Below are 72,089 nucleotides of genomic sequence, written 5' to 3' on the forward strand. Positions count from 1 at the left end.
TCTCTCCCTCTTCTTCCTTCCCCCTTCCCCCTTCCTAGCTGGTAGGAGGAGGACTCCCCCCTCTCCTTGGCGCGCCCCAAGGCCGGCCGGCCTCCCCCTTGCTCCTTTATATACGGGGGTAGGGGGCACCCTAGGACACACAAGTTGATTGTTTCCAGCCGTGTGCGGTGCCCCCCTCCACCGTAATCCACCTCGGTCATATCGTTGTAGTGCTTAGGCGAAGCCCTGCGCCGGTAGCTTCATCATCACCGTCATCACGCCGTCGTGCTGACGAAGCTCTCCCTCGACACTCTGCTGGATCGTGAGTTAATGGGACGTCACCGAGCCGAATGTGTGCAGATCGCGGAGGTGCCGTACCTTCGGTGCTTGGATCGGTCGATCGTGAAGACGTACGACTACATCAACCGCGTTGTCACAACGCTTTCGCTTACGGTCTACGAGGCTACGTAGACAACACTCTCCCCTCTTGTTGCTATGCATCACCATGATCTTGCGTGTGCGTAGGATTTTTTTTGAAATTACTACGTTCCCCAACCAAAGAGTACAGAGAAATGGTCCCGGCCTCCACCCGGAACCTTGAAAGTTAACACAGATGGTGCTTTTCAAAATGATTCAAGTGCTGGGGGAGGGGGGTGACTAGAGCACCCGACGGTGGGTGCGTTCATGACGCACTGCCGGTGAAACACGGTGCATGCGATGGTTGCACGGGCGTGCCGGTGCTTACATGGGCGCTGGTGTTCGAGCAGTTCAGCACCGAGAGGCTGGGTCATGGAGATCCTTGGGATCAGAGAGAGGTTATGGCCTCATGCCACCGACATATGAAGCACGAGCTGTAAAGGATACCCTACCCTCTCATCTCGTTGCTCCCGTGAGCTCCCCTTCTCCCTGCCCCCGATCCTCCTCCTCACTATCATCCCCATGCCGTCGTCGAGCGAAGCCTAGCCCGTGTCTGTGGTGACCGGGACTCCTTCCCTCCTCGTATGGCGGTGGCTACCCGGGTAGCACCGGCTAGTAGGAGCGCCGCGTGCAGGACGCAGTGGTGGGACTGTGCGGGCCAGCGCTGGTAGCACGGTCACCCGTCGGGGCAGGGGTGGCTGCTCGGTGGCTGGCGCATGGGGGCGATGGCGGCGTGCCAGTGGAATAGTGACAAGCGGGGTTTGATATGTCTTTGACCTATAATTTTTCATTGTTTCGTGCTATTATCATACCACTTTTACATACTTTTGACAATAATTCATATTATTTTTATTTAGACTAACCTATTAATCCAATGCCAAAGGCCAGTTCCTATTTTATATTGTTTTAGGGTTTTTAGGTGAAATATTCATGGAGCCAGGATGGCCTAAATATTTTTGTGATTTTTTATGGGAATTATCGGATTTTTGGGCGAAGGAATCAACATAAGGCGGTACACGAGGACGTGACACGGCCTAGGGACGCGCCAAGGCCCTTGGCCATGCTAGGGGCCTGTGTGGGGGCTGTGAATGTTGGTTGGAGCTCTTCTTTTGTTGTAAGAAAGCCAATTTTATGGAAAAAAATCTCCTTAAAATTTCAGTCCAATTGGAGGATCTCTGGATATCTAAGAAACGACACTCGTCCGCAGAAACAGTATCGAAACATAGAGAAACAGAGGAGGAGAGATCCAATCTCAGAGGGGCTCCCGCCCTCTGGGAGCCATGGAAGGCAAGGTCCAGAGGGGGGGACCCTAATCACATCTAGGGGGAACGCCAAGCAAGAAGAAGAAGGAGGGATGCCTCCCCCCTCTCTCCTGGTGGCACCGGAGCATTGCCAGGGGAACCATCGTCACAACGATCATCCACATCTTTTTCCCTCTCTATGGAGTGGTGTACTCTCTCCCACCCTACTGTAATCTCTACTTGAACATGATGTTTATCGCTATATATTATTATCCGATGATGTGTTGCATCTCTATTATGTCCGAGTAGTTTCTGTTTGTCCCATGGGTAAATTTTGATATGCTATGGTTGATATGAGTTGTATGTTATTATGGCGTTTTACTATGATGCCTACCGTTTTGCGCACACGTGTGGGACTCCCGCCGTAGGGTGTTGCAATATGTGATTAATTGCTTATGGTGGGTAGCTGGAGTGATTGAAACCAAAACCCCAATGCATGAGTTTTTGCATATGGGATTAAAGGGGACCTTAGATCTTAATACTATGACTGGGTTTTACCTTCCTTAATCTTTGGTATTACTATTTGCGGATGCTTGCTACAGTTCCAGTCATAAGTACTTGTAGTCAATGTATTTTGCTACTTGTTAGTGTAGGCCTCTCCGGCATAAAAGACTGCAATACAGGATTATCACTATCGTTTCATATCCAATTGCTAGGGACAATCATTTTCTTTATTGTTCTTTCAGAACTCTTTTATTTATTGTTCTTTTATTTAGATGATACCCAACTTATATTTCCAACTTCTTTATCATTTTGCAAAGTTATATTTTCGTTCCCGTAAAGTAGTTTTATTTCTGGTTCTAGGTAAAGAAAAAGCAAACATATGGTGTGCGTGGAGTTGTATGAGTGGTTGATAGAATTTGAGAAAATATTAATTCTACCTTTAACTCATCACTGGGTTTGACATTCTTACTTACCGAAAATGCTACAACTGACCCTCTACACTTGTGGGCTATCAGGGTTGAGCGTGGAGCGCCGGATTGGTGGCGGCGGGCACTGGTGGGGAGTGTGCCTCCTACACTGTGGCGGGTGGCCGGCTCGAATGATGCGGTGTGTTGTCCTGGCCGCGGGGGCATCGGGTCGGCATCGGGTGTGGAGCTGGTTCCAGGGGCTCCTCCAATGTCCCTTGGAGCCAATCTGAAGATGGCGATACCCCTCACTTCTTGTCCCGCCCTCTGGTCCTAGAAGCAGGTGACCTTCATGCGCCTGGATCTAGTGGCTGCCGGGGCTCTTGATCGGGGTAAGTCCTTGGTCGGTCGTGGCGACCACGGTGCCAGCGACGCTTCGGGCATCGTTCCCTTTCTTGTTGGCGGCACTGAGATCCTCCTTCTGCCCTCCACCTACATACCCCAGGTGAAAGCCTAAAATCTTCAGATTGCGCTGCAACGATGCTCCGGCGTCGTTTTTCTTCTTGAAGGCACCACATTAGGACGGTGGAGGTGATGGTCAGGGCTACGGCGCGGGTTTTGGGTTGTTCTTCAGTGGTGTTCTCGCTCGGCGACTTGCGGTTGGAGTCATGATTCCTTCCGGCGATGGTGATGTGGTTCGGGTTGCAGCTCTGCGAGGTGTAGTCGACATGCTTCCTCTCCTCGGCAACCGGCTATTCCTGCCCATGAGTGCTCAATGATGAGAGGCTCTGCCAGCCAAGGACGTAGCATCCTCCAATTCGGGACGAGAAGGCAGGGGGCCTTCATAGCCGGTGAAGGGCAGGTCAGCAGTGTTGGCCTCATGGGAGTTGACGGAGCGTGTACTTGTTCCGATGGCAGGTTCCTTCCTTGGCCAAGTCATATGTGTGGCGGGATCTAGAGTTCGCCGAGGGCTTTGATGCTCAAGCTTACTTGGTGCATTCGGATCCTGTTAGCTGTTCAGTACTTTCTTGTATCTTTGCCGTTTCTTTCTCTTTGTTTTTTGTCCTGTATCTTTGCCGTTTCTTTCTCTTTGCTTTTTGTTCTTTTGGCCATATGTTGGTTGTATTGCTTGGTTGGGTCTTTAATTATATATAAAACGGGACGAAAGCCTTTTTATAAAGAACACGAGGTAGTCTCTGCCGGAGCTATGGTGCGAGCATGAGAATCGGATTATTTTGTAGACACACACAAACGAGTTTTCTAAAATCAAGAGCACGTCAGCACCATGAATTTCAGAACGCTGTTGACTACAAATCGATCATGGACTGAAAAAACGCAACACGTTTGACAGACATGCATGTTCATAACATAAAATTGTGTGTTATTCCATAGCAAATGACAGGTATTTGCTATCGTATAAAAACAGGGAGAACGGCGTGACCTAGGTTGCATCCGAATAACAAATCTCACTGCGCCGCCGCCGCCATTTTTGCCAGTTGTGCTCGCCGCCCCCGAACCAGATCTCCCGATGTCTATCTGCATGTCTGCTGCTATCCAGGCGCATCAGACTAGATCGATCCCCATCCCGCGCTGGTAAATCGGTAGATTCAGGTGGTATTGTTCTGCGAAGCCCCCATCCGGTTCGGTCTGTAAAATTCGCTCGATTCACATCTCTTGAGAGCTAGGCCAGGCTAGCTAGACGGAGAGGATTGGAATTGGATTATCAAGTTGGAGTTTGGAGACGATGCGTTCCCCTCGGTTTGTGAATCTGATAGTGGAAGACACCAGCCGCCGGATGTGTACTCGCTGCACCGGCTGGACGCCATGAAGCACCTCTTCTACCCGTCAGCAGAAGCACTCAAAGCAGCACAGGGTGCAAAAACGAAGAAGAAAACATCAACGCTAGAGCGTCTGTCGGTTCTGCCGGAGCCGGAGATCAGTTTTCACCCGATGGCCAGTTCAACACTTAGCAGTATGAACAGGAATTCCTTCTCTCTGCTCGGAAGAGACGACCGCATTGTCTTCACCGACTCCTTCGGTTCAACAGCGCTCTACAGCACCGTCAATGGCACCTTCGCGAGCATCCCTCCCACCGCCGGCTCCCTCAGGGCCCTTACTGCATGAACCTCCCCATGACCCAGGCCAGTGATCCCGCCGACCGGGATGATGAAGACCGAGGATCGACTCTCTATGTCATGGACCTGTCAAGCGACGCCAGGATCCACGACCGCTTCCAGGTCCTCGCCTGCCACCAGGGCGACGGGTGGCGCTGGCATGCTCTGCCGGCGCCGCCATTCGTCTCTAGCTACCCTTACAGCTACGGAAGCACGACTTGCTACACAGTGGTCGACAGCTCCACCATCTGCATATCATCCATGAAAGGGGACTTGGGCACATACGCCTTCGACACGGCGAGGCACGTGTGGAGGCAGGTCGGCAAATGGGCGCTGCCCTGGTGTGGCAAAGCTGAGTACGTCCCTGAGCTCAAGCTCTGGCTGGGCCTCTCGCTCCCGGCCGGCAGCCCCCCTTTGGGCCACTTGCTCCCGGTCTGCAGCCCCCACTTTCCCAGGTTATGCGCCTTGGACCTCTCCGCCATGGACGCCGCCGAGCAGCCACCGACGCCGCAGGGTACTTGGGATTATCTTGACCTGCCCGAGGATGACAAGAGGAGGATGATAGCCGAGCTCCATCTGGTTAACTTGGGCTCTGGCATGTTCTGCGTCGCCACCGTCCTTAGGGACCTGGTGCGCCTACCTAGAGTATGCGACCCATGGACCAATGATGAGGACGGCTCTCCTTGCACTTCAAATGAGGACGATATGATGGATCTCCTTGGCGACGAGATTGTTATCTTAACTGGAGTGAAGGTGGAGAGATGCTGCAACGACGGCGAGGCTCCTCTTCGGATCATCAAGCACAAGTCTAGACGTTACGATTTAAAAGAGTATACCATGAAGTCCGTGCTATAAGGCCCCTATTCCTTTTGTGTCAAATGAATGCTATTAAGTTACAGACAGTGCTAACTTCCACACGTACTGAAGTAACAGATCCGCACTATTCCTTCCTTGCTTGCATGCATGCATTAGCTTCATCTTTTTTTTTCTTTTTCTGTGCGTGTCCACCGTCCATTAGCAGTTAATTAGCAGCTACTAATCATATACATGCAGAAAAAACGAAATTGATGATGTCATCAAAGATTCTTCCCAATGCAAAAATTTAAAATATTTTATAGCTCAAACAGTTGGTCCGATTAAAATACTGTTTTCACATAAAGATTTGCCGCGATGAGACCTTCAAAAATAGATCCCATGTTTGTATTTCGACGATATTTTTTCGGGTCAAAAGTTATCACACGTGTGCTACACAAGTTATCATGCGGTTGTATATAAGTTATCATGTTATTTACATAGAAATTACTGGGACATAAAAGATAGTTCTTGTAATTTTCTCTTCACATGCACATGGATGCATGCATTAGAAGGGAAAAAATGGATGCATCCTTAATTCTATATATTTCAAAATTTTAGAATGTATTATAGGTTAAAGCATCCGTCTGATCAAACAATCGTTTTCACATAAAAAATCAGTTGCGACGAGACTTACGAAAGTAGATCCCATATTGATATGTTCTGACGACTTTTTTTCGTGCAAATAGTTACCATGCCTGGGCTAAGTAAATCAGCTCGGATGTGTGTCTATTATCATGTTATTTACACATGAGTTACCGTGGTACATTTTCAACAACTATTTTTTTGGGACAAATTTACCGCGGTATTTGTGCGCGAGTTACCATGTCTATGGTTCATACATTACCATGTTATTTATGCATAAGTTATCGAGATTATGTTTTCAAACAACTTCCTCCCCAAGGTCAAAGTTATCACGGTGTTTGTACATGAATTATCAAGTCTATGGTACGTACATTATTGTGACATTTGTACGGAAGTTATCGGGAGGGGTATGTTTTCAAACTACTTTCTCCCCTCCCACCACCCCGGATCAAAGTTGCCGTGGTATTTATGCATAAGTTATCACGTATAAGGTGCGTACAGTACCAAGCTATTTACACGAAAGTTCCCGGGGGTGTTTTTAAACACCTTCCCACATCCCACACCCGTCGCCAAAGTTACTAAGACTAGGGTACAAAGGTTGCCAGGTTTGTGCTGTGTGAGTTACCCGCGGGGTATATTCATCAACCCCCTGCCACCCCCCCCCCCACCTGGTCGCCAAAGTTACCAGGACTGGGGTACATAAGTTATCATGTCTGCAACGTGTGAGTTACCGTGGGTATATTTCATCACCCCCTTCCTCCCCTGCCCCCCAAAGCTACCAGGACCGAGGCACATAAGTTATCAGGTCTGCAACGTGTGAGTTATCATGCTATCCACACAAAAGTTACCGGGGGGTATATTTCATCAACCCACTCCCCACCCCCCCTCCCCGGTCGCCAAAGTTACCAGGACTGGGGTCATAAGTTATCATGTATGCGACGTGTGAGTGCACATAAGTTATCACGTCTGCAATGTGTGAGTTATCATGCTAATCACACAAAAGTTACCGGGGGATATTTAATCAACCCCCACCCCCCATGCCAAAGTTATCAGGACGCGATACATAAGTTATTAGGTTTGTGGTGTGTGAGTCACCAACTTAACATGCTATTCACATAAAAGTTACCACGGGGATATTTTATCACCCCCCAGCGCCACAGTTACCAGGACCGGGGTACATAAGTTATCAGGTACGCGATGTGTGAGTTACCGTGCTATTAAGCTTTGCTAACTTCCGATCGTTCCGCTTGTAGTAAACGGATCTGAACGATATGCAGTCAAACAATGCGTATATTGCCATGTTATTTACACGAAAATTATCAGGAGATGTTATCAACATTTTTTCATTGGATCAAAGTTACCGCGGTGTTTGTACAAAACTTATAAGGTCTACGGTTCATAAATTAGCATGCTATATGCACAAAAGTTACTGGAAGGTCTATTTTCGGGTCTGCGATGTGTAAGTTAGCATATTATTTACACATAAGTTCCTCAGATCAAAGTTACCACGATGTATGTAAGTCAATTAACAGGCATGGGGTACATAAATTGCCGTGCTATTTACACACAAATTACCGAGGGTGTGTTGTTTCAACAGAAAAATCCCATGTGAAAAATCATGTACATATGAGTTTTCCGTTTACGTGTATATTATATAGCCAGAAGGGTCAATGAAAACCTAGGTTGATGTGTTTTTTTTTCAAGTTCGTATCTATGTAGTTACTGAGCTCCCATGATTTTCCTGGCCTCTGGTGGCTCGGGGGTTGTGGAGGGCATTTCTTGGCCCGTTTGTCATTGTGTACCTCCCTTTTTCGTTTTTTTTTGTTTGACACTAGCGGCAGGACGTGTAGCAACCTTACAACGCTCCTTCTCACTACACCACATACTGCATAGTCAATAATTAACAACTCAATTTACTGCATGAACCACTTAATGCTGCTATTAATGCTTAATTAAAATAGCAAAAACAATAGATTATCTTATGCTTATAAGTGAATTTATAAACCGGTCAAGAGATGCCTCACCAGACAAAATCTCTTCGTCTGCGTACTATACCAGTAGGATCGTGCCTTGTGTTTTTAGAACATCTTCAATAGAAGATGCAGATGAAAAAACAACTAACTTTTGCATCTTCGAGGCTCAAAAAGCCACCTCCAACAGATGATGTAGATGTCAAAAAATTACATCATCTGGCCCAAGTGATGTAAAATACAGCACCTGAAGATAAATGACTGGTCACGTGCCAACCACTATTCACTTATTTTCCTCCACCGCGCATCTTGTTCCTCCCGCCACCCGTCGCACTGTCGCCGCTGCTCGCCCACCCACCGCCATCGCCCCACGCTAGATCCGGCTGCCAACCACCCCGTTGCCGGTTCCGTGACTTCGCCGCCGCCGCCCGCCTCGAATCGGGTTTGATTCGCCACCGCAAAGCCCCCTTCCTGAGCCCCCACCCCACCGCTACCCGCGACCAGGCCCCCGCCCTGAGCCCCTACCCGACCGCCGCTCGCCACAAAGCCCCTGGCCCGAGCCCACGCCCCACAGCCGCTGCCCAGATTTGACCATCGGCAGCCCCCCTCCCCCCCCCCCTCCCCGGGTTGTCGCCATGCCACCAAAGAAGATCCCGAAGGCAAGACGGGGTTATTCAGCGTGCGGGCGAAGCCGTCCGACAACTTAGGCATGGAGTTCTACGACGAGGGACACCACTTCTGGCTTGGCACGTACCCCACCGCCGACGAGGTCGCGCGTGCTTACATTGGAAGCAAGGAGTCTATGGGAAATATGCAAAGTTAGCAATTTACTCTCTTGCATCCAACGAGAGTGTAACTATGATTAGATTTACCATTCTATTCTTTCATTTTTCTATATTCTGCGTCTAATAAGCATTGAGCAAGAAATTAATCTCGGTCGTATTGAACGAAGCTCACACAACAATTGTTATTAATTCAGCTAGACGGATACTTTTATAAAAATGTTTAAACATGATTGTCACTACTATATAGCACAATTAAATGACAATCACATACAAAATAGTTTGGCCTAGGACTTCCAAACACGTCATAAGCTAAACCCGTACTGACAAATAACCAACCCGCAATGAATAGGGAAGGTATAGTAATGCTGTGAATAACCTAGTATCGAATACTGGTAATAATATCAGCAAAAGAACATTCTCCCGTGCTTCCAGACATGCTGAACTCCTAAAAATTTTGTACATTCAAAAAAGGAATTGATTCCGTAAAAAATGGGATCGACCAGTAAATAGAAAATTACTGATATTTCATCCTTGTGAGATTGTCAATTTTATACCAAAGATGTATTCTGAGTATACCGAATTAGTATAGCTATCCTTCCGGAACTTAACCCACGACGGAAAAATAGGCGCAGCAAAGCGCGCGTCATGCTCTAGTTTGAAATGATGTACAAAAAGTACCTATACCTAGTCATAAGAGAGAATTAGTCAAGCTGGTCGCGATCCTGGAACGTCATCTAGTATGCTCAAATCCCACTAGCTGTTTTTTTCCTTTTCTTTTTCACTCGCATTTAGTATTGATACAAGGTCAAATAAAGTACTCCCTTCGTCCCGTAATATCACTAGTGTCAAAAACATTCTTATATTATTGGACGGAGGGGTACTTGCCTTTAATAAGACACAAATGAATCGTTGGCCGGGTTGTTATTGACCTCGTGTACGGCGAATCGGCCACAGTTCGAATCCTATGGGGCCCATTTATTTTTTGCAGACGAGGAGATGTGTTCTGTTCCTTGACGATGGAAACCACTCGGGACGTGCGCTCGATATCTGACCGCTATGAGATCCTTCGCGCCCGTTACTAAAATACAGTCGACTGGAAAATAGCTTTCCCCTTAAGTTATTTTCATATCCAGACACCTCTGGTTTATCAACGATCTGGATATCTTCGAAGCGGGGGTGACGCAAAACTGTATCGATAGAGTATAGACTATGTTCCTGCTGGGTTTTCGGCGATTCTGGCATCTACTATATACTTCGATTGTAAGTATGTTATTAGCACGTGTTTTGCAAGAGTTGTTCTCCGGTAACCTCTAATGGTCCACATCTATCCGAAAATTCTACATCTACGAAAGAAAGCTATGAAAATTGACCTACATGACTACGTGTCCTGGCCTCGCTCGGGCGACTCGGGTGGGATCGCAACCCTAGTCGCCGGGGGCTTCCCGCCCTTCCATCCCTCCCTCCGCCACCGTCGAAGGACGCCGCCGGCCTATAGCCCGGGGGCTGACGTCGGTGGCGGGGGCCTTCTCTCTCTCCTGCGCCATGGGGGCGGTGCGGAGCCCCGCTGCGTGTGGTGACACGGCCGATCTGGCCTTGGTGGCGTGGCGGGGCTGCCTTGACCGGCGGCGGCGCGGCGGCCGCCTCGGCCTAGGGCGGCGATGGTGGCGGGTGCGGCGGCCGGCCCTGCTTCGGGCAGCGGCCTTGGTTGTGTTCGACGGGGGCAGCCGGGTCTGCGACGACGGACCATCTGACCTGGGATCGGTGGTGGCGGCATTGGAGGGCCTGGTGGTTGGGTCGACGCCATGCATGGTTTGCCCTCCAGACAGATCTGATCTGGCCGGTGCGGCCTGCTCTATGTGCGGTGGCTTAGATCGGCGGTGACCCGTGCACACGATGCTTGATGGAGGTTTTTCGAGCGGATCCGGGTGAAAACCTCATTCTCGGCTTGATGCCAAGACCGGCGTTGGCGGCACTCTTTTGTGTCTTTACCTTCTTGAAGGCATCGCCGTGGAGAAACTCCAGACCTCTATCCTCTACCTCCGGGGGAAACCCTAGATCAGTAGATCGGATGACGGCGACGCGTTGGTGTCGTTCCCTCCTTGGGGGCGTCATTCTTGGAGGCGTACACGGGATCGAGGGACCAGTGGGCGTTTTTTTGGTGGAGCGATGCTTCATCCTATACATTGATGACAGCGGATCACGGCGGCGTGGCGCAGTGAAGACTCGGCGCCCGATGCGCGGTGATGGACTCGCACAGGAGGATGTAGTTGTCAGGCGTCATGGTGGCTTCGATGGCAGAGTGGCCTGACAAGGTAGAAGCCTCAATATCTGCTTGGAAGACGGACTTGTGGATGATGGCGGCGACGACACATGTGAGTGCGTCATACCAGTTTATGCCCCAGATCCGGTATGTGGCTCGGCTGGGGCTTATGGCTTTTGATGATAGGCTTAGGTGAGTGGTCTGGGTATTTGACCCAGCTAGCACCCCTTCATCATATGGATAGGAGTAATGACATATATTGCCAAGATGGTGGATTCAGACATATTGTTGCAATACTTTGTAAGGTCCTCGAGAATAATTAATAAAGTAGCCGCATCCATCTTCGAGATGCAGAGGCCGAGGATTATCTTCCTTTTCTAAAAAAAACATGACTACGTGTCCAACTCTTCTTAACTATTGTTCATAGGTGCAGTAAAGCTCAGATCTATCAATACTGCGGTAAACCCTCTACAGTATTGGTCGCTGGTTTATAGCATTCAAAGGGCTAAGTTGAAAATTGAAAAATAAAACCCCAAAAGCGAAAGGGCAATGTAGTTTTTCAGGTATGACCGAATGGTTTATCTGATTTAAGTAAATATTGTAAAGTTATCTGAGTTTAAAAAGAATATGTTCCGTGTTGCCTCGGAGTTTATCATGGAAATGGGAAATCATCTACTCCTAAAGGCAACTCCAACGCGCTTCACCAAACGGACGACATCAAATGTCCACGAACACATCTGAACGTGTCTATGGACTGTGGTAGGGGAGCTGGCCATCCAATCCGGTGCACCAAATAAAGAAAACGGACACTGAATTTCATTAATATTCGGATTTCTTTTACACAGCAAAAGGATCTGACCTTAGTCCACTCTTCGCGGAACGTGGGCACGTGTCCCACGTCCTACTCTTCGTCAGAGTCCATCACCTGGCCGTCGACGTTGTTGGTGGAGAGCCCAAATCCAAGCTGCACGCTTCCTCTTCGTGGACTCCGGCATGGTGCTAACGTCCCGACCCAAGCACCTTCCTCCCGTGCCGCGTGCTTGACCGGCGACGTCGGGGAGCAAGCTCCCGTGCTTCATGACATGTGCCCATCTCCTCCGTGTCTCACCCCCTTTATCTCCCAAGCCATAGCCGCCACCAGAGCTCCATGGACAGAGTGTGGATTTAGACGACTGAGAGGTAGGCGGTGCAAGAGCGGAGTTTGTCCGTACCACAATGTCAGTGACAGCGGGTTGGGGGTATGCGTCGGCGACTGGATCCGGTTCGATGGTTGTCTACAACACGAAAAAACCAGCAAAACCAGATAAACTGAAAAACCACGAATGTGGCATGTCCAGTCAACATCAAAATTGAGAAAAACACTAAACGAGGTATAATGTAGCGTGCATACGTTTGCTTAAATAGGGTATAAGTCTGCGTTCGGTTTCTCTTGGCTCCTTTAACTCCGCTCTCGAAGCGGACCATACTTTAGCTTAATTAGACGGAGCTGCCAAAACCCAGCTCCCAAACTCCGCGGAGCGGGGAAGTTTCGAACAGGGCCTAAATAAGGGATGCTATCTGCCACAAACCGAAAATTAAGGGGGGGGGATGGAATTAACTCACACATAAAAAATGGAATTGTCATTTACTCTGCGGCAAAGGACAGATATTTTGCTACCCTACAAAAACAGCATCTCCACCCTATAGGTGGAAGAGCGCCGACCATTAGGACGTCTTTATACGCAGACGATGCTGCCATCTTTGTTAGACCCATGAGGGAGGATGTCCATTTTCTTGCTTCCTCCTTGGCCGCTTTCGGAGAAGTGACCGGTCTGGTTACTAACTGTGCTAAAAGTTTGGTGGCTCCCATCCGGTGTGACAACAAAAATCTAGACGACATTCTACAAGCCTTTCCGGCGGTGCAAACCTTTGGGCGGGTACAGGCAAAGTTTCAGGTGGAAAATGCAAGATTAATTGGAATCTCGTCTGCAAACCTAAACAGTTTGGTGGCCTAGGCGTGCTCAATCTGGACAAATTCGCTAAGGCCCTCCGTCTTCGATGGCTTTGGTTTGAGTGGGTGGACAAAAGCAAGCCTTGGATAGGCATGGGATCTCCATGCACCGGAGACGACCGTATCTTTTTTGGTGCTGCTACAACAGTTACGGTTGGAAACGGGCGCACAACAAGATTCTGGAACTCGCCATGGTTAAATGGTTTGTGCCCCCGTGACTTAGCACCAAGCATCTTTGCCATTTCACGCAACAAGAATTCCTCCGTCCAGCAAGCCCTTGCCAACAACAACTGGATTTCTCTCATTGACACCTCCAATGGCTTGTCGCTCATGTTCAGCAGTTTGCTAACCTCTGGGAGAAGATTTCCATGACCTCTTTGACTGATGACATAGAAGATTCCACTATTTGGAAGTTCACCAAGGATGGGGTGTACTCTACTTCCTCAGCCTACAGGGCTCAGTTCGAGGGTCTCACTTCGTCGGATCTTGTTCACCCGGTGTGGAAGGTTTGGGCCCCCCCGCGGTGCAAGTTCTTTGCGTGGCTTGTCCTTCAAAATAGGATTTGGACATCGGATCGACTAATACGTCGCGGCTGGCCAAACTGTGGTCTCTGTCCTCTTTGTAAGCAATGTCAAGAGTCGGCCGCCCATCTCCTTTTTCAATGCCGCTACACCACCCGCATTTGGAATCATATTCTTCCGTGGCTTGGAATGCATCACATCTCTATGGCAGCTTGGCAAACAGTGACTTCGGTGAGAGCATGGTGGAACGGCAACCTTCAGATTTGCCTTGGATCCCCTAAGGCGCTTGCCTCCCTGATGATGCTTATCTCATGGGAGATATGGACGGAGCATAATGCCAGGGTCTTCAGAAACACGGCCATCCCTTCCACGGTTCTTATCAGTAAGATCAAAGCGGAGGTGTCTCTTTGGGCGATGGCTGGCGCGAAACACATGAGTGTTGTAATGCCGCGAGAGTAGACCACTTATTGTTTTTTCTTTTAGCCGCTTTGAGGCATTTGTTTGAAACTTCCTTCTTAATCAATGAAATGGCAAATCTTTTGCCTTGTTTCAAAAAAAGAAAAAACCAGGGAGAATGGCGTGACCTAGGATTGCATCCGAATAATCTTACTGCGGCTCCGCCGCCTGTTTTGCCAGACTCTCCAAATTATCTGCTCGTGCTCGCCGCTGCCGAACGCAGCCGGCTGGATCTTCCGCTGTCTATCTGCGTGCCTGCTGTAAAACATATGGTCGTGGTTGCCGGCCCCCTCGCCCTATCCAGGCGCATCGGAGATCAGACTAGAATTATTCAGGCGTATATGTGAATGACATATTGTTGATCGGAAATAATGTAGAATTATTCTGCAAAGCATAAAGGAGTGTTTGAAAGGAGTTTTTCAAAGAAAGACCTCGATGAAGCTGCTTACATATTGAGCATCAAGATCTATAGAGATAGATCAAGACGCTTGATAAGTTTTTTCAATGAGTACATACCTTAACAAGATTTTGAAGTAGTTCAAAATAGAACAGTCAAAGAAAGAGTTCTTGCCTGTGTTACAAGGTATGAAATTGAGTAAAGACTCAAAGCCCGACCACGGCAGAAGATAGAAAGAGAATGAAAGTCATTCCCTATGCCTTGGCCATAGGTTCTATAAAGTATGCCATGCTGTGTACCAGATCTATTGTATACCCTACACTGATTTTGGCAAGGGAGTACAATAGTGATTTAGGAGTAGATCACTGGACAGCGGTCAAAATTATCCTTAGTGGAATAAGGATATGTTTCTCGATTATGGAAGTGACAAAAGGTTCGTCGTAAAGGATTACGTCGATGCAAGTTTTCACACTAATCTAGATGACTCTAAGTCTCGGTCTAGATACATATTGAAAGTGGGAGCAATTAGCTAAGAGTAGCTCCGTGCAGAGCATTGTAAACATAGAAATTTGCAAAATACTTACGGATCTGCGGAACATGGCATAGGCACGTACGCCTTCGACACGGCGAGCCATGTGTGGAGGCAGGTCGGAAGATGGGCGCTGCCCTTGCGTGGAAAAGTGGAGTACGCCCCCGAGTTCAAGCTCTGGCTGGGCCTCTCGGACTGCAACCCCGAGAGCTCCTCTCCCAGGCTGTGCGCCATGGACCTGTCTGCCATGATTAACACCGCCGAGCAGTCGCCGATGCCGCAGCATGCTTGGGATTATCTTGACCCGCCCGATGATAACAAGACGGTGATACACGGGTTCCATCTTCTTAACTTGGGCTCCGGCATGTTTTGCATCGCCACACAGATTAGGACCATGCTGCGCGTTTCAGAGGAGGACACATCTAGCCGACACTCCTCATGTACTACTTCAGATGGGGACACGTCTAGCCCAGACTATTCAGATGTGGAGATGATCACGGATATTATTGAGGAGGATTTTGTTATCTTAACTGGAGTGAAGGTTGAGAGATGCCGCAACGATGCTGAGGCTCCTCTTCAGATGATCACGCACAAGTCCAAACGTTATGACTTTATACAACATATGATGAAGACCGTGCTTTAGCCCATAATATATTTGAATGCCAAGGGAATGAACTTCATATGAGACTTATCTTTTTTTTTATATTCGTAACCGTGCAAACGTCTTTACTCATATAAAGAAGTTAAATCAAGCATACCGTTTATATAGGAAATATTTAAAACATTTTTAGTTCATACAAATGAAAACAAAAATGTCCCTTCGGGGACATCTGACAATGAAAACTAAACTAATCTAGGTGGCATGGATAATTCAGGGATTAAAACCGTTGCTTCTGGCAACAAAGGGAAAATCGTTCTAAAGAAAAGTGCACAAGAGAAACCATACATCAATCTCTAAGGCCAAACAAAAAGGAACAACACATGCATGATGAGTTAGCACTATAGGCTCCATCACCATGGTGAGTGCATGTGCAACCACCCAACCCCTTCTCCTTCCTCCTGCCTTGGTACTGGAACCAAATAGGAGGGAGATAATGGGAGACAACTAGAAGTTACATGCCTCTTATAATGATCTAAGACCCATGTTGATCTATCAAGAATCAAGCAATCACAACACGAGCATGGCACTGGTATTTGTTAATAAGGTTTAACGACATGGCTACATCACCAGGACACATGTCATTCGATTTTTTATTTTTTAAGGAACTAGCAGGAGCACTGTCTTTTCATTAAGTAGAGGAAAATATGTACAGTGTGGCATGTTTTAAAGGGGACATGCTGGAAACCCCAAGATCCGAAGGATCACACTAAGTACCCCATGCTAACTACTCATGAATTTGGATCACTCTTGGCCAGAAGGCCAGACCACGTTGCATGATTTCCTCAAAGGTAGGTGAGCCACCTCGATGTAAGTCAATCTTGCGCCTTCGAAGATTCGTCGGTTCCTCTCCTTCCAGGCATTCCACATTATATGGATGAGGTAGCCGCTGCGTCGCCTTCTCAAGTTGTTGTCGGTATTCTTGAGGCCATCATCCCACGAGGCGTCGATTTAGGGGCCCAAATCATGATCTTCACCAACTTGGATTTGGTTCTCTCGCGAAAATCGCGAGTTGCAGAGATGAGAACCATGAAAAGCAAGATCCCGAATAAAAAAACAGAAACCAAGGAAGAGGAAACCACAAGAGTGAAGACTAGTAGAGTCTCGTCTTTTGTCATTCTTTGCTCCTTTTTCACTCAATGATTCCTTCGAATTTGCCGACCAAAAATTCTATATGTCTATTCTATCTATGATATTTCTATATATATAGAATATGATATCTAATATGACATCCGATTTGTCAACGGGATTGGATTGGTGACTTACCCATTCAGTGACTTTGGCATTGGACGTTCCAAAAACGGGTACTATCGGATCGGGTGAATTAGAGAATAGACAGAGGTCCGTTGGCATTTCAGCCTTTCTTCTCCTTTCAGGGCCTATCCGAAAGAGAATCCAGTACCTCTTCACTAGTAGAAAAAGGGGCTTTTGTCCCGGTTGGTAAGGCCCTTTAGTCCCGGTTTTCGAACCGGGACTAAAGGGTCGTTACTAATGCCTCTCCCCTTTAGTCCCGGTTCTTACACGAACCGGGACTAAAGGGCGCGGCCACGTGGAGCTCCACCTTTAGTCCCGGTTGGTAACACCAACCGGGACTAAAGGAAATTTTATGATTTTTTTTAAAAAAAAAATTGAATTTTTTTTTGAATTTCAAATTTCTGAATTATTTTAACCTCTAGTTGAAGGAAATATGCCCTAGAGGCAATAATAAAGTATTATTTATTTCCTTGTATCATGATAAATGTTTATTATTCATGCTAGAATTGTATTAACCGGAAACATAATACATGTGTGAATATATAGACAAACAGAGTGTCACTAGTATGCCTCTACTTGACTAGCTCGTTAATCAAAGATGGTTATGTTTCCTAGCCACAGACATAAGTTGTCATTTGATTAACGAGATCACCTCATTAGGAGAATGACGTGATTGACTTGACCCATTCCGTTAGCTTAGCACCCGATCGTTTAGTATGTTGCTATTGCTTTCTTCATGACTTATACATGTTCCTCTCACTATGAGATTATGCAACTCCCGTTTACCGGAGGAACACTTTGTGTGCTACCAAACGTCACAACGTAAATGGGTGATTATAAAGGTGCTCTACAGGTGTCTCCAAAGGTACTTGTTGGGTTGGCGTATTTCGAGATTAGGATTTGTCACTCCGATTGTCGGAGAGGTATCTCTGGGCCCACTCGGTAATGCACATCACTATAAGCCTTGCAAGCATTGTGACTAATGAGTTAGTTGCGGGATGATGTGTTACGGAACGAGTAAAGAGACTTGCCGATAACGAGATTGAACTAGGTATCGAGATACCGACGATCAAATCTCGGGCAAGTAACATACCGGTGACAAAGGGAACAACGTATGTTGTTATGCGGTCTGACCGATAAAGATCTTCGTAGAATATGTGGGAGCCAATATGGGCATCCAGGTCCCGCTATTGGTTATTGACCGGAGACGTGTCTCGGTCATGTCTACATAGTTCTCGAACCCGTAGGGTCCGCATGCTTAACGTTACGATGACAGTTTTATTGAGTTTTGATGTACCGAAGGAGTTCGGAGTCCCGGATGAGATCGGGGACATGACGAGGAGTCTCGAAATGGCCGAGACGTAAAGATCGATATATTGGACGACTATATTCGGACTTCGGAAAGGTTCCGATTGATTCGGGTATTTTTCGCAGTACCGGAGAGTTACGGGAATACGTATTGGGCCTTATTGGGTCATACGGGAAAGAAGAAAAAGGGCCTCAAGGGTGGCCGCACCCCTCCCCTTGGTCTGGTCCGAATTGGACTAGGGAAGGGGGGCGCCCCCTTCCTTCCTTCTCTTTTTCCCTTCCTCTTTTCCTATTCCATATGGGAGGTGGAATCCTACTAGGACTAGGGAGTCCTAGTAGGACTCCACACTTGGTGCGCCCCCTCCTAGGGCCGGCCTCCTCCTCCCTTGCTCCTTTATATACGGGGGCAGGGGGCACCCCAGAGACACAACAATTGATCCTTGAGATCTCTTAGCCGTGTGCGGTGCCCCCTTCCACCATATTACACCTCGATAATACCGTTGCGGAGCTTAGGCAAAGCCCTGCGTCGGTGGAACATCATCATCGTCACCACGCCGTCGTGCTGACGAAACTCTCCCTCAACACTCGGCTGGATCGGAGTTCGAGGGACGTCATCGAGCTGAACGTGTGTAGAACTCGGAGGTGCCGTGCGTTCGGTACTTGATCGGTCGGATCGTGAAGACGTACGACTACATCAACCGCGTTGTGTTAACGCTTCCGCTATCGGTCTACGAGGGTATGTGGACAACACTCTCCCCTCTCGTTGCTATGCATCACCATGATCTTGCGTGTGCGTAGGAAATTTTTTGAAATTACTACGTTCCCCAACACTGTCATCCGAGCCTGGTTTTATGCGTTGATGCTATGCACGAGTAGAACACAAGTGAGTTGTGGGCGATATAAGTCATACTGCTTACCAGCATGTCATACTTTGGTTCAGCGGTATTGTGAGATGAAGCGGCCCGGACCGACATTACGCGTACGCTTACGCGAGACTGGTTTCACCGTTCGGAGCACTCGTTGCTTAAAGGTGACTGGCGGGTGTCTGTCTCTCTCACTTTAGTTGAACCGAGTGTGGCTACGCCCGGTCCTTGCGAAGGTTAAAACAGCACCAACTTGACAAACTATCGTTGTGGTTTTGATGCGTAGGTAAGAACGGTTCTTACTAAGCCCGTAGCAGCCACGTAAAATATGCAACAACAAAGTAGAGGACGTCTAACTTGTTTTTGCAGGGCATGTTGTGATGTGATATGGTCAAGACATGATGTGATATAATGTGTTGTATGAGATGATCATGTTTTGTAACCGAGTTATCGGCAACTGGCAGGAGCCATATGGTTGTCGCTTTATTGTATGAGATGCAATCGCCATGTAATAGTTTTACTTTATCACTAAGCGGTAGCGATAGTCGTAAAAGCAATAAGTTGGCGAGACGACAACGATGCTATGATGGAGATCAAGGTGTCGCGCCGGTGACGATGGTGATCATGACGGTGCTTCGGAGATGGAGATCACAAGCACGGTGCTTCGGAGATGGAGATCACAAGCACAAGATGATGATGGCCATATCATATCACTTATATTGATTGCATGTGATGTTAATCCTTTATGCATCTTATCTTGCTTTGTTTGACGGTAGCATTATAAGATGATCCTTCACTAAAATTTCAAGATAAAAGTGTTCTCCCTGAGTATGCACCGTTCCAAAAGTTCTTCGTGCTGAGACACCACGTGTTAATCGGGTGTGATAGGCTCTACGTTCAAATACAACGGGTGCAAAACAGTTGCACACGCGGAATACTCAGGTTAAACTTGACGAGCCTAGCATATACAGATATGGCCTCGGAACACAAAGACCGAAAGGTCGAGCGTGAATCATATAGTAGATATGATCAACATAGTGATGTTCACCATTGAAACTACTCCATCTCACGTGTTAATCGGACATGGTTTAGTTGATATGGATCACGTGATCACTTAGAGGATTAGAGGGATGTCTATCTAAGTGGGAGTTCTTAAGTAATGTGATTAATTGAACTTGAATTTATCATGGACTTAGTCCTGATAGTATTTTGCAAATTATGTTGTAGATCAATAGCTCGCGTTGTTGCTTCCCTATGATTATTTTGATATGTTCCTAGAGAAAATTATGTTGAAAGATGTTAGTAGCAAAGATGCGGATTGGATCCGTGATCTGAGGATTATCCTCATTGCTGCACAGAAAAATTATGTCCTTGATGCACCGCTAGGTGACAGACCTATTGCAGGAGCAGATGCAGACGTTATAAACGTTTGGCTAGCTCAATATGATGACTACTTGATAGTTTAGTGCATCATGCTTAACGGCTTAGAACCGGGACTTCAAAGACGTTTTGAACGTCATGGACCATATAAGATGTTCCAGGAGTTGAAGTTAATATTTCAAGCAAATACCCGAGTTGAGAGATATGAAGTCTCCAACAAGTTCTATAGCTAAAAGATGGAGGAGAATTGCTCAACTAGTGAGCATGTGCTCAGATTGTCTGGGTACTACAATCGCTTGAATCAAGTGGGAGTTAATCTTCCAGATAAAATAGTGATTGACAGAATTCTCTAGTCACCATCACCAAGTTAGTAGAACTTCGTGATGAACTATAGTATGCAAGGGATGACGAAAGTAATTCCCGAGCTCTTCGTGATGCTAAAATCGACGAAGGTAGAAATCAAGAAAAATATCAAGTGTTGATGGTTGACGAGACCACTTCAAGTGTTGATGGTTGACAAGACCACTAGTTTCAAGAAAAGGGCAAAGGGAAGAAGTGGAACTTCAAAAGAACGGCAAGCAAGTTGCTACTCAAGTGAAGAAGCCCAAGTGTGTACCTAAGCCTGAGACTAAGTGCTTCTACTGCAAAGGGACTGGTCACTGGAAGCGGAACTACCCCAAGTATTTGGTGGATAAGAAAGATGGCAAAGTGAACAAAGGTATATTGGATATACATGTTATTGATGTGTACTTACTAGTGTTTATAGCAACCCCTCAGTATTTGATACTGGTTCAGTTGCTAAAGAGTAGTAACTCGAAAACGGGAGTAGCAGAATAAACAGAGACTAGTAAAAGGTGAGGTGACGATGTGTGTTGGAAGTAGTTCCAAGATTGATATGATCATCATTGCACACTCCCTATTCTTTCGGGATTAGTGTTGAAACTAAATAAGTGTTATTTGGTGTTTGCGTTGAGCATGAATATGATTTGATCATGTTTATTGCAATACGGTTATTCATTTAAGTTAGAGAACAATTGTTGTTCTGTTTACATGAATAAAAACCTTCTATGGTCATACACACCAACGAAAATGGTTTGTTGGATCTCGATCGTAGTGATACACATATTCATAATATTGAAGCTAAAAGATGCAAAGTTAATAATGATAGTGCAACTTATTTGTGGCACTGCCGTTTAGGTCATATTGGTGTAAAGCGCATGAAGAAACTCCATACCGATGGGATTTTGGAATCACTTGATTATGAATCACTTGATGCTTGCGAACCGTGCCTCATGGGCAAGATGACTAAAACGCCGTTCTCCGGAACTATGGAGAGAGCAACAGATTTGTTGGAAATCATACATACAGATGTATGTGGCCCGATGAATATTGAGGCTCGTAACAGGTATCATTATTTTCTGACCTTCACAGATGATTTGAGCAGATATAGGTATATCTACTTGATGAAACACAAGTCTGAAACATTTGAAAAGTTCAAAGAATTTCAGAGTGAAGTGGAGAATCATCGTAACAAGAAAATAAAAGTTTCTACGATATGATCGCAGAGGTAAAATATTTGAGTTACGAGTTTGGCCTTCAGTTAAAACAAAGTGAAATAGTTTCACTACTCACGCCACCTGGAACACCACAGCATAATGGTGTGTCCGAACGTCATAACCGTACTTTATTGGATATAGTGCAATCTATGATGTCTCTTACCAATTTACCACTATCGTTTTGGGGTTATGCATTAGAGACAGCTGCATTCACGTTAAATAGGGCACCATCAAAATCCGTTGAGACGACGCCTTATGAACTGAGGTTTAGCAAGAAACCAAAGTTGTCGTTTCTTAAAAAATTTGGGGTCGCGATGCTTATGTGAAAAAGTTTCATCCTGATAAGCTCAAACCCAAATCGGAGAAATGTGTCTTCATAGGATACCCAAAGGAAACAGTTGGGTATACCTTCTATCACATATCCAAAGGCAAGACATTCGTTGCTTAGTATGGATCCTTTTTAGAGAAGGAATTTCTCTCGAAAGAAGTGAGTGGGAGGAAAGTAGAACTTGATAAGGTAACTGTACCTGCTCCCTTATTGGAAAGTAGTTCATCACAGAAATCTGTTCCTGTGACTCCTACACCAATTAGTGAGGAAGTTAATGATGATGATCATGGAACTTCAGATCAAGTTATTACTGAACCTCGTAGGTCAACCAGAGTAAGATCCGCACCAGAGTGGTACGGTAATCCTGTTCTGGAGGTTATGTTACTAGACCATGACGAACCTACGAACTATGAAGAAGCGATGGTGAGCCCAAATTCCGCAAAATGGCTTGAGGCCATGAAATCTGAGATGGGATCCATGTATGAGAACAAAGTGTGGACTTTGGTTGACTTGCCCGATGATCGGCAAGCCATAGAAAATAAATGGATCTTCAAGAGGAAGACGGACGTTGATAGTAGTGTTACTATCTACAAAGCTAGACTTGTCGGAAAAAGGTTTTTGACAAAGTTTAAGGTGTTGACTACGATGAGAGTTTCTCACTCGTATCTATGCTTAAGTCTGTCTGAATCATGTTAGCAATTGCCGCATTTTATGAAATCTGGCAAATGGATAAACAAAACTACATTCCTTAATGGATTTATTAAAGAAGAGTTGTATATGATGCAACCAGGAGGTTTTGTCAATCCTAAAAGTGCTAACAAAATATGCAAGCTCCAACGATCCATCAATGGACTGGTGCAAGCATCTCGGAGTTGGAATATACGCTTTGATAAGTTGATCAAAGCATATAGTTGTATACAGACTTGCGGTGAAGCCTGTATTTACAAGAAAGTGAGTGGGAGCACTACAGCATTTCTGATAAGTATATGTGAATGACATATTGTTGATCGGAAATAATGTAGAATTATTCTGCAAAGCATAAAGGAGTGTTTGAAAGGAGTTTTTCAAAGAAAGACCTCGATGAAGCTGCTTACATATTGAGCATCAAGATCTATAGAGATAGATCAAGACGCTTGATAAGTTTTTTCAATGAGTACATACCTTAACAAGATTTTGAAGTAGTTCAAAATAGAACAGTCAAAGAAAGAGTTCTTGCCTGTGTTACAAGGTATGAAATTGAGTAAAGACTCAAAGCCCGACCACGGCAGAAGATAGAAAGAGAATGAAAGTCATTCCCTATGCCTTGGCCATAGGTTCTATAAAGTATGCCATGCTGTGTACCAGATCTATTGTATACCCTACACTGATTTTGGCAAGGGAGTACAATAGTGATTTAGGAGTAGATCACTGGACAGCGGTCAAAATTATCCTTAGTGGAATAAGGATATGTTTCTCGATTATGGAAGTGACAAAAGGTTCGTCGTAAAGGATTACGTCGATGCAAGTTTTCACACTAATCTAGATGACTCTAAGTCTCGGTCTAGATACATATTGAAAGTGGGAGCAATTAGCTAAGAGTAGCTCCGTGCAGAGCATTGTAAACATAGAAATTTGCAAAATACTTACGGATCTGCGGAACATGGCATAGGCACGTACGCCTTCGACACGGCGAGCCATGTGTGGAGGCAGGTCGGAAGATGGGCGCTGCCCTTGCGTGGAAAAGTGGAGTACGCCCCCGAGTTCAAGCTCTGGCTGGGCCTCTCGGACTGCAACCCCGAGAGCTCCTCTCCCAGGCTGTGCGCCATGGACCTGTCTGCCATGATTAACACCGCCGAGCAGTCGCCGATGCCGCAGCATGCTTGGGATTATCTTGACCCGCCCGATGATAACAAGACGGTGATACACGGGTTCCATCTTCTTAACTTGGGCTCCGGCATGTTTTGCATCGCCACACAGATTAGGACCATGCTGCGCGTTTCAGAGGAGGACACATCTAGCCGACACTCCTCATGTACTACTTCAGATGGGGACACGTCTAGCCCAGACTATTCAGATGTGGAGATGATCACGGATATTATTGAGGAGGATTTTCTTATCTTAACTGGAGTGAAGGTTGAGAGATGCCGCAACGATGCTGAGGCTCCTCTTCAGATGATCACGCACAAGTCCAAACGTTATGACTTTATACAACATATGATGAAGACCGTGCTTTAGCCCATAATATATTTGAATGCCAAGGGAATGAACTTCATATGAGACTTATCTTTTTTTTATATTCGTAACCGTGCAAACGTCTTTACTCATATAAAGAAGTTAAATCAAGCATACCGTTTATATAGGAAATATTTAAAACATTTTTAGTTCATACAAATGAAAACAAAAATGTCCCTTCGGGGACATCTGACAATGAAAACTAAACTAATCTAGGTGGCATGGATAATTCAGGGATTAAAACCGTTGCTTCTGGCAACAAAGGGAAAATCGTTCTAAAGAAAAGTGCACAAGAGAAACCATACATCAATCTCTAAGGCCAAACAAAAAGGAACAACACATGCATGATGAGTTAGCACTATAGGCTCCATCACCATGGTGAGTGCATGTGCAACCACCCAACCCCTTCTCCTTCCTCCTGCCTTGGTACTGGAACCAAATAGGAGGGAGATAATGGGAGACAACTAGAAGTTACATGCCTCTTATAATGATCTAAGACCCATGTTGATCTATCAAGAATCAAGCAATCACAACACGAGCATGGCACTGGTATTTGTTAATAAGGTTTAACGACATGGCTACATCACCAGGACACATGTCATTCGATTTTTTATTTTTTAAGGAACTAGCAGGAGCACTGTCTTTTCATTAAGTAGAGGAAAATATGTACAGTGTGGCATGTTTTAAAGGGGACATGCTGGAAACCCCAAGATCCGAAGGATCACACTAAGTACCCCATGCTAACTACTCATGAATTTGGATCACTCTTGGCCAGAAGGCCAGACCACGTTGCATGATTTCCTCAAAGGTAGGTGAGCCACCTCGATGTAAGTCAATCTTGCGCCTTCGAAGATTCGTCGGTTCCTCTCCTTCCAGGCATTCCACATTATATGGATGAGGTAGCCGCTGCGTCGCCTTCTCAAGTTGTTGTCGGTATTCTTGAGGCCATCATCCCACGAGGCGTCGATTTAGGGGCCCAAATCATGATCTTCACCAACTTGGATTTGGTTCTCTCGCGAAAATCGCGAGTTGCAGAGATGAGAACCATGAAAAGCAAGATCCCGAATAAAAAAACAGAAACCAAGGAAGAGGAAACCACAAGAATGAAGACTAGTAGAGTCTCGTCTTTTGTCATTCTTTGCTCCTTTTTCACTCAATGATTCCTTCGAATTTGCCGACCAAAAATTCTATATGTCTATTCTATCTATGATATTTCTATATATATAGAATATGATATCTAATATGACATCCGATTTGTCAACGGGATTGGATTGGTGACTTACCCATTCAGTGACTTTGGCATTGGACGTTCCAAAAACGGGTACTATCGGATCGGGTGAATTAGAGAATAGACAGAGGTCCGTTGGCATTTCAGCCTTTCTTCTCCTTTCAGGGCCTATCCGAAAGAGAATCCAGTACCTCTTCACTAGTAGAAAAAGGGGCTTTTGTCCCGGTTGGTAAGGCCCTTTAGTCCCGGTTTTCGAACCGGGACTAAAGGGTCGTTACTAATGCCTCTCCCCTTTAGTCCCGGTTCTTACACGAACCGGGACTAAAGGGCGCGGCCACGTGGAGCTCCACCTTTAGTCCCGGTTGGTAACACCAACCGGGACTAAAGGAAATTTTATGATTTTTTTTAAAAAAAAAATTGAATTTTTTTTTGAATTTCAAATTTCTGAATTATTTTAACCTCTAGTTGAAGGAAATATGCCCTAGAGGCAATAATAAAGTATTATTTATTTCCTTGTATCATGATAAATGTTTATTATTCATGCTAGAATTGTATTAACCGGAAACATAATACATGTGTGAATATATAGACAAACAGAGTGTCACTAGTATGCCTCTACTTGACTAGCTCGTTAATCAAAGATGGTTATGTTTCCTAGCCACAGACATAAGTTGTCATTTGATTAACGAGATCACCTCATTAGGAGAATGACGTGATTGACTTGACCCATTCCGTTAGCTTAGCACCCGATCGTTTAGTATGTTGCTATTGCTTTCTTCATGACTTATACATGTTCCTCTCACTATGAGATTATGCAACTCCCGTTTACCGGAGGAACACTTTGTGTGCTACCAAACGTCACAACGTAAATGGGTGATTATAAAGGTGCTCTACAGGTGTCTCCAAAGGTACTTGTTGGGTTGGCGTATTTCGAGATTAGGATTTGTCACTCCGATTGTCGGAGAGGTATCTCTGGGCCCACTCGGTAATGCACATCACTATAAGCCTTGCAAGCATTGTGACTAATGAGTTAGTTGCGGGATGATGTGTTACGGAACGAGTAAAGAGACTTGCCGATAACGAGATTGAACTAGGTATCGAGATACCGACGATCAAATCTCGGGCAAGTAACATACCGGTGACAAAGGGAACAACGTATGTTGTTATGCGGTCTGACCGATAAAGATCTTCGTAGAATATGTGGGAGCCAATATGGGCATCCAGGTCCCGCTATTGGTTATTGACCGGAGACGTGTCTCGGTCATGTCTACATAGTTCTCGAACCCGTAGGGTCCGCACGCTTAACGTTACGATGACAGTTTTATTGAGTTTTGATGTACCGAAGGAGTTCGGAGTCCCGGATGAGATCGGGGACATGACGAGGAGTCTCGAAATGGCCGAGACGTAAAGATCGATATATTGGACGACTATATTCGGACTTCGGAAAGGTTCCGATTGATTCGGGTATTTTTCGCAGTACCGGAGAGTTACGGGAATACGTATTGGGCCTTATTGGGCCATACGGGAAAGAAGAAAAAGGGCCTCAAGGGTGGCCGCACCCCTCCCCTTGGTCTGGTCCGAATTGGACTAGGGAAGGGGGGCGCCCCCTTCCTTCCTTCTCTTTTTCCCTTCCTCTTTTCCTATTCCATATGGGAGGTGGAATCCTACTAGGACTAGGGAGTCCTAGTAGGACTCCACACTTGGTGCACCCCCTCCTAGGGCCGGCCTCCTCCTCCCTTGCTCCTTTATATACGGGGGCAGGGGGGGCACCCCAGAGACACAACAATTGATCCTTGAGATCTCTTAGCCGTGTGCGGTGCCCCCTTCCACCATATTACACCTCGATAATACCGTTGCGGAGCTTAGGCAAAGCCCTGCGTCGGTGGAACATCATCATCGTCACCACGCCGTCGTGCTGACGAAACTCTCCCTCAACACTCGGCTGGATCGGAGTTCGAGGGACGTCATCGAGCTGAACGTGTGTAGAACTCGGAGGTGCCGTGCGTTCGGTACTTGATCGGTCGGATCGTGAAGACGTACGACTACATCAACCGCGTTGTGTTAACGCTTCCGCTATCGGTCTACGAGGGTACGTGGACAACACTCTCCCCTCTCGTTGCTATGCATCACCATGATCTTGCGTGTGCGTAGGAAATTTTTTGAAATTACTACGTTCCCTAACACTAGTCTCTAATCACCACCCCTCATCACTGCTCAATTTATCCTCTAATCACCCCTCATCATTCCAAATCATCTAACTTACCGAACGGTCACCCATCCTCCCACTCCCCCAGCCTGAGCATGCTTAACTTCCGGGTTCTGTTCTCCCTCGTTTCCAAGTCTGCACTTGTTGTTTTCCTGACAATAGTAAGTTGTCAATCCTATTAACCCTCAGGAATTTAGCTTGAGCATTAAGTGACACATTTCACTGTTTGAGTTTGAAACTATAGTTTTAAAAAACAATAATTATTTAGTAACACTAATATTTCTTGAATAATTAGTTTGACCATTGTTTGACCATAGTTTGACCAGATTTGACCAAAATTCAAAATAACTGAAATAAATATTTAGTAACACTAATATTCTAGAATAATTAGTTTGACCATTGTTTGACCACTGTTTGACCAGATTTGACCACATTTTTTCCAAAAAAAATTGAAACTATATTTTTTCTGTTACTAGTGGCGCACCTAGCAAATGGTGCGCCACTAGTAAGTTTGAATTTTTTTTTCCACTCTAGATCTTAAAAGCCCAGTAACTTTTTTCTGTTAGGTTTTTGAGGATTTTGAAAATATTTACCGGGGTTCCCCCAGTTAAATTCTTATGTAACTTTTCGAGTAGATGATTTTTCATATAAAAAACTTTTTAATCCGAGTTCGTATGCAAAAGTTATGCCCATTTTACAAATTCCAGAGAGATTTTGCAAATAAAGTCGAAATTCATATTTGTAAATTTTCCCAACAACTAGACCACATATCACATGGGAAACTTATTTTATTTTATTTTTTTGACATTTCCATCATTTTCTTTTGTTTTTTCTAAAACTGAAAAGGCGGTCCACGGGGGGGGGGGGGAGAGAGTTTGAAAATGGGACCTTTAGTACCGGTTCGTGCCATGAACCGGTACTAATGCCTCAAAGCCCATTAGTACCGGTTGGTGGCATCAACCGGGACTAAAGGTCTAACCTTTAGTCCCGGTTGGTGCCACCAACCGGGACTAATGGGCATCGCACCCTTTAGTCCCGGTTCGTGACACGAACCAGGACTAAAGGGCCCAGGTGAATCGGGACTAATGCCTTAGCCGCACGAACCGGGATAAATGCTCACATTAGTCCCGGTTCGTGACTGAACCGGGACTAATGTGAAAACTGCCCTGTGACCAAAGCCTCGTTTTCTACTAGTGCTTGGTCCTGAATATCAGAATAGGACGAATGAACCGGCCTTCGCGGATATCTTTGCTTCGGAACAAAACCCTGCAATCAAATAGATTGTCTCAAGGGCGCCATATTCTAGGAGCCCAAGTTATGCTATTGAAAATTCGTTCCTCTAGCAGGGGGGGGGGGAGGCGGCAGTCGGAGCGAATGCCAACGGCTCTCCCACCCAAGTCAGGACAAGGTTGCGGATTGCTGACGTGAACGGACAGGCCTTGCATAGGTGTTCTGCGTTCTCGAGGCGGTTATGCGGCCCGCCGCGCGTGGCAAGTCAATCAGCCGTTAGGATCCTGTTGTGGACCAGCCAGGAGAAAAGCTTGCACTTTGGCTCTGCATGCGCCTTCCAGATTTTGTCGCTCGTGAACCTCGGATATGATCTGAGGAATTGCGCCTGATAGGCCGAGCTAGCTGAATATTCACCGCTGGGGTTCCAGTTCCAAGAGATGGCGTCAGATGTGTTACAGTCGAGATTGGCCGAGGTAACAGTAGAAGCCAACTCAATGAATTCCCGTAGTTGGCCCAATGTATTCATCTTGGCCACATCGCAGAACCAAGCCTCATTTAGGAGCTCATCATGCATTGATCTGTTTTTCTAGTTGCAATGGCAAACAACCCATGACACTGCTGCCGTAGTTCCCCCTTTCCTGACGAGTTGTCGTGCTAGAAAGAGGCCTTATGCCCGTCACCGACGGTGATTGCCGTGGAGGCTCTAAACAGGGCGAAATCGCAAGCATCACAAGGCAGTTGGGACTTGGCCCATGGCCACTCAGGGTCGTTCCATTGAAGCCATATCGAGCCAAATCTGAGCGCCCTCTCGAAGCGTTCCAGGTCAGCGATACCGAGCCCACCAAGCCCTTTGGGGCGGCAGACCATCTTCCAGTTTACAAGCGAATGCCCCCCCACTAGCATTGTCACTGTTATCCCTGGCCCAAATGAAATTGTGCGTGATCCGATCCACCTTGGCATTGGCCCACTTCGGCAGAGGGATGAACGTCTTGTGAAAGGTGCCGACTGAGGTTAGGGAGGACTTGGCTAGAGCCACAATCTACCTGCTCTGGCAATGTTGTTGCCCTTCCATCCAGGTAGTTTGCCATGAACCTTGTCGATTAGCGGTTGAAGGTGGACCTTACGTAGCTGGCGGAAGTGAAGGGGGAGACCCAGATATTTTCCTTGGAAGGAAGAAATTTTTGCCGGAAACACCGTGAAGAGGTCAGGCAGGTCGATGTCATCGCATCGGATAGGGAAGATCTCTATCTTTAGGATGTCATCGGCATGTTATTTCATTTTTTATGACTTCTGCTTCTATGATTTTTCTATCACGTTGAAACAAAGGAGGCGTTAATGTTGGGGTGAGCCTTTTTGATTGGCAAAGCAAACAAAACGCTGAGATAATGCTGACGCGACACCACGACATCACTTGGGAGTACCACAATAACTTGGGGAGGAAGTGCCTGGTTTGCCGTTGTGAGGAACTGACAGCTCCTACACGCCTACATGCATCTCCACCGAGGAGGACTCCCTCTTTTACCTTTTCCAATTTCCATGCATGGGTATAGCCGTGTAGGCAGGAGAATGCATCGAAGAAAGGCACAGAGGCAACGATGCACGAACGCCGGGTTCTCCCGCTAGCCGTCAGCGCTTGGTTCTTTCGTAGCCAGTGGCGGGGCTTAGTGAGGGCCAAAGGGGGCAATGCTCCCCCCCCCCCCCCCCCCCCCCATCACCAAATTTATTTCTTTGTATAAACACGTAGTAATATCTATACACCTATATAATGTATCAATAATAAGTAACATGGACCGTTGGATCTTTGTAATCAGACGGCTCACATTCGATGGCTTTAGTTGAAGGCCTATGTAGCTGTATATACATCTTTGGATGTGATAATCTAACGGCCCATGTGGGAGGGATTCGCAGTGGAACATCATGTGCTGCCAGCCTGCCACGCCGACAGAAAGTACAGGCTCGTGATTCTCCCACAACTTTCTAGAAATTTATGGCAGGCTCCTGTGGCAGTTATATGCAGCCTAAAGTTGTTAGCTAATAGCAAACGACTAACATTAACAAGACTACAAGAAAGAAAATGCATGCAGCGGTGCAACCTCGGTACGAGCCCATAAATCAGTGTATCAGATTAGAGAATGACAGCCTCTCAAAAACAAGATTATAGAATGACAAGTAAAATAAAAATGTAATTTACGTTGTAACAAAATAGTTTTCACTTTGTCATATAAATCCGTTTTACTCCCTCTGTCCCAAAATATAAGAACGTTTTTAACACTACACTAGTATCAAAAACGTTCTTATATTATGGGACGGAGGGAGTAATATATTACGATCCCAGCTCTCCCTTTATTTTTACCAATATTTTTTTAATCATTCAGAAGGTCATAATCGTTGTAGGCTGCACGTGTATATACTTCACTTAAACAAGGAGTTAATATTAACAATTTGATTAGATATTAAATAAATTTTCGTCAATCTATGCCACATACAACATTTCACCTCTTTAAATATATACGTGCATGGCACGTGCCACTTACTAGTATTTAATAATACTTGAGCAAATTTAATAGAATACACTAGATTAGGCACCTCAACTCTATTTAAGACTCATTTAGCCCCCTCACAAATCACAGTAAAGCTTCGGCACTGCTCGTAGCATAGCATCTGCCTTCTTGAAGCGGGGTGCTTGTGTTGGCCTTGTTGGTTTCCGTCGTCTCGTTTTCCAGGAGCAGGACGCCTGCAGATTTTTTTCACGGGCGTTACCCCGTCACATACATATCCCGACGGCCAACTTGTCGCTGTCGACCAAACACTGGCTGTCACGACGGGCACGGATCATGCACGCTACTGGGAGGAATTTCCTTTCCCGCTAGGGAGGCGGTCTGCTGCACGACGACCGCAGCCATTTCCTACAAAAGTAAGTAGTGCACGCATCCAGCAATCCATAGACCTGACCCCCCTAGAACCAGAGCGTTTGGTACCCCGTTATGTCCATTTCTGGTATGGTGCACAGCACTGCTGTACCAACTCTGCCTCACTAGCAAACAGTGCTCATCCGCCTATATAGCTAGTGGAACACTCTTCAAGTGCCACTCACTCGCAACTCGCAAGCACAGCACGCGCGTACAAATTTGAACTCGTTCGGACTCGGAAGCGAGATCATGGGCAGCTCGTTCGGGCTCGTGGATTTCAGGGGGAGGCCGGTTGACACCAGTAGGCATGGAGGAGTCAGAGCTTCCATGTTCATTTACAGTAAGTGAACTGCTCATCTGCTTTCCTTCATCAGCAGTGTGAGATGGGATTGCTGGCTTCATATGCTCTGACTTCAGACTAGCTCGCTCGCACACTTCTTAGAGAAGATAAGTCTGAACTTGTAACAATGCTGTTGTATGTACATATACAGTCATGGTGTGGCTCGGCAACGTGGTCAACATCGCCAACAGCATGAACATGGTGAGCTACCTCCGCGGGACGATGAACATGGGCGTCGCCGCGGCGGCGACCACCAGCACCAACTTCGTCGCCGCGCTGCAGATGTTCACCATCCCGGCGGCTTTCCTCGCCGACTCCTACGTCAAGCGCTTCTACACCGTCCTCATATTCGCCCCCGTTGAGATTTTGGTAACTGACCAACTCGCCCATGCATATTCGCTACTCTACGCGTCTAGTTTTATTTTTCGGGTAGCGTCTAGTTTGTTTTCAAGGAAAAAATGGTACGTACTTCAGAGTCTCTAAAGTAACTAACCGTCAAAAAATAGAAAATTACCACCATATAGCTTTCTATGACACTTCGAGGAACAAAGCTAAATGCATAATACAGCTGCATGCAGCTAGCTGGTGTTACAATAATTATAGCGTTTCTTTCCTCTTATCTTAATAGTGGATAATGCAGTACAGTGCAAAACTCTTGCCTCTTCGAAAAAAAAGCAGGCAAGAATGAGATTCTCTACCTGTTTGCTTTTCAGTTGTTCGGTTGTTGCACCGTCTCCATTTCTATTATTAGGTTAGTGGAATATTATTGGGGGGCATGAGCTGATGTTATGTAGTGTCTATTATGTCGATAATATTGTTTATTATTATTCATTTTCTTTAAAGGAGCCAAAGTTTTGCCTCAACCATTAGTTAAGAAAAAGAGAGTTGCCCGATTAATCGATGGAAAACAGGACGAAAACCGTCACAAACTCGCCCACATGCGAACTACTCTCAAACAATGGAGTCACACAACCCCTCAACAAATATATCCAACATAGAATCAATACCGCCCCCAAATACTTGGGTCACGCCAACAACTTGAGAAGGATATAATGATAGAGACAATAGACACATCCGAGCCCAGGTTTGCAACCAAGACAACTGTATCATGAAAGCACAATCGTCCCCCTATTATTGCTCTTGCCATTGCATTTGCTAGCTTTCTTCTTCTTGTGGATGCCTGATTGAGGGTGAGCACCATCCTGCTTGTATTTGTCCCTCGATGCCATCTGCCTCAAGAGGCGTGCAATCATTTTTCCGGATTTATTCAACAAGCTGCAACATATTGGTTCAAGTGATCCATTCAACTTTCAACAGATTGGCTTGATGCGTTGACATATATTTCCCGCCATTTTCCTTCTGTTTGAACTTTTGAAGTAACTAACTACTTCCTCCATTTGAAAATAATTGTCGCTCAAACAGATGTATCTAGCACTACAATATGTCTAGATACATTATTAATTTGGTATGGTATCAAAACCAATTGATCTTAAGTTCAACACCCGGTAGTGTACTATTAAAAAAAAGTAGTTATGGCCTACACCACCAACATGCTTAAGTTTCGGAAACATGCTTGTCCCGGTGCTTCGAGATCATCTACTAGGGCACGAGCAGGGTAGCAGATGCCATTGTTGCACTCGTTGGCAGGATCAAAGACGAGGCATCGTCCTACGCTACGGCAGGTGCTCTAGGACTAAGGGGTGTCCACTAAATTTGCTACCCCCTTTTTGTACCTTGCGCCTCCTAGGAGGATTGTAACTGAACTTCTACCTTTTCGATGAAGGTCTTTTGTGTTTTCTCGAAAGAAAAAAAACTACCATTCTTTTTTTTCGACCATAAAAACTACCATCCTTGTTGCTATTCAAGAACTGAATATATAGTTGTTGAGTTTCAAGATTGAAATACATATCTAAGTTTCAATATAAATCATTTCTATTACAGGGTTACATCCTGCTAGCCATCCAAGCACACGTCCCCTCGCTTCACCCGCCGGCGTGCAGCGTCAACGAGCCACATAACTGCGAGCCGGTGCACGGCACCAACCTAAGTCTGCTTCTCCTTGGCATGTACATGATCTGCATCGGTGAGGGAGCCATCCGGGCATGCCTACCAGCGCTCGGTGGCGACCAGTTCGACAATGCTGACGCCGTTGAACGGCGGTTGGAGTCGAGCTTCTTCAACTGGTCCACCTTCTTTGTGTCAATGGGAACCTTCTTCGGGCTCATCTTCGTCGTGTGGCTGGAGAACAACAAAGGATGGGGTGTTGGCTTTGGTGTCTGCGCTGCGATTGTGCTGCTTGGGTTGCTCATTTGGGCTGCTGGGTTCCCCTTCTATCGCAACCAGGTGCCAACTGGGAGCCCCATCACTAGGATTATGCAGGTAATCAATTAATACATGAGCTTTGATCCACGCGGTCAGCGTTTGAATTATTTTAATTGTTCTGAAAGAAACATATTCGAATCATTTTTGTCCGAGGCGATACAATAGTACTATAAGTTCTACCATGCAAGGGATATATGGTGCGTACATACACCGCCTGTCTTTGCTCTGAAATTTGAGCCATTTTTTGATTCATTTGAAACAATTGCACTCTTGATTGTGTGTACAAGATGAAAAAAAACAATGAAACATTATGTAACACCTTTTTTTTAATAAAAGGGCGGCCTTCCTCTTCCATTTTCATTAACAAAAACTATCTGGTTCATTATGTAACACTATGAAACGGGACCAAATTTTGTCACTGTGGCATGGATCTCAAAACAGCGATCGAACGGTTGATATACGTGCATGAAGTATCCCATGCATGATAGAATATCATTTCCCTAATCTTTTTACTAATAATGCCGGCAAGTCCTCTTTCAGGTAATTATAGTAGCATGCAAGAAAAGGAATCTTAAGCTACCTGGGAGCCCTGAAGACTTAAACCAGATGAGTGACGATAATGCTAAAGGCCTCGAGGTGCTACACAGAACAGAAGGCTTGCAGTACGTCAAAATCAGACCTAAATATTATGTCCTGTTGTCAGCTTAATTATGGTTCCAAAACAGAATTGTGTTGTGTCAGTCTGACTCGTCTCACCATCTTTCAGGTTTCTGGACAAAGCAGCAATAAAAATAGAGAACGGGGCAAGAGGGCCATTGATGCGGAGCATCCCTCGCCTACCCGCACCGACACTACTTCACCACCGCAAGCACCGCGAGGATCGATGGCAAGAGCACGTGCACGCGCCATCGAGAACGAGGTTGATTCTCTCCTCTTCGAGTTTCGTTCGGAATCGCATGAGAATTGGGTTCTACCTCATAAAGACATGTTATGCATTCTAGGATACCAAGGAGATGATCGTGAGAAGGAGAAGATGAAGCTGCGAGCATCCATGGAGCAAGAGAAGGAAGGAGAGATCGAGAAGAGTGAAGAAGGAGGAGGAGGGGAAAACCCCCTGGACACCCCGGGTGCCCGGCACCTGCAGCCCCCGGGTGCCCAGGCTCCTGCCCGCCTCCAGCCGCGCCCCCGGGTGCCCGGGCCTTGGCCGGCCGGGTGCCCGGCCCCCGCACCTCCAGCCGCTGGGCGCTGCCCCGGGTGCCCGGCCACCCCACCTGGCGACCTCCAGCGCTCCCCCGGGTGCCCGGGCTTGAGGCCCCGGGTGCCCGGCCACCCCACCTGGCGACCTCCAGCGCTCCCCCGGGTGCCCGGGCTTGAGGCCCCGGGTGCCCGGCCACCCCACCTGGCGACCTCCAACGCTCCCCCGGGTGCCCGGCCACCCGCCAGCCGCCCCCTGAGCAGGCCGGGTGCCCGGCCCAAGTTGCCTGGGTGCCCGGACCCCTCCGGTCCAGCCGCGTGTATTTGGCCTTTTGGCCTTTGTACCCCCCTCTCTTAACTTGTTTCGTCCCTAGACTATATAAGGGCACCTCCTAGGTCATTTGGAGGGTTAGCAAAGTATTTTAGAACACCAAAGTGAGCTTTGCTCCTTGTATCCTCCTCTTCTTGGAGATCAAGACCCCTCTTTGGGAAGAATCCTTGGGATTATCAAGCCCTCCTCTTGAAGGAGATTAAGATCAAGACCTCACCTAGTGGGAAGAACTTACCTAGTGCTATTTTCCTTGAATTGTTCATGTAATCTTGTGGATCTCTTGTGTGCTACCCTAGTGGATGTGATATTGGGTTTGTTTGAGTGATTTGTGCCTTGTGTTCTTGACTGTTCTTCCTCCTTTTTCCCCCTCCAAGTGTGAAAAGATCCCCTCTAGGGTTTCACCCTATAACATCTTGGTATCATGAGCAAGGTTGATTCACATCTTGGAGTCCCATCCCCCCATTTGCTGGCTTGATTTTGTTGTTTTTTGTCCAAATTCGAAAATTCCCCAAAAAAATAGCCCCAAATTTTTTTCTTGCAATTTGTTGGATCTTGTGAGATTTGGTTGTTTTGGTCCATGGATTTGATGTTTGGCAAGTGGATCTAGCTCCTCCCCAACAATCCCCACCCTTCCCACCACGAAATCCTCCGAATTTTGCATTTCCCCCAAATTTTCCACCCAAATCGGAGACCACCGGGTGCCCGCACCTCGAACCACTGGGCACCCGCACCCCCGGGCCACTTTCCCCTGACCACCCCGGGCACCCGCACCTCCCAGCCCCGTGTGCCCGCACCCCCCCTCCCCCGAATCAGCCCAACTACAACACCAAATTGACCATAACTTCCACCTCCCAAGTCCGTTTTTCGTGTTCTTTAGCTTGTTTGGAAGCTCTTGACACCCCCCCATCACCATATATCATTACCACCACCATTAGCCTCCATCCAAAAATCAACACAAAAACACCCACCTTCCGCATTTGACCGATTTTGAGTTGCGGTTTTCGTTTTCTAAGGTGTTTCGGCTACTTAGGAACGTGTGACATCGACATCACCGCCATTCATCATCACCTCGTAGTCATCTTCACCGCTAACCGTAAGAAAGGACGGTAACTTCGACGTCACTTACCTTTGCTTTTGCATTGATAGCCCGAGCCTTTTGCGTTGCTTACCCATCGAGACTAGCGAGTTGAGAATTGTCGGGCCACGCTATTGTGCACCGTAGTGATCTTGTTATCATCTTAGTGCCATAAGTCTCTCCCGTGCATACCTTACATACTTGTCTCATATCATACTTGGCTCGAGCATCAAGCATAGTGAAAAAAAAGAGAAAGAAAGAAAAGCTTTTAAGCAAAAGAGGAGAAACAAAGAGCTTATAAGCAATAGCATTCAGCCATTTTGCATATCATCTTGAACACCTCATACATAGCATAGTTGGAATTGAAGACGGCACGTTTCTCTTATAGGTTGGTGCACATGCGTATCTCGCCCATTTGAGCAATCGAGCTAGCGTCTCTCTAGCATTCGCACAACAAGAGCATTTTCCGTGGTCACACATTTTGAGCTCACCCCTTGGTTGTGCGGATCCCATCTATCTTCCGTGTGTGTGTTCCTAGTGATACTCTTGGCTTTGATCTATTTGCTTTACTTGCATTTTTGTGAACCTTCTCAACCTTATCGATATCTTGACTAACATTTGCTTGAATTTTTTGCCACCATCCTAACCAAGCTCCTCCATAAGCCTTTTACTTGTAGGTGTGAGAAACAAACCCGGTTCCAATTCTACTATTGTGGCATTACATTGAGTGGCACTTGTTACATCCTCAATCCTCGAAAAAGGTAACTTCGGTATTGTTCTCTCATTTTCCTACTCACCCCACTTGGTTATGATGGATAGGCCAAGTTCGTCGGTGAACCCACCTTTCGAGGAGCAAGGTGATGATAACGGCTACGTCACCAAGAACCACTTCTTCATCGCACAACGAGCGTTACATCAAGAAAGTGTAGCATTGGGTGAATGCTTGGAGCAACTCGCCTCCGACCTTCATCAATCGATCGACGACAAGTTCACTACACAAATGGAAGAACTTCGCAACATGATCGTGCGACGCCCGTCTTCCTCATCATCGTCAGCAAGACGGCGCCACTCAAGCCGCTGTTCAAGTCGGCCACCTTCGGACTACTCATCTTATGATACAAGTCCTCCACGAGCTCAAGTCCCTCGACGTCAAGCACCTCAAGATCGCCAAGCTCAAGAAAATCCATTCTATGGCAATGGCTTACAAGACCGAGTACGAGCACGTGAAAGGGCGCGACAACAAGCGCAAGAACCAAGGGAGCAAGAGCAAATGCCTCCACAAGTGCCACGGCAACAACCTCAAGACGAAGATGACATCCGTCAAGAACAAGAGGAACGAGCGCGTCTACACCAAGAGGAGCAAGATGCCGAAGCACTTCGACAACAACAACTACGGCGCGAAGTTCAAGCTCAAGCGGCCCTAGATTCACTCCGAGATTCCACACGTGCCATTGCCCAACGCGGTCGGGAAGCACGAGAACAAGAGGAAGCTCTTCATCGAGAGATACAAGAAGAAGCCGCGAGACGTGAAGAGCAACAAGAAAGGCGCAACCAAGCGCATATCCCTCGTCCTCCTCCAAGACAAGAACGACTCCAAGCGGAACAAGTACTTCAAGATCCTCCTCCACGCCAAGAGCGACATCTCGAGGAACGAGCATTTGAGGACCTCCCTCCACGGCAAGAGCGACATCAAAACCGCTACTTCGATGAAGAACTCCGCTTCGGCAAGCTCAAGTTCACCATGCCCAAGTTCTCCGGAAGCAATGATCCCGAAGAGTATCTCTCATGGGCCTTGAAGGTGGATAAAACATTCCGTCTTCACAACTACGACAAGGAAAAGAAGATCTCCATGGCCTCCCTCGAGTTCCAAGACTACGTTCTCATTTGGTGGGAATAAGTGATCGAGCGACGACATACAAGAGGCGAACCACCAATCACAACGTGGACGGAAATGAAGGATGTCATGAGAGCTCGCTTCGTGCCTACACACTACACCCGTGATCTCTTCAAGAAGTTGCAACTCCTCAAACAAGGCATGAAGACGGTGGAAGAATACTACCAAGAAATGGAGATTGCCATGATACGAGCCAATGTCAAGGAAGACGACGAGCAAACAATGGCACGCTTCTTGAACGGCCTCAACCACCCAATCAAGTGGATTGCCGACTTCCAACCATACTCAAACCGTCTCGAGCTAGTTCATCAAGTGACCAAGGCCGAGCGACAAGTCCAAGATGACTTCAAATACGCCAAGTACTCGTCCAAGACCTACGGCTCCTACTCTCAAGCTCCCGCGACTTCGGCAACTCCTACCTCAACTAGAGCATCACCAAGTACCGGCAACAAGTCAAGTTCCAAGCAAGCTACGCCTTACTCGACTTGTTCTCCGGCAAGCAACTACAAATCCAAGACTCCCTCATCTTCGGCGCCACCGAACAACCCCGTCAAGACAAGTTCTCTCAAGTGCTTCACATGTGGTGGCCGGGGACACAAGTCCTTCGAGTGCACAAACAAGCGAACCATGATCTTCAACGATGATGGCACATATGACTCGATGAGTGAAGAAGAAATGGAAGCCCTTGAGCACGTGGCCATGCACCGGCGCGTCAATGAAGATGAAGATGATCAAGTGTTTTGTGACAATGATTCAAGTCCCTCTCTTGTGGTCTCCAAGGTCTTGACGCTCCAACACCATCAAGATGAAGACCAACGGTGCCACATCTTCCACACAAAGGCCGGCATCAACGGGCGTTCCGTGAAGGTCATCATCGACAGAGGAAGTTGTCACAACTTGGCAAGCGACGAGCTATGTTCCAAGCTCCAATTGGTCAAGAAGAAGCACCCTCGTCCCTACAAGGTGCAATGGCTAAGCGACTCCGGCACCATTCAAGTGGAGCATACGGTGCAAGTTTCTTTCAAGATTGGCGCTTACGAGGACAGCTTGGAGTGTGATTTAGTTCCTTTGTCGGTGTGCCACCTTCTCTTGGGACGACCTTGGCAATTTGACCGTGGAGTCATCCACAACGGACGAACCAACTACTATAGCTTCAAGATGAAAGGCAAGGAATATGTGCTTTGACCAATGTCACCAAGCCAAGTGATCGCCAATAAGCAAGCATCCACCCATCGTGGAAATCCTAGTGAGAGAGTGATCCACCAAAAAGAAAGTGAGAGCCACAAGCCAAAATTGAGCGCCTCTTCGCCAAGAGAGAAAAACTTAGTCCTCCTAGCCACAAAAAGAGAGATGAGAGAAGTGTGTGAGAACCCATCGAGTGTCATCCACTTTGTCCTCCTATGCAAAGATGAGGTGGCAAAAACTAACACTCCTAATCCTCTTCCTCTAGTGTTTTCTAACTTGTTGCAGGAATTCGAGGATGTCTTCCCCGATGAGCTACCTCCCGATCTTCCTCCTCTACGTGGCATTGGACATAGGATCGACCTCATCCCCGGAGCACCTCTTTCGAACAAGGCTCCCTACCGCGTCAACCCCGAAGAAACTAAGGAGATCCAACGGCAAGTACAACAACTCATCGACAACGGTCATGTACGTGAAAGCTTAAGCCCTTGTGCCGTTCCGGTTATACTTGTACCCAAGAAAGATGGTAGTTTTCGCATGTGCTCCGATTGTAGACCCATCAATGCTATCACCGTTCATTATAGGCATCCCATACCTCGACTTGACGATATGCTAGATGAACTTAGCGGTGCTACTATTTTCTCAAAAGTTGATCTTAAAAGTGGCTACTATCAAATCCGCATACAAGAAGGTGATGAATGGAAAACCGCTTTCAAAACTAAATTTGGCTTGTACGAGTGGTTGGTTATGCCTATGGATTTATCGGAAGCTCCCGGTACTTTCATGCATCTTATGCATTTTGTGCTTCGTCCTTACATTGGAGTGTTTGTTGTGGTCTACTTAGATGACATACTTGTTTTTAGCAAATCCATCAAAGATCATATAAAGCATGTTAGGGCTGTTTTGCAAACTCTTCGCAAAGAACGTCTTTATGTGAACATGAAAAAGTGCACTTTTGGTGTTGACAAGCTTGTTTTCTTGGGTTTCGTTGTTTCCTCAAAGGGTGTCCATGTTGATGAGTCTAAAATTGAAGCAATTAAAACTTGGCCACAACCCACCAATTTGGAACAAGTGCGAAGTTTTCTTGGCCTTGCGGGTTTCTATCGTCGCTTTGTGAAAGATTTTAGCACTATTGCCGCACTGTTGCATGCCTTGAGTAAGAAAAATGCTCCTTTTGTTTGGGGACCTTTGCAATCTACCGCTTTTAATGAGCTCAAATCTTTGCTTACTCATGCTCCGATTCTTGCTTTACCTAACTTTGACAAAACTTTTGAGGTTCATTGCGATGCAAGTGGTAATGGAATTGGTGGAGTTTTGGTGCAAGAAAAACGAGCTATTGCATATTTTAGTGAAAAACTCTCCGGTGCTCAACTTAACTATCCCATCTATGACAAAGAATTGTATGCTTTAGTGCGTGTGTTACATGTTTGGGAACATTACCTTAGACCGCATGAGTTTTTCATACATACCGATCATGAGACACTTAAGTACCTTAAAGGTCAAACCAAGTTGAATAAACGACATGCTAAATGGAGTGAATTTATTGAATCTTTCCCCTATGTGATCAAATACATTAAGGGCAAAGAGAACGTTGTGGCGGATGCCCTTTCCCGCAAATGCATGTTACTTACTCAACTTGAATTGAATGTTGTTGGATTTGATCATATCAAAGATTTATATGAGCACGATGTGACTTTTGCTACTCCTTATGCTAAGTGTGTGACGCATACTTCTTGGGAATGATACTATATCAAAGATGGTTATCTTATGAGAGCTAACAAACTATGCATTCCCGAGTCTTCTCTTCGTTTGTTACTTTCGCAAGAGGCTCATGGAGGTGGACTCATGGGACATTTTGGATGCGACAAGACTTTTGCCACGCTCTCCAAGAACTATTTTTGGCCCATGATGTTTCGCGATGTCGCCCGCTTCACCAACCGGTGCTCTACATGTTGCAAAGCTAACTCACAATCTCAATCCCATGGTTTACATATGCCTTTACCTATTCCGCACCAACCTTGGGAAGACATTAGCATGGATTTTGTGCTTGGATTACCAAGGACTCAAAATGGCAAGGACTCTGTATCTGTTGTTGTGGACCGATTCTCTAAAATGGCTCATTTTATACCATGCAACAAGATAGACGATGCTTCACATGTTGCCAATCTCTTTTCTAGGGAAATATTGAGGTTGCACGGTGTGCCAAAGACAATTGTGTCGGATCGAGACGTCAAGTTCTTAAGCTACTTTTGGAAGACGCTATGCGCCAAGCTCGGAATCAAGCTACTCTTATCCACGGCGTACCACCCTCAAACCGATGGCCAAACGGAAGTCACCAACCGGACGCTTGCAACTCTCCTACGCGTGTTGATAAAGAAGAACATCAAGGAGTGGGAGGAGTGCCTACCCATTGCCGAGTACGCCTACAACCGCGCAAGACATTCTACAACCGGCAAGTCCCCCTTCGAGGTTGTCCACGGCTTCAACCCTTTGTCGCCATTGGACATTCTCCCTCTACCGCTTCAAGAACGAGCAAACTTGGACGCAAGCGCAAGAGCCACCTACCTCAAGAAGATGCATGAAGAAACACGTTCCACGATCGAGCGCCAAGTACAACGACTAGCCTCCAAGCTCAACATCAACAAGTCTCCGATGGTGTTCCAACCGGGTGATCAAGTATGGATACATCTCCGCAAGGACCGCTTCCCCAAGGAACGCAAGTCCAAGCTACTCCCGAGAGCCGACGGACCATTCAAGGTGCTAGCACGCTACAACGACAACGCCTACAAGGTCGACATCCCACGTGACAAGTACAACGTAAGCGACATCTTCAACGTCCAAGAGTTGGCCAAGTACCATGGTGATGAAGAGCACGATCCGTGGACGGATCTCTCCCAAGGGGGGGAGATGATGCGGAGCATCCCTCGCCTACCCGCACCGACACTACTTCACCACCAAGCACCGCGAGGACCGATGACAAGAGTGTTGGGGAACGTAGTAATTTCCAAAAAATTCCTATGCACACACAGGATCATGGTGATGCATAGCAACGAGAGGGGAGAGTGTGTCCACGTACCCTCGTAGACCGAAAGCAGAAGCGTTAGCACAACGTGGTTGATGTAGTCGTACGTCTTCACGATCCGACCGATCAAGTACCGAACGCACGTCACCTCCGAGTTCTGTACACGTTCAACTCGATGACGTCCCTCGAACTCCAATCCAGCCGAGCTTTGAGGGAGAGTTCCGTCAGCACGACGGTGTGGTGATGATGATGATGTTGCTACCGACGCAGGGCTTCGCCTAAGCACCGCTACAATATTATCGAGGTGGACTATGGTGGAGAGGGGCACCGCACACGGCTAAGAGATCCAAGAGATCAATTGTTGTGTCTATGGGGTGCCCCTCTCCTCCGTATATAAAGGGGGGAGGAGAGGGCCGGCCAAGGGGAGGAGGCGCGCCCAAGGGGGGAGTCCTACTCCCACCGGGAGTAGGACTCCTCATTTTCCTATTTGGAGAGGGAGAGGGAAGGAAGAGGAAGGAGGAAGGAAGGAAAGGGGGGCCGGCCCCCCTCCCAATTTGGATTGGGCTTGGGGGGCGCCCCCTCCCTTGCTCCTTTCCCCTCCTTTCCACTAAAGCCCATTAAGGCCCATATACCTCCCGGGGGGTTTCGATAACCTCCCGGTGCTCCGGTATTATCCCGATCTCACCCGGAACCATTCCGGTATCCAAATATAGTCGTCCAATATATCGATCTTTACGTCTTGACCATTTAGAGACTCCTCGTCATGTCCGTGATCACATCCGAGACTCCGAACTACCTTCGGTACATCAAAACACATAAACTCATAATATAACCGTCATCGAACTTTAAGCGTGCGGACCCTACGGGTTCGAGAACTATGTAGACATGACCGAGACACGTCTCCGGTCAATAACCTATAGCGGAACCTGGATGCTCATATTGGCGCCTACATATTCTACGAAGATCTTTATCGGTCAAACCGCATAACAACATACGTTGTTCCCTTTGTCATCGGTATGTTACTTGCCCGAGATTCGATCGTCGGTATCTCAATACCTAGTTCAATCTCGTTACCGGCAAGTCTCTTTACTCGTTTCGTAATACATCATCCCGCAACTAACTCATTAGTCACATTGCTTGCAAGGATTATAGTGATGTGCATTACCGAGAGGGCCCAGAGATACCTCTCCGACAATCGGAGTGACAAATCCTAATCTCGAAATACGCCAACCCAACAAGTACCTTTGGAGACACCTATAGAGCACCTTTATGATCACCCAGTTACGTTGTGACGTTTGGTAGCACACAAAGTGTTCCTCCGGTAAACGGGAGTTGCATAATCTCATAGTCATAGGAACATGTATAAGTCATGAAGAAAGCAATAGCAGAATACTAAACGATCAAGTGCTAAGCTAACGGAATGGGTCAAGTCAATCACATCATTCTCCTAATGATGTGATCCCATTAATCAAATGACAACTCATGTCCATGGCTAGGAAACATAACCATCTTTGATTAACGAGCTAGTCAAGTAGAGGCATACTAGTGACACTCTGTTTGTCTATGTATTCACACAAGTATTATGTTTCCGGTTAATACAATTCTAGCATGAATAATAAACATTTATCATGATATAAGGAAATAAATAATAACTTTATTATTGCCTCTAGGGCATATTTCCTTCAGTCTCCCACTTGCACTAGAGTCAATTATCTAGATTACACAGTAATGATTCTAACACCCATGGAGCCTTGGTGCTGATCATGTTTTGCTCGTGGAAGAGGCTTAGTCAACGGGTCTGCAATATTCAGATCCGTATGTATCTTGCAAATTTCTATGTCTCCCACCTGGACTTGATCCCGGATGGAGTTGAAGCATCTCTTGATGTGCTTGGTTCTCTTGTGAAATCTGGATTCCTTTGCCAAGGCAATTGCACCAGTATTGTCACAAAAGATTTTCATTGGACCCGATGCCCTAGGTATGACACCTAGATCGGATATGAACTCCTTCATCCAAACTCCTTCATTTGCTGCTTCTGAAGCAGCTATGTACTCCGCTTCACACGTAGATCCCGCCACAACGCTTTGTTTAGAACTGCACCAACTGACAGCTCCACCGTTCAATGTAAACACGTATCGGTTTGCAATTTAGAATCGTCCGGATCAGTGTCAAAGCTTGCATCGACGTAACCTTTTACGACTAGCTCTTTGTCACCTCCATAAACGAGAAACATATCCTTAGTCCTTTTCAGGTATTTCAGGATGTTCTTGACCGCTGTCCAGTGATCCACTCCTGGATTACTTTGGTACCTCCCTGCTAAACTTATAGCAAGGCACACATCAGGCCTAGTACGTAGCATTGCATACATTATAGAGCCTATGGCTGAAGCATAGGGAACATCTTTCATTTTCTCTCTATCTTCTGCAGTGGTCGGGCATTGAGTCTGACTCAACTTCACACCTTGTAACACAGGCAAGAACCCTTTCTTTGCTTGATCCATTTTGAACCTCTTCAAAACTTTGTCAAGGTATGTGCTTTGTGAAAGTCCAATTAAGCGTCTTGATCTATCTCTATAGATCTTGATGCCCAATATATAAGCAGCTTCACCGAGGTCCTTCATTGAAAAACTCTTATTCAAATATCCTTTTATGCTATCCAGAAATTCTATATCATTCCCAATCAACAATATGTCATCCACATATAATATTAGAAATGCTACAGAGCTCCCACTCACTTTCTTGTAAATACAGACTTCTCCAAAAGTATGTATAAAACCATATGCTTTGATCACACTATCAAAACGTTTATTCCAACTCCGACAGGCTTGCACCAGTCCATAAATGGATCGCTGGAGCTTGCATACTTTGTTAGCTCCCTTTGGATCGACAAAACCTTCCGGTTGCATCATATACAACTCTTCTTCCAGAAATCCATTCAGGAATGCAGTTTTGACATCCATTTGCCAAATTTCATAATCATAAAATGCGGCAATTGCTAACATGATTCGGACAGACTTAAGCATCGCTACGGGTGAGAAAGTCTCATCGTAGTCAATCCCTTGAACTTGTCGAAAACCTTTTGCAACAAGTCGAGCTTTGTAGACAGTAACATTACCGTCAGCGCCAGTCTTCTTCTTGAAGATCCATTTATTCTCAATGGCTTGCTGATCATTGGGCAAGTCAACCAAAGTCCACACTTTGTTCCCATACATGGATCCCATCTCAGATTTCATGGCCTCAAACCATTTCGCGGAATCTGGGCTCACCATCGCTTCTTCATAGTTCGTAGGTTCGTCATGGTCTAGTAACATAACCTCCAGAACAGGATTACCGTACCACTTTGGTGCGGATCTTACTCTGGTTGACCTACGAGGTTCGGTAGTAACTTGATCTAAAGCTTCATGATCAATATCATTAACTTCCTCACTAATAGGTGTAGGTGTCACAGGAACCGGTTTCTGTGATGAACTACTTTCCAACAAGGGAGCAGGTACAGTTACCTCATCAAGTTCTACTTTCTTCCCACTCACTTCTTTCGAGAGAAACTCCTTCTCTAGAAAGGATCCAAATTTAGCAACAAAAGTCTTGCCTTCAGATCTGTGATAGAAGGTGTACCCAACAATTTCCTTTGGGTATCCTATGAAGACACATTTCTCCGATTTGGGTTCGAGCTTATCAGGTTGAAGCTTTTTCACATAAGCATCGCAGCCCCAAACTTTAAGAAACGAAAACTTTGGTTTCTTGCCAAACCACAGTTCATAAGGCGTTGTCTCAACGGATTTTGATGGTGCCCTATTTAACGTGAATGCAGCCGTCTCTAAAGCATAACCCCAAAATGATAGCGGTAAATCAGTAAGAGACATCATAGATCGCACCATATCTAGTAAATTACGATTACGACGTTCGGACACACCATTACGCTGTGGTGTTCTGGGTGGCATGAGTTGCGAAACTATTCCGCATTGTTTCAAATGTAGACCAAACTCGTAACTCAAATATTCTCCTCCACGATCAGATCGTAGAACCTTTATTTTCTTGTTACGATGATTTTCCACTTCACTCTGAAATTCTTTGAACTTTTCAAATGTTTCAGACTTATGTTTCATTAAGTAGATATACCCATATCTGCTTAAATCATCTGTGAAGGTGAGAAAATAATGATACCCGCCGCGAGCTTCAACATTCATCGGACCACATACATCTGTATGTATGATTTCCAACAAATCTGTTGCTCGCTCCATAGTTCCGGAGAACGGCGTTTTAGTCATCTTGCCCATGAGGCACGGTTCGCAAGTACCAAGTGATTCATAATCAAGTGGTTCCAAAAGTCCATCAGTATGGAGTTTCTTCATGCGCTTTACACCAATATGACCTAAACGGCAGTGCCACAAATAAGTTGGTTATCAACTCTGCATCTTTTGGCTTCAATATTATGAATATGTGTATCACTACTATCGAGATTCAACAAAAATAGACCACTCTTCAAGGGTGCATGACCATAAAAGATATTACTCATATAAATAGATCAACCATTATTCTCTGATTTAAATGAATAACCGTCTTGCATCAAACAAGATCCAGATATAATGTTCATGCTCAACGCTGGCACCAAATAACAATTATTCAGGTCTAAAACTAATCCCGAAGGTAGATGTAGAGGTAGCGTGCCGACCGCGGTCACATCGACTTTGGAACCATTTCCCATGCGCATCGTCACCTCGTCCTTAGCCAATCTTCGCTTAATCCGTAGTCCCTGTTTCGAGTTGCAAATATTAGCAACAGAACCAGTATCAAATACCCAGGTGCTACTGCGAGCATTAGTAAGGTACACATCAATAACATGTATATCACATATACCTTTGTTCACCTTGCCATCCTTCTTATCCGCCAAATACTTGGGGCAGTTCCGCTTCTAGTGACCAGTCTGTTTGCAGTAGAAGCACTCAGCCTCAGGCTTAGGTCCGGACTTGGGTTTCTTCTCCTGAGCAGCAACTTGCTTGTTGTTCTTCTTGAAGTTCCCCTTCTTCTTCCCTTTGCCCTTTTTCTTGAAACTGGTGGTCTTGTTGACCATCAACACTTGATGCTCCTTTCTGATTTCTACCTCCGCGGCCTTTAGCATTGCGAAGAGCTCGGGAATCGTCTTATCCATCCCTTGCGCGTTATAGTTCATCACAAAGCTCTTGTAGCTTGGTGGCAGTGATTGAAGAATTCTGTCAATGACGCTATCATCCGGAAGATTAACTCCCAGTTGAATCAAGTGATTGTTATACCCAGACATTCTGAGTATATGCTCACTGACAAAACTATTCTCCTCCATCTTGCAGCTGTAGAACTTATTGTAGACTTCATATCTCTCAATCCGGGCATTTGCTTGAAATATTAACTTCAACTCCTGGAACATCTCATATGCTCCATGACGTCAAAACGTCGTTGAAGTCCCGGTTCTAAGCCGTAAAGCATGGCACACTGAACTATCGAGTAGTCATCAACTTTGCTCTGCCAGACGTTCATAACATCTGGTGTTGCTCCTGCAGCAGGTCTGGCACCTAGCGGTGCTTCCAGGACGTAATTCTTCTGTGCAACAATGAGGATAATCCTCAAGTTACGGACCCAGTCCGTGTAATTGCTACCATCATCTTTCAACTTTGCTTTCTCAAGGAACGCATTAAAATTCAACGGAACAACAGCACGGGCCATCTATCTACAATCAACATAGACAAGCAAAATACTATCAGGTACTAAGTTCATGATAAATTTAAGTTCAATTAATCATATTACTTAAGAACTCCCACTTAGATAGACATCCCTCTAATCATCTAAGTGATCACGTGATCCAAATCAACTAAACCATGTCCGATCATCACGTGAGATGGAGTAGTTTCAATGGTGAACATCACTATGTTGATCATATCTACTATATGATTCACGCTCGACCTTTCGGTCTCCGTGTTCCGAGGCCATATCTGCATATGCTAGGCTCGTCAAGTTTAACCTGAGTATTCCGCGTGTGCAACTGTTTTGCACCCGTTGTATTTGAACGTAGAGCCTATCACACCCGATCATCACGTGGTGTCTCAGCACGAAGAACTTTCGCAACGGTGCATACTCAGGGAGAACACTTTTATCTTGAAATTTTAGTGAGAGATCATCTTATAATGCTACTATCAAACAAAGCAAGATAAGATGCATAAAAGATAAACATCACATGCAATCAATATAAGTGATATGATATGGCCAACATCATCTTGTGCTTGTGATCTCCATCTCCGAAGCACCGTCATGATCACCATCGTCACCGGCGCGACACCTTGATCTCCATCGTAGCATCGTTGTCGTCTCACCAACTATTGCTTTTACGACTATCGCTACCGCTTAGTGATAAAGTAAAACAATTACATGGCGATTGCATTTCATACAATAAAGCGACAACCATATGGCTCCTGCCAGTTGCCGATAACTCGGTTACAAAACATGATCATCTCATACAATAAAATATAGCATCATGTCTTGACCATATCACATCACAACATGCCCTGCAAAAACAAGTTAGACGTCCTCTACTTTGTTGTTGCAAGTTTTACGTGGCTGCTACGGGCTTAGCAAGAACCGTTCTTACCTATGCATCAAAACCACAACGATAGTTTGTCAAGTTGGTGTTGTTTTAACCTTCGCAAGGACCGGGCGTAGCCATACTCGGTTCAACTAAAGTGACAGAGACAGACACCCGCCAGTCACCTTTAAGCAACGAGTGCTCGCAACGGTGAAACCAGTCTCGCGTATGCGTACGCGTAATGTCGGTCCGGGCCGCTTCATCTCACAATACCGCCGAACCAAAATATGACATGCTGGTAAGCAGTATGACTTGTATCGCCCATAACTCACTTGTGTTCTACTCGTGCATATAACATCAACGCATAAAACCAGGCTCGGATGCCACTGTTGGGGAACGTAGTAATTTCAAAAAAATTCCTACGCACACGCAAGATCATGGTGATGCATAGCAACGAGAGGGGAGAGTGTTGTCTACGTACCCTCGTAGACCGAAAGCGGAAGCGTTAACACAACGCGGTTGATGTAGTCGTACGTCTTCACGATCCGACCGATCAAGTACCGAACGCACGGCACCACCGAGTTCAGCACACGTTCAGCTCGATGACGTCCCTCGAACTCCGATCCAGCCGAGTGTTGAGGGAGAGTTTCGTCAGCACGACGGCATGGTGACGATGATGATGTTCTACCGACGCAGGGCTTCGCCTAAGCACCGCTACGATATTATCGAGGTGTAATATGGTGGAGGGGGGCACCGCACACGGCTAAAAGATCGTTGATCAATTGTGTGTCTAGAGGTGCCCCCTGCCCCCGTATATAAAGGTGCAAGGGGGGGTTCGGCCAGCCTAAGGGAGAGGCTCTCCAGGAGGAGTCCTACTCCTACCGGGAGTAGGACTCCCCCTCTTTTCCATGTTGGACTAGGAGAGAGAGGGGGACGAGGTGGAGGGGAGGAAGGAAGGGGGGGCGCCGCCCCCCTCTCCTTGTCCTATTCGGACTGGGGGGAGGGGCACGCGGCCCTGCCCTGGCCTCCTCTCCTCTCTTCCACCTAGGCCCACTAAGGCCCATTAAGTTACCGGGGGGTTCCGGTAACCTCCCGGTACTCCGGAAAAATCCCGATTTCACCCGGAACACTTCCGATGTCCAAACATAGGCTTCGTTGTCGTCTCGCCAACTTATGCTTCTACGACTATCGCTACCGCTTAGTGATAAAGTAATGCATTACAGGGCGATTGCATTGCATACAATAAAGCGACAACCATATGGCTCCTGCCAGTTGCCGATAACTCGGTTACAAAACATGATCATCTCATACAATAAAATTTAGCATCATGCCTTGACCATATCACATCACAACATGCCCTGCAAAAACAAGTTAGACGTCCTCTACTTTGTTGTCGCAAGTTTTACGTGGCTGTTACGGGCTGAGCAAGAACCGTTCTTACCTACGCATCAAAACCACAACGATAGTTCGTCAAGTTAGTGTTGTTTTAACCTTCTCAAGGACCGGGCTTAGCCACACTCGGTTCAACTAAAGTTGGAGAAACTGACACCTGCCAGCCACCTGTGTGCAAAGCACGTCGGTAGAACAAGTCTCGCGTAAGCGTACGCGTAATGTCGGTCCGGGCCGCTTCATCCAACAATACCGCCGAACCAAAGTATGACATGCTGGTAAGCAGTATGACTTGTATCGCCGACAACTCACTTGTGTTCTACTCGTGCATATAACATCTACGCATAAAACCAGGCTCGGATACCACTGTTGGGGAACGTAGTGATTTCAAAAAAATTCCTATGCACACACAGGATCATGATGATGCATAGCAACGAGAAGGGAGAGTGTGTCCACGTACCCTCGTAGACCGAAAGCGGAAGCGTTAGCACAACGCGGTTGATGTAGTCGTACGTCTTCACGATCCGACCGATCAAGTACCGAACACACGGCACCTCCGAGTTCTGCACTCGTTCAACTCGATGACGTCCCTCGAACTCCGATCCAGCCGAGCTTTGAGGGAGAGTTCCGTCAGCACGACGGCGTGGTGACGATGATGATGTTGCTACCGACGCATGGCTTCGCCTAGGCACCGCTACGATATTATCGAGGAGGACTATGGTGGAGAGGGGCACCGCACACGGCTAAGAGATCCAAGAGATCAATTGTTGTGTCTATGGGGTGCCCCTCTCCTCCGTATATAAAGGGGGGAGGAGAGGGCCGGCAAGGGGAGGAGAGGGCCGGCAAGGGGAGGAGGCGCGCCCAAGGGGGGAGTCCTACTCCCACCGGGAGTAGGACTCCTCCTTTTCCTATTTGGAGAGGGAGAGGGAAGGAAGAGGAAGGAGGGAGGAAGGAAAGGGGCCCCCCCCCCCTCCCAATTCGGATTGGGCTTGGGGGGCGCCCCTCCCTTGCTCCTTTCCCCTCCTTTCCACTAAAGCCCATTAAGGCCCATATACCTCCCGGGGGATTCCGATAACCTCCCGGTGCTCCGGTATTATCCCGATCTCATCCGGAACCATTCCGGTATCCAAATATAGTCGTCCAATATATCGATCTTTACGTCTCGGCCATTTCGAGACTCCTCGTCATGTCAGTGATCATATCCGGGACTCTGAACTACCTTCGGTACATCAAAACACATAAACTCATAATATAACCGTCATCGAACTTTAAGCGTGCGGACCCTACGGGTTCGAGAACTATGTAGACATGACCGAGACACGTCTCCGGTCAATAACTAATAGCGGAACCTGGATACTCATATTGGCTCCTACATATTCTACGAAGATCTTTATCGGTCAAACTGCATAACAACATACGTTGTTCCCTTTGTCATCGGTATGTTACTTGCCCGAGATTCGATCGTCGGTATCTCAATACCTAGTTCAATCTCGTTACCGGCAAGTCTCTTTACTCATTCCGTAACACATCATCCCGCAACTAACTCATTAGTCACATTGCTTGCAAGGCTTATAGTGATGTGCATTACCGAGAGGGCCCAGAGATACCTCTCCAACAATAGGAGTGACAAATCCTAATCTCGAAATACGCCAACCCAACAAGTACCTTTGCAGACACCTGTAGAGCACCTTTATGATCACCCAATTATGTTGTGACGTTTGCTAGCACACAAAGTGTTCCTCCGGTAAACGAGAGTTGCATAATCTCATAGTCATAGGAACATGTATAAGTCATGAAGAAAGCAATAGCAGAATACTAAACGATCAAGTGCTAAGCTAACGGAATGGGTCAAGTCAATCACATCATTCTCCTAATGATGTGATCCCGTTAATCAAATGACAACTCATGTCCATGGCTAGGAAACATAACCATCTTTGATTAACGAGCTAGTCAAGTAGAGGCATACTAGTGACACTCTGTTTGTCTATGTATTCACACAAGTATTATGTTTCCGGTTAATACAATTCTAGCATGAATAATAAACATTTATCATGATATAAGGAAATAAACAATAACTTTATTATTGCCTCTAGGGCATATTTCCTTCAAAGAGCACGTGCACGCGCCATCGAGAACGAGGTTGATTCTCTCCTCTTCGAGTTTCGTTCGGAATCGCATGAGAATTGGGTTCTACCTCATAAAGACATGTTATGCATTCTAGGATACCAAGGAGATGATCGTGGGAAGGAGAAGGTGAAGCTGCGAGCATCCATGGAGCAAGAGAAGGAAGGAGAGATCGAGAAGAGTGAAGAAGGAGGAGGAGGAGGGGCAAACCCCCCTGGACACCCCGGGTGCCCGGCACCTGCAACCCCCAGGTGCCCGGGCTCCTGCCCGCCTCCAGCCGCGCCCCGGGTACCCGGGCCTTGGCCGGCCGGGTGCCCGGCCCCCGCACCTCCAGCCGCTGGGCGCTACCCCGGGTGCCCGGCCACCCCACCTGGCGACCTCCAGCGCTCCCCCGGGTGCCCGGGTCTTGGGCCCCCGGGTGCCCGGCCACCCGCCAGCCGCCCCCTGAGCAGGCCGGGTGCCCGTCCCAAGTTGCCCGGGTGCCCGGACCCCTCCGGTCCAGCCGCGTGTATTTGGCCTTTTGGCCTTTGTACCCCCGTCTCTTAACTTGTTTCGTCCCTAGACTATATAAGGGCACCTCCTAGGTCATTGGAGGGTTAGCAAAGTATTTTAGAACACCAAAGTGAGCTTTGCTCCTTGTATCCTCCTCCTCTTGGAGATCAAGACCCCTCTTTGGGAAGAATCCTTGGGATTATCAAGCCCTCCTATTGAAGGAGATCAAGATCAAGACCTCACCTAGTGGGAAGAACTTACCTAGTGCTATTTTCCTTGAATTGTTCATGTAATCTTGTGGATCTCTTGTGTGCTACCCTAGTGGATGTGATATTGTGTTTGTTTGAGTGATTTATGCCTTGTGTTCTTGAGTGGTCTTCCTCCTTTTCCCCCTCCAAGTGTGAAAAGATCCCCTCTAGGGTTTCACCCTATAACAGCCATGGTCGCTCTACAACGTGACCCAGGTGGAGGAGACCAAGATCATGTGCCGCATGATCCCGATCTTCGTTACCTCAGCGCTCGGCTACATGCCCGTGTCCATCATCCTCAACCTCACCGTCCAGCGGGGCAACACCATGGACACCAGGCTGGGCGCGATCGTCGTGTCCCCCGCGACGCTCTTCGTCATCCCGACGGTCTTCCAGCTGGTGATCCTGGTCGTGTACGACCGCCTGCTCGTCCCGCTCCTGCGTAGGGCCACCGGCTACGTCGGCGGCGTCACGCACCTCCAGCGCATCGGCGTGGGCTTCGTGGCCGCGGTGCTGGCCAGCGCCGTCGCGGCGCTCGTGGAGACGAGGAGGAAGGGGGTGGCGCGCAGGAGCAGCTTCGTGGACTCGCCCGCTGGCGGGGAACCGATGTCGGTCTTCTGGCTGACGCCGCAGTTCTTTCTCCTCAGGGTGGTGGACGTCACCTCCTTCGTCGGCCTCCTCGAGTTCTTCTACAGCGAGGCCTTCGCCGGGATGAAGTCCATCGGGAGCTCCGTGTTCTACTGCATGTTGGGGCTGGCCGCCTGGTTCTCGACCTTGCTGATCCAGCTGGTGAACCGTGCCATGAGGCGCGGTGGTGGGGCGGCAGGGTGGCTGGATGGAGCCAACCTCAACAGGAGTAGGCTTGATTCCTTCTACTGGTTGGTCTGTGTTCCTGAGCTGGTGTCCTTCATGGTCTACCTGTTCTGGGCGAGGAGGTACGTCTACCGGAATGACCAAAGGGTCGCCGCTGAAGATGACAAGAAGACTATTCCATCAGCTGCTTATGTGGATGGGATCTAAATCAATATGTTGTGTACTATCGGTCGAGCTGGTAAAGTTGCTTTGCCAAGACGGATTGGTTGCCATGCATTCTCCTTTGCGTATTAGCAAAGAGAGAATTTCTACGCGGAAGGAAAAGATCGGGAACAAGAAAAGTAGCAATAATTGCAAAATTCACTCTATCTTCCTCTTGTAGGGGGATTGTAGTGTTGATACAAAGAAATTGGAGATAGATTGTCTAAAGGGAAATACAGACAATTATTTGTTCCTAGAAATAGATAACAAAAATTTGAGACGTAAGAACAATTATGGTGGAAAAAAAGTGATGTGTGGTATGATAGAGAGCATATGTGTGAGGGAAATTTCCCGACCATCCTTGATTTTTTGTCACAGGATGTGTAGTTTTGGGGGATTTGGTTGTTGATAATTGCAGAGTTGCAAATCCGGTGTCCGATACTAAACAAAATTTAGATATTGTGGATGGTCCTTTCTTTTAGAGTATGCAATCGCGTACCATATTTTTATAGAAGGCAGAAAAAGATTTACAAGAGTCCTCCCCATGATGTGAACATCTTCGTAGGTACACCCACACCAAAAGTCCTAATTAACCTACTCTCTCAGATATTGTGGATGCTCCTGATGTTTAAGAAAAACAATCACAGAGACTCGGCCATCCAGGGGGCTGGGCTATACTAGAGGAGTATTTCATAATTCACTTTCTAGCTCTTTTTGTTGTATAAATAACCTCCTCTTACCCTAGATTAGGGTCGAGGGTGAGCTCTCTGTAGAATTAGGGTTCCCTGTGCAACGCCAGCGAGCCTTGAGGTAGAAATGGAAGTGAATTTTGGTAGATTCAGAGGGCCTGGAAGATTCAATAGTGGTGGTAGAGATAATTTTTAGTACCGTAGAAAGGAGTATGAGGGTGACAGATTCAGAGATGACAACCCTCGGGAGGGAGGATTGATAATGGCTTTAGGGCTGGTGAGATGAATATGAATAAGAATTTTCATGATCTGAGGGGTCCCAATCCTTCCGGCGGAAGTGCTGACGTTGGAGGTTCCAGTTTGTTGATCATAGGAAAGGCTTTGAGGGAAGCTTTTTGCAGCAAGGAGATAAGGTAATTCCTGGACCACCCGATCAGATCAATAGTAACTTTGCTCGTGATCAAATTCAACAACAACAACGGTTTGGGGCACTACTGGCTCAGCTGAAAGCAGTCATCAACTGAATGCTCCTGCTTTGGCCAGTTTCTCCAATCCTGGTGGCCAAGGGCTCAAAAGTGGTAGTGATTTGAAGAAAGCAATGAGTAGTGGTGACAGTATTGCTGGGGGTGCGCCTGGTAATTAGAACAAAGGAACTTATCATGGAATCATAAATCAAAGGGCATTCTTTGGATTCTGATAAATTTGGTGGTAGATCTGGGCAAGATGGTGGAAAATGGGATCGGGAATTTGGGATATAAGCATGTGTGTGCCACCTGTGTGAGGACTAAAACCGTACTTATCTACTAGCAGGAGCCGAGGCACCAGGATTCTCCTCCCCACCATCGGCCGCTGGAGCAGTAGGTGGAGGGGAGACGAATTCACAGGCTCACCGACGGAGATCTAGGAGAAAAGGCTTTCCCTAGTCGCAGGGAAAGGAAAAGACGTTGTATAGAAGTAAACAGGCTCACCGATAGAGATCAAGGAGAAAAGGCTTCCCTAGTCGCAGGGAAAGGAAAAGACGTTGTATAGAAGTAAATACCATAAATGTGCGTAAGCCAAATCCTATACTACCACTATTATCAATAACTCATAGTGAAGCTAGATGATGCATGCATGGACAGACGCACACAAGAAGCAAGCCAAAGCAACGAGAACAACTCCAAATCAACATGATGCAAGCCCAAATCAACGAGATGCAAGCCAAGAGAAGGAAATTTAAATAGCTTGATACATCTTCAACGTATCTATAATTTTTTATTTTTCCATGCTATTATATTATCTGTTTTGGATGTTTAATGGGCTTTACTAAGCACTTTTATATTATTTTTTGGACTAACCTATTAACCGAAGGCCCAGTGCAAATTGCTGTTTTTTTGCCTATCTTAGTGTTTCGCAGAAAAGGAATATCAAACGGAGTCCAAACGGAATGAAACCTTCGCGAGAGTTATTTTTGAAACAAACGTGATCCAGACGACTTCGAATGGACGTTAAGAAAGAAGCAAGGAGACCACGAGGCAGGGAGGCGCGCCTCCCACCCTCGTGAGCCCCTCGCAGCTCCACCGACCTACTTCTTCCTCCTATATATACCCATATACCCCGAAAACATCCAGGAGCACCACGAAACCCTATTTCCACCGCCGCAACCTTCTGTACCCGTGAGATCCCATCTTGGGGCCTTTTCCGGCGCTCCGCCGGAGGGGGAATCGATCACGGAGGGCTTCTACATCAACACCATAGCCTCTCTGATGATGTGTGAGTAGTTTACCATAGACCTTCGGGTCCATAGTTATTAGCTAGATGGCTTCTTCTCTCTCTTTGAATCTCAATACAAAGTTCTCCTCGATCTTCTTGGATATCTATTCGATGTAATTATTTTTGTGGTGTGTTTGTCGAGATCCGATGAATTGTGGGTTTATGATCAAGATTATCTATGAACAATATTTGAATCTCCTCTGAATTCTTTTATGTATGATTTGTTATCTTTGCAAGTCTCTTCGAATTATCAGTTTGGTTTGGCCTACTAGATTGATCTTTCTTGCAATGGGAGAAGTGCTTAGCTTTGGGTTCAATCTTGCGGTGTCCTTTCCCAGTGACAGCAGGGGCAGCAAGGCACGTATTGTATTGTTGCCATCGAGGGTAAAAAGATGGGGTTTATATCATATTGCTTGAGTTTATCCCTCTACATCATGTCATCTTGCCTAATGCGTTACTCTGTTCTTATGAACTTAATACTCTAGATGCATGCTGGATAGCGGTCGATGTGTGGAGTAATAGTAGTAGATGCGGAATCGTTTCGGTCTACTTGTTGCGGACGTGATGCCTATATACATGATCATGCCTAGATATTCTCATAATTATGCACTTTTCTATCAATTGCTCGACAGTAATTTGTTCACCCACCGTAATACTTATGCTATCTTGAGAGAAGCCACTAGTGAAACCTATGGCCCCCGGGTCTATTTTCCATCATATAAGTTTCCAATCTATTTTATTTTGCAATCTTTACTTTCCAATCTATATCATAAAATACCAAAAATATTTATCTTATTATCTCTATCAGATCTCACTTTTGCAAGTGGCCATGAAGGGATTGACAACCCCTTTATCGCATTGGTTGCAAGGTTCTTATTTGTTTGTGTAGGTACGAGGCAACTTGTGGGTGTAGTCTCCTACTGGATTGATACCTTGGTTCTCAAAAACTGAGGGAAATACTTACGCTACTTTGCTGCATCACCCTTTCCTCTTCAAGGGAAAATCAACGCATGCTCAAGAGGTAGCAAGAAGGATTTCTGGCGCCGTTGCCGGGGAGGCTTACACCAAGTCAAGTCAAGATTTGATCTCCCGCCAACGTGCGATTTCTGGCGCCGTTGCCGGGGAGATCTACGCCAAGTCAAGTCAAGTCAAGACATACCAAGTACCCATCACAAACTCTTATCCCTCGCATTACATTATTTGTCATTTGCCTCTCGTTTTCCTCTCCCCCACTCCACCCTTGCCGTTTTATTCGCCCTCTTTTTCGTTCGTCTCTTTTCGCTTGCTTCTTGTGTGCTTGTGTGTTGGATTGTTTGTCACGATGGCTCAAGACAATACCAAATTGTGTGAATTTTCCAATACCAACAACAATGATTTCCTTAGCACTCCAATTGCTCCTCTTACCGATGCTGAATCTTGTGAAATTAATGCTGCTTTATTGAATCTTGTCATGAAAGATCAATTCTCTGGCCTTCCTAGTGAAGATGCCGCTACCCATCTAAACAACTTTGTTGATTTGTGTGATATGCAAAAGAAGAAAGATGTGGATAATGATATTGTTAAATTGAAGCTATTTCCGTTTTCGTTTAGAGATCGCGCTAAAACTTGGTTTTTGTCTTTGCCTAAAAATAGTATTGATTCTTGGAATAAGTGCAAAGATGCTTTTATCTCTAAGTATTTTCCTCCCGCTAAGATCATCTCTCTTAGAAACGATATTATGAATTTTAAGCAACTTGATCATGAGCATGTTGCACAATCTTGGGAGAGGATGAAATTAATGATACGTAATTGCCCTACACATGGTTTGAATTTATGGATGATTATACAAAAAAAAAATGCCGGATTGAATTTTGCTTCTAGAAATCTTTTAGATTCAGCCGCGGGAGGCATTTTTATGGAAATCACTTTAGGAGAAGCTACTATACTCCTAGATAATATTATGGTTAATTATTCTCAATGGCACACCGAAAGATCTACTAGTAAAAAGGTTCATGCGATAGAAGAGATTAATGTTTTGAGTGGAAAGATGGATGAACTTATGAAGTTGTTTGCTAATAAGAGTGCTCCTATTGATCCTAATGATATGCCTTTGTCTACTTTGATTGAGAATAATAATGAATCTATGGATGTGAATTTTCTTGGTAGGACAATTTTGGTAATAACACTTATAGAGGAAACGTTAATCCTAGGCCGTATCCTAGTAATTCCTCTAATAATTATGGTAATTCCTACAACAACTCTTATGAAAAAATTAATAAGATGCCCTCTGATTTTGAGACTAGTGTTAAAGAGTTTATGATATCTGAAAAGAATTTCAATGCTTTGCTTGAAGAAAAATTGCCTAAGATTGATGAGTTGGCTAGGAACGTGGATAGAATTTCTCTTGATGTTGATTCTTTGAAACTTAGATCTATTCCACCTAAGCATGATATCAATGAGTCTCTCAAAGCCATGAGAATTTCCATTGATGAGTGCAAAGAAAGAACCGCTAGGATGCGTGCTAAGAAAGATTGCTTTGTAAAAGCGTGTTCTTCCAATTTTCATGATAATAGGGATGAACATCTAAAAGTGATTGATGTGTCTCCTATTAAATCTTTGTTTTGCAACATGAATCTTGATAATGATGGGACTAGAGATGAGTCAACTTTAGTTAAAAGGCATCCCAATGATTCGGAGTTTTTAGATCTTGATGCAAAATTTGGTAAAAGTGGGATTGAAGAGGTCAAAACTTTACATAGCAATGAACCCACTATTTTGGATTTCAAGGAATTTAATTATGATAATTGTTCTTTAATAGATTGTATTTCCTTGTTGCAATCCGTGCTAAATTCTCCTCATGCTTATAGTCAAAATAAATCTTTTACTAAACATATCGTTGATGCTTTAATGCAATCTTATGAAGAAAAGCTTGAATTGGAAATTTATATCCCTAGAAAACTTTATGATGAGTGTGAACCTACTATTAAAATTAAGATTAAAGATCATGAATGCTATGCTTTGTGTGATTTTGGTGCTAGTGTTTCCACGATTCCAAAAACTTTGTGTGATGTGTTAGGTTTCCGTGAATTTGATGATTGTTCTTTAAATTTGCACCTTGCGGATTCCACCATTAAGAAACCTATGGGAAGAATTAATGATGTTCTTATTGTTGCAAATAGGAATTATGTGCCCGTAGATTTCATTGTTCTTGATATAGATTGCAATCCTACATGTCCTATTATTCTTGGTAGACCTTTCCTTAGAACGATTGGTGCAATTATTGATATGAAAGAAGGAAATATTAGATTCCAATTTTCGTTAGGGAAAGGCATGGAACACTTTCCTAGAAAGAAAATTAAATTACCTTATGAATCTATTATGAGAGCCACTTATGGATTGCCTACCAAAGATGATAATACCTAGATCTGTTCTTGCCTTTATGCCTAGCTAGGAGCGTTAAACGATAGCGCTTGTTGGGAGGCAAACCAATTTTATTTTTGTTTCTTGCTTTTTGGTTATGTTTAGTAATAAATAATTCATCTAGCCTCTGTTTAGATGTGTTTTCATGTTTTAATTAGTGTTTGTGCCGAGTAGAACCAATAGGATCTTCTTGGGTGATAGTTGTTTGATCTTGCTGAAGAAGACAGAAACTTTTCGCTCACGAAAATAATTTTTAAAATTCACCAGAACGTGATAAAATACCAATTCTTTTTCAGTAGATCAATATATAAATTTTCCAGGTTTTCCTAGTTTTTCAGGACTTTTGGAGTTCCAGAAGTATTCGAACAAATCTGATTGCTACAGACTGTTCTGTTTTTGACAGATTCTGTTTTTCGTGTGTTGTTTGCTTATTTTGATGAATCTATGGCTAGTATCGGAGGGTATAAACCATAGAGAAGTTGGAATACAGTAGGTTTAACACCAATATAAATATAATGAGTTCATTACAGTACCTTATGGTGGTGATTTGTTTTCTTATACTAACGGAGCTCATAAGATTTTCTGTTGAGTTTTGTGTTGTGAAGTTTTCAAGTTTTGGGTGAAGATTTGATGGATTATGGAATAAGGAGTGGCAAGAGCCTAAGCTTGGGGATGCCCAAGGCACCCCAAGGTAAAATTCAAGGACAACCAAAAGCATAAGCTTGGGGATGCCCCGGAAGGCATCCCCTCTTTCGTCTTTGTCCATCGGTAACTTTACTTGAGGCTATATTTTTATTCATCACATGATATGTGTTTTTCTTGGAGCGTCTTGTATGATTTGAGTCTTTGCTTTTTAGTTTACCACAATCATCCTTGTTGTACACACCTTTTGGGAGAGACACACATGAATCGGAATTTATTAGAATACTCTATGCGCTTCACTTATATCTTTTGAGCTAGATAATTTTGCTCTAGTGCTTCACTTATATCTTTTTAGAGCACGGTGGTGGTTTTATTTTATAGAAATTATTGATCTCTCATGCTTCACTTATATTATTTTGAGAGTCTTTTAGAATAGCATGGTAGTTTGCTTTGGCTATAAAATTAGTCCTAATATGATGAACATCCAAGATGGGTATAATAAAAACTATCATATAAAGTGCATCGAATACTATGAGAAGTTTGATACTTGATAATTGTTTTGAGATATGAAGATGGTGATATTAGAGTCATGCTAGTTGAGTAGTTGTGAATTTGAGAAATACTTGTTCTAAAGTTTGTGATTCCCGTAGCATGCACGTATGGTGAACCGTTATGTGATGAAGTCGGAGCATGATTTATTTCTTGATTGTCTTCCTTATGAGTGGCGGTCGGGGACGAGCGATGGTCTTTTCCTACCAATCTATCCCCCTAGGAGCATGCGCGTAGTACTTCATTTCGATAACTAATAGATTTTTTCAATAAGTATGTGAGTTCTTTATGACTAATGTTGAGTCCATGGATTATACGCACTCTCACCCTTCCACCATTGCTAGCCTCTCTAATACCCCGCACCTTTCGCCGGTATCATACACCCACCATATACCTTCCTCAAAACAGCCACCATACCTGCCTATTATGGCACTTTCATAGCCATTCCGAGATATATTGCCATGCAACTTACCACCGTTCCGTTTATTATGACACGTTTCATCATTGTCATATTGCTTTGCATGATCATGTAGTTGACATCGTATTTGTGGCAAAGCCACCTTTATAATTCTTTCATACATGTCACTCTTGATTCATTGCATATCCCGGTGCACCGCCGGAGGCATTCACATAGAGTCATATTTTGTTCTAAGTATTGAGTTGTAAGTAAATCAAAGTGTGATGATCATCATTATTAGAGCATTGTCCCAAGTGAGGGGAGGATGATGGATACTATGATTCCCCCACAAGTCGGGATGAGACTCCGAACGAAAGAAAAAAAGAAAGAAAAAGAGGCCATAAAGAAAGGGGAGAAAAAGGCCCAAATAAAAAAATGAGAGAAAAAGAGAGAAGGGACAATGTTACTATCCTTTTGCCACACTTGTGCTTCAAAGTAGCACCATGATCTTCATGATAGAGAGTCTCCTATGTTGTCACTTTCATATACTAGTGGGAATTTTACATTATAGAACTTGGCTTGTATATTCCAATGATGGGCTTCCTCAAAATGCCCTAGGTCTTCATGAGCAAGCAAGTTGGATGCACACCCACTTAGTTTCTTTTTTTTTGAGCTTTCATACACTTATAGCTCTAGTGCATCTGTTGCATGGTAATCCCTACTCACTCACATTGATATCTATTGATGGGCATCTCCATAGCCCGTTGATACGCCTAGTTGATGTGAGACTATCTTCTCCTTTTTGTCTTCTCCACAACCACCATTCTATTCCAGATATAGTGCTATGTCCATGGCTCACGCTCATGTATTGCGTGAAGATTGAAAAAGTTTGAGAACATCAAAAGTATGAAACAATTGCTTGGCTTGTCATCGGGGTTGTGCATGATTAAATACTTTGTGTGATGAAGATAGAGCATAGCCAGACTATATGATTTTGTAGGGATAACTTTCTTTGGCCATGTTATTTTGAGAAGACATGATTGCTTTGTTAGTATGCTTGAAGTATTATTATTTTTATGTCAATATTAAACTTTTGTCTTGAATCTTTCAGATCTGAACATTCATGCCACAATAAAGGAAATTACATTGAGAAATATGCTAGGTAGCATTCCACATCAAAAATTCCGTTTTATCATTTATCTACTCGAGGACGAGCAGGAATTAAGCTTGGGGATGCTTGATACGTCGCCAACGTGTCTATAATTTTTGATTGTTCCATGATATTATATTATCTGTTTTGGATGTTTAATGGGCTTTACTAAGCACTTTTATATTATTTTTGGGACTAACCTATTAACCGAAGGCTCAGTGCAAATTGCTGTTTTTTTGCCTATTTCAGTGTTTCGCAGAAAAGGAATATCAAACGGAGTACAAACGGAATGAAACCTTCGAGAGAGTTATTTTTGGAACAAACGTGATCCAAAGGACTTGGAGTGGACGTCAAGAAAGAAGCGAGGAGGCCACGAGGCAGGGAGGCACGCCTGCCCCCTGGGCGCGCCCCCACCCTTGTGGGCCCCTCGCAGATCCACCGACCTACTTTCTTCCTCCTATATATACCCATATACCCCGAAAACATCCAGGAGCACCACGAAACCCTATTTCCACCGCCGCAACCTTCTGTACCCGTGAGATCCCATCTTGGGGCCTTTTCCGGCGCTCCGCCGGAGGGGGAATCGATCACGGAGGGCTTCTACATCAACTCCATAGCCTCTCCGATGATGTGCGAGTAGTTTACCACAAACCTTTGGGTCCATAGTTATTAGCTAGATGGCTTCTTCTCTCTCTTTGAATCTCAATACAAAGTTCTCCTCGATCTTCTTGGAGATCTATTCGATGTAATTCTTTTCGCGGTGTGTTTGTCGAGATCCGATGAATTGTGGGTTTATGATCAAGATTATCTATGAACAATATTTGAATCTCCTCTGAATTCTTTTATGTATGATTTGTTATCTTTGCACGTCTCTTCGAATTATCAGTTTGGTTTAGCCTACTAGATTGATCTTTCTTGCAATGGGAGAAGTGCTTAGCTTTAGGTTCAATCTTGCGGTGTCCTTTCCCAGTGACAGCAGGGGCAGCAAGGCACATATTGTATTGTTGCCATCGAGGGTAAAAAGATGGGGTTTATATCATATTGCTTGAGTTTATCCCTCTACATCATGTCATCTTGCCTAATGCGTTACTCTGTTCTTATGAACTTAATACTCTAGATATGCTGGATAGCGGTCAATGTGTGGAGTAATGGTAGTAGATGCAGAATTGTTTCGGTCTACTTGTTGCGGACGTGATGCCTATATACATGATCATGCCAAGATATTCTCATAATTATGCACTTTTCTATCAATTGCTCGACAGTAATTTGTTCACCCACCGTAATACTTATGCTATCTTGAGAGAAGCCACTAGTGAAACCTATGGCCCCCAGGTCTATTTTCCATCATATAAGTTTCCAATCTATTTTATTTTGCAATCTTTACTTTCCAATCTTTATCATAAAATACCAAAAATATTTATCTTATTATCTCTATCAGATCTCACTTTTGCAAGTGGCCATGAAGGGATTGACAACCCCTTTATCGCGTTGGTTGCAAGGTTCTTATTTGTTTGTGTAGGTACGAGGCGACTTGTGTGTAGTCTCCTACTGGATTGATACCTTGGTTCTCAAAAACTGAGGGAAATACTTACACTACTTTGCTGCATCACCCTTTCCTCTTCAAGGGAAAACCAACGCATGCTCAAGAGGTAGCATAGCTTCACCTTGCACTCCTAACCGCTGTAATAATTTGGTTCATACTCTCTGGATCAACATTAGTTGTTCTTTTTTGGGCGCCATTGCATTGATAATGTTGTTTGTTTAGACGACGAGTAGAGTTATCTACTATGTAGTTTTTATACGTTTTATATTGATGCTTAACTTAGTTCAATATTGATATAGTGTTAATATAGTAGGCAAATGGTCGGTTTAATTATGCTATGTATGATGTTAATGTATACGTAAATCAAATTGTGTGATGAACTAGTTTAAATGTGTGTTTCAAATGAGTTTGTGTGCGAAATTTGTGCTTAGTTTTTTTTTGAGGGATTAAGTTTTGGGTGATTTGCTAGACGAATAAAAGTTTAAACCCCCTAAAAGTTGGTCAGGGACTGAGATAATAGATACAGTTAGAACTTTCAGGATAGGGGATCCTTTTATTTGGCATGGTTTCAGGATAGGGGATCTGCTGCTAAAGATTATTCTTGTTGTGCTTTTTTTTGGCACAGTACAGTCACAAACATTCGTATATATGCGCGCATACAACCACCCCTATGAATGCACAAGATGATTTTACAAAGTCACCGTAGGCGTCTCGTAGTCAACGGGGACATCTCCTCCCCTCAAGCACAAGGACTTGAACTCTAGTGGGCTGGGGATACCACAGTCCACCTAACTATCCCAATCACGGGTTGGTTCACTTTTTGCATGGTTCTTGTTGTTTGTTGATGTGTGCATCAGAAAAAGCTAGCAATATTGCAAAGTGCAAAGGTAGAGAGCAACTAACCTCCAGAAAAGAGCAGAAGATTCAGGCACAGAACACACATGCACAACGGAATCTCGTCCTTCAGAAAGTATCTCAAGAATCTGCGCGGCTTCCCCCACCGGCTTCTCCCCCCTCGGACCTCTTCCACCACGTACTTCCCTCGCGAACGTGACGCGGATCTTGTCACGCGAGCACACTCTGCATCATGGACTGCAATCGCCGGTGCGCGCGTGGCAGCTGGCAGCGACGACGCTAGTGGGGCTGCAGAGCATGCCGGGCCTGGTCATGCTCTACAGCAGCATCGTCAAGAAGATGTGGGCCGTCAACTCCGCCTTTCATCGCACTCTACGCCTTTGCCGCTACCATGGTGTTAGTCCAGACGCGGCTTTGTATTTCAATTTAGATCAGGCTCTTATGCTCTGTGGTTGTAATGTGTGCTCTCGTGTGGAGTTTGTTTTGCTTCTCACCGTGTTGTGGTGGGAGCGGCTCTGCCTTTTTGTAACTTTCCCTCTGCCTTCTGTACGTAATTTGCGTGCTCTCGATTTTTTTTAGTGTATAGTAGTATCATAGATGATCTAATTTATTGCCAATGCATGACACATACAAAGTACAGTATTAGTAATATTTTATTATGATACAAATATCTACCTATGTTACTCTAACTCTTCATCTTTCTTAAATACCTGCCACATCAGTATGTTTGCTAATTCAAAATGCATGATACCGACTAAGATACTATTATCTATGTCCTGGTTTATTGGTCTCTTTTCGCATTTTGTGCTAAATTTTGATCTTAGATTGAACTAACAAAATGTTAATGTATGTAATCAAAAATAATATCACAAGAAACTATGTTTAAATACAAGTCCACCGATATAATTTTTGATGGCATGCAATATTATTATTTTAGTTAAATCTATGATCAAAGTTTGGCACAAAATAGTAATATGAAGACTAATAAACCAAGACTACTACCATTATGGCCAGCCTAATAAATTCAAGGAGTATTTTAACCAATATATAACAAGTCTCTGCAATCACGTGGCTGTTATACTAGGATTTCTCAACGCTAGCAAGATTAAAATAAAATCCCCTAGTTGACCTCCACATGAGAGTTCTGGTCAGATCTCACTCGCGACGCCGTGCCGGAGCAGTCGAGCAGAGTACCAAATGATTTGAGCCACCCGCCGGCGGCTACATGGCTTCGCTGCTCACAGCGTTGCTGGGCCGTGTGGTGGCTAAGGCCGGCGACGCGCTGGTGTCCGAGCTGCTGCGGGCGTGGGGGCTGGACAAGTCCCGCCGGAAGCTGGAGCGCTACCTCGCCGCCGTCCAGTGCATCCTGCTGGACGCCGATGCCAAGAGCCGCACTAACCCCGCCGTCCTCCGCTGGATGACGGACCTCAAGACTGCCGCCTATCAGGCCGACGACGTCCTCGACGACTTCCGCTACGAGGCGCTGCGCCTCCGTGCCGACGCCCAGATTCGCCCCCGCTCCAAGGCACGCAAGGTTCGTCCTATCTGTAATCTTCCCACTCTGGCTGGTTCTGTTCTCAGATGAGGACCCGTTTGGGTGCTCTGTAATCTGTAAATACACTGTATAGAAGTGAATGCATTTCCTCGTTTGGCTGCATTGGTGATGAGCTAGCTCTGTTTTCATTTTAAGTCACTCTGTCAGGTGTCAACAAACACTTGAATATATTTTGGGCCCGTTCTTGTATAATTTCACAAACATTGCAGACAATTTCTTGCTCAGGCTAGATCTGTTTTCAGTTTAGGGCCTTAATTTGGAAACCGAGCCTTTTAATTTCAGTTTAAGTTTTTAATTTGGAAACGGAGCCTTTTAATTTCAGTTTGAGTTTGTAACTTGGAAATTTAAGCTTTTCAATTTCAGTTTTGAGTTTTAATTTGGAAATGCAGGCCTTTTGATTTCTGTTCTATTTGTTTCATTGCAGGTGTTGAGCTACTTCACTGCCAATAGCCCAGTTGTTTTCCGGCTCTCCATGAGCAGGAAAATGAAGGACGCCCTTGAAATGATAGATGAATTGGTTGTGGAGATGAACAATTTTCACTTCATACAACATGCAGAGACACTAAGCGTCGATAATCCGCAAACACACTCTCAAGTCGATGAATCAGAGATTGTGGGCAGACAAAATGAGAAGGAACAAGTGGTGAAGATGTTGCTCGATCACTCTGACAGCGACACTAAGAATAATGTCATGGTGCTTCCCATAGTTGGTATGGGCGGAATTGGTAAGACCACCCTGGCCCAACTTGTGCACAATGATCGGAGGATGAAGCATCATTTTGAGTTGGTCATATGGGCTTGTGTCTCTGACAAGTTCGTTATCGAAGAAATTATCCGATCTGTAATAGAAGTGACCACGATGAACAAGTGTGATTTAACTCAAATGGAAGCATTGCAAAAGAAACTTGGTGAAGTGCTGGGTAAGAAAAGGTACCTCCTAATGCTAGATGATGTTTGGAGTGAAGATAGACAGAAGTGGGATGACATGAGATCATTACTATGCTCACATGCTGGCTCAGGTAGTGCTATAATTGTGACAAGCCGCAGCAATCAAGTTGCTTCTATCATGGGAACACTTCCTCCACATCAGATATCACTTCTAAGTGAAGATCAATCATGGGAGCTTTTTCAGAGGAACACATTTGGAAGGGCAGTGGAAAAGCAGGAGGAATTGATTTCAATGGCTAAGAGTATTGTCCAGAAGTGTAAGGGGTTGCCTCTTGCTATCAAGACCGTAGCAGCTTTGCTTCGCTCGAAGCATCACAGGCAATGGTTTTCTTTTCTGGATAGTGATGTTTGGAAGGATGACATCCTTAGAACTACTGGAATTGTACCTGCACTACAACTGAGCTATGATCACTTGTCATCAGACGCACAAATATGCTTTTCCTTCTGTGCTATTTTCCCCATGGATAGCCCGATGAACAAGGACATGTTAATCCAGCTATGGATGGCAAATGACTTTATTGCATCAGAAACAAGAGGCCAACAAATTTTTGATTTGCTAGTTTGGAGATGTTTCCTACAAGAGGTCGAGATTCAAAAGAATCCGCTCTCCGGATTTCGAAATGGGTTCGATCAGTACATACGTAATGATGATTTCATGCACCGACCAACTACTTGCAAGATGCACGATCTCATGCATGATCTTGCTGACTCCGTAAGTGGAAATGATTGCTCCATCCTGCAAGAATCTTCACCACATCAAGAAATTCTACAAGGATCCACAAATGCTAGTTCATTACAGCATGATGTTCGACATTTGTCACTTGATAATGTCAGTTATCATACTATTGCCACCATGGAGGAAGTTCTAGCTCCCCGGCCCCGCACGATATTAGTCTGAAAGTCGACCAAGACTCCGCTGGATGAGAGAGAGTCCCTGAGTATAGGCAAATCAAAATTCATGTCCTTGCGAGCATTGAAGACCATCTCAATCAAGATAAATATGACGAACTTGAAGCATCTTCGCTATCTGGACTGCTCTTATTCTCGTATGTCTGCACTGCCTGAAGCCACTACCATATTGTATAGCTTGCAAACATTGAAGCTTTTTTGTTGTGCAAACCTTAGGAGATTACCAGAAGGCATGCGATACATGAGCAGTCTTCGCCACATCTTCCTCGTTGGGTGTTATCGTTTGGAGCGCATGCCACAAGGTACTGGTCAGCTGAGTTCTCTGCAGACATTGACGAATTATGTCATTGATAGTGATCCAGGTCGTGGAATTGATCAACTGAAAGATTTGGATCTAGGTGGTGCTCTTTCTTTGACTGAGCTGAGAAAAGTGCATAGTGTAGAAAATGCTAAACAAGGCAATATGTCCGCGAAGCACAATTTGAAAAGATTATCACTCAGTTGGGCGAATAGACCTCCTTATGGATATGAAGTAGACACTAATGCAGAAGGAATATTAGAGGCCCTTTGTCCTAACAAAAGGCTTGAAGTTTTACTGTTATCTAATTATACTGGTGCTAAACTGTCATCATGGATGCACAACTCTACAGTGTTAGAACATCTCAGTGAACTTTGTCTGAGTAGCTGCAAGAACTGCAAGGATCTTCCACCATTATGGCAGCTACCCTCTCTTAGGTACTTGAGTTTGAATGGTTTGCATAGCTTGACAAGTATATGTGCTGGTAATGATCATACAAACATTGGGGAATCCTGTATTTCTCTACCACCCTTCTTTCCTAAATTGGAAATCATGATAGTTTCTGACATGATTAAGCTAGAGAGATGGCACCAGGAGGTGCCAGGACAAGTACCAGCTATATCATTCCCTCAGCTCAAGAAGCTAGATGTTTCTGCATGTCCAATGCTCGCAAGCATGCCCAAGACGCTCCCTTTGATTGAAGATCTGCTGGTGACTGGGGCAAATGACATCCCTCTTTACCATCTGATGAATATGTCTGTGCAATCTAATCTTGAGTGCAAAGGCTACATTGAAGTTGGTTGGCGGCTTATTCACCTTCATTTCTCGAGGCTTGGTGACTCTAACGTGAGACTGGGACTCCGAGGTTTGAGGGAAAATGTAGAGCACTTTGAAGAGGAGTTGAGCAGAATACCTTGCAGGTTTATTAAGGTGCTTGATATAACAAATTACGACTGTCTTTTCTCGTTCGAACTGTCCCAAGTACAACAGAATATATGGGACCATTTTGGTTTTGTTGAAAAACTGTCAATTGAAAACTGCAATAATATAGTACAATGGCCAGCGGTAGAATTCAGGAACATGAATTGCCTTCGAGTTCTAAACTTGATTGATTGTTCCAACTTAACTGGATCACTTCCATTAGCAATATCTGATGAAGAAAATGACCACCTTCCTCGACTCCAGAATCTTAGTATATCATGTTGCAATAATTTGGTGGAGGTACCAAAGTTGCCTGCATCTCTTGAAAGTTTGTCGATCCGTTGTTGTCCCAAGCTGGTTTCCATGCCAAGAAATCTTGGGAGCGTAAAAAAATTGAGAGAACTCTCTCTGATTAGGTGCGATGCCCTGACGGCATTTCCAGATGGAACGTATGGAGTCACTGCACTCAGGACGCTGGTGATGGAGTGGTGCCCAAGGGTAGAGACACTACCAGAGGGACTCTTGCAGCAGCTCCCAACCCTCGGGAGGCTACGGATCACAGGCTGCCCTAACTTGGAGGAGGCCTTCTCAAGCAGAGGCACTCACTGGAATTTTGTTGAAGCAATTCCAAATAGATCAGTTGGCAAATCCATGCGCTGACTGCTTGGGTTACCTTCAATTGGGATGCCTGTGCCTCGTGGGTTACCCGTTCGAATGAGGTATATGTACCCTCTTCTGTTTAACTTGTTCTCTCATTCTTGCAAAATGATACCTTGATCCAAAACTCTGCACAACAATTAGTAACCCAAAGGCACTTGTATGTATCAAAATTCTAAAGATTGTTCTTTTTTTGTTTCAGGTATCTGTTATCACGCCCAAATGAATCGCATTGGGTACTTGCATTGCAACAGTAAGGGAGAGGCCTTCCTTGTACAAATCCAGTGAAGTTTATACTTGCTAGTAGGCGAGTTCATGACATGTTGATCTGCAAACGCAACTGTTAGGTACACACTACTTTTGATTCATGAATACGAGATTGGACGACGATGCCGATCTGCAAACGGAACTGCTTGCTCCTGCTATGCTGATTAGCAGGATTTTTGTAAAATACAACATCTTCCTGATTAAATGTTTGTTCTCCAACTCAGCTGCTTGCTTAAATTAGATACAT

The 72,089-nt window shown here is 45.4% G+C and overlaps 2 protein-coding genes across 2 annotated transcripts in view; both read left to right on the forward strand.

The window, feature by feature from the left end:
• The first annotated feature begins 32,253 nt into the window (after positions 1-32,253).
• LOC109755472 (protein NRT1/ PTR FAMILY 4.5) lies at positions 32,254-55,317 on the forward strand. The gene is made up of 6 exons (XM_020314377.3): positions 32,254-32,475; positions 32,627-32,844; positions 34,417-34,854; positions 35,338-35,459; positions 35,564-35,608; positions 54,486-55,317. Exons 1-6 carry the CDS (start codon positions 32,385-32,387, stop codon positions 55,315-55,317), a joined length of 1,746 nt encoding a protein of 581 aa, XP_020169966.1. The 5' UTR covers positions 32,254-32,384.
• Positions 55,318-67,392: 12,075 nt separating this feature from the next.
• LOC109755478 (putative disease resistance protein RGA3) overlaps positions 67,393-72,089 on the forward strand; it is a 5,031-nt gene continuing 334 nt past the window's right edge. Inside the window, exons 1-5 of the mRNA XM_073498205.1 lie at positions 67,393-67,821; positions 68,267-69,502; positions 69,534-69,619; positions 69,916-71,637; positions 71,778-72,089. The exon at positions 71,778-72,089 is cut by the window's right edge and continues 334 nt beyond it. Coding sequence (XP_073354306.1) covers positions 67,513-67,821; positions 68,267-69,502; positions 69,534-69,619; positions 69,916-71,578 — 3,294 coding nt within the window. The 5' untranslated portion in view covers positions 67,393-67,512 and the 3' untranslated portion in view covers positions 71,579-71,637; positions 71,778-72,089. The remainder of the gene's footprint in view (positions 67,822-68,266; positions 69,503-69,533; positions 69,620-69,915; positions 71,638-71,777) is intronic.

This window comes from Aegilops tauschii, chromosome 5, assembly GCF_002575655.3.
Source record: "Aegilops tauschii subsp. strangulata cultivar AL8/78 chromosome 5, Aet v6.0, whole genome shotgun sequence".
Taxonomy (NCBI): Eukaryota; Viridiplantae; Streptophyta; class Magnoliopsida; order Poales; family Poaceae; genus Aegilops; species Aegilops tauschii.

Bases quoted from the DNA above. Each gene is read 5' to 3' on its own strand.
- LOC109755472 (XM_020314377.3), top strand. From the start codon at position 32,385: ATGGGCAGCTCGTTCGGGCTCGTGGATTTCAGGGGGAGGCCGGTTGAC. The intron at 35,460-35,563 runs GTACGTCAAAAT...ACCATCTTTCAG, and splicing joins CACAGAACAGAAGGCTTGCA to GTTTCTGGACAAAGCAGCAA. The intron at 35,609-54,485 runs GCCATTGATGCG...CACCCTATAACA, and splicing joins ATAGAGAACGGGGCAAGAGG to GCCATGGTCGCTCTACAACG.